The sequence below is a fragment of the Monodon monoceros genome, unplaced genomic scaffold (genome assembly GCF_005190385.1).
Source record: "Monodon monoceros isolate NGI ecotype Baffin Bay Population unplaced genomic scaffold, NGI_Narwhal_1 Super_Scaffold_5, whole genome shotgun sequence".
In the NCBI taxonomy this organism is placed as follows: Eukaryota; Metazoa; Chordata; class Mammalia; order Artiodactyla; family Monodontidae; genus Monodon; species Monodon monoceros.
Window position 1 is genome coordinate 61,581,156 of NW_021703782.1, and position 72,089 is coordinate 61,653,244.

General features: G+C 41.0%; 1 pseudogene; it reads right to left on the bottom strand.

Annotated features, from left to right (window-relative positions):
• Window positions 1–18,066: 18,066 nt before the first annotated feature.
• LOC114884449 lies at window positions 18,067–35,800 on the bottom strand (annotated as a pseudogene).
• Window positions 35,801–72,089: the final 36,289 nt, after the last annotated feature.

The window sequence follows — 72,089 nt, forward strand, 5'->3', positions numbered from 1 at the left end:
CCCAGCATTTCTCCTCTTACTCAACCACAGAACCCTGGAATACACATCAGCTTCACATGGGACAGTAGTGATCTGGAGAACATGGATGAGCCTGTCCTGGCCTTGGTGGGATGCTTGCAGAAGGGGTTCAGAGGACCACTGAATAGCAGAAAGTACAACAAAGAGAGTGTTACCAGGAATGTTTCATAGCGTCCAGTCTCCTTGCCACCAGTCACGAGAGGCTAGCAGAACAACCCCCAACGCTCAGGAGCGTTCATCAACAAATGTTAATTTTGCAGTCACTCTTATGTCCTTCAGGCGTCAACTGGGGAGCTGTGTTCGACACGGTCACTCTGAGACCCGGACGGTCTCCAAACCTGTTTGCTCATCACCAGACAGAAAAGAAAGCATGGTGAAGTACGTGCTGGCCCTTAAAGACACATCACCTCCCCTCGTGTGCCATCAGCTGCAGCAGCCACATGGCTGCATCTAAGTTCAAGTGGACACAGGGAAGGGAAGTGAAATCTTACTGGACTAGTTTCCTGGGGCTGCTGTAACAATTACCACAAGCCTGATGTCTTAAAGCAACACAGATTTATTCTCTAACGGTTCTAGAGGCCAGAAGCTCAAAATCCATATCACCAGGCTGAAACCAAGGTGTTGGTAGGGCCACGTTCCCTTTGGGGGGGGGGCTCTAGAGGAGAATTCTTTCCTGCCTCTTCCAACTCCTGGTGGCTGCCAGCATTCCTTAGCTTGTGTCCACCTCACTTCAATCTTCAAAGCCAGCATCTTCGAATCTCTCTCTGCTGTGTTTTCATATGACCTTCTCTGTGTGTGTCCAATCTCCCTCTTCCCCACTTATAAGCATACATGTGATTGCATCTAGGCCCACCAGGATAATCTACCCATTCCAAGGTCCCTCTTTTAACCACATCTGCAAAGACCCTTTCTCCAAATAAGGTAACATTTATAGGTCCCAGGGATTGGGACTTGGTGCCTTTGGGGCACCATTATTCAGCCTAAGGAAAGAGAACAAGAATACTGTATCGATGAACAGCCCAAATGACTATCATGCTCTATTTTAGTCTCCCCTCCCACCAGCCTTCTCAACTACAGACACAGGGTTCTGAGCACTGTGCCCATCTCAGCTAAGCGTTCATTCCATTTCAGATGAAGTCAGAAATTACATCCAGAGAGGGTCTCAAAGACCCAGTCGTACAGCCCTCTCCTTTTACAAATGAATAAACTGGAGCTCAGAAAATATCATATAGCCAAGGGTAGCATTGAGTTTGAGATAAAAATAAAACAGAAGTCACAAGACTTGTAATGAGCTACCAGACACTACAGGGTACTTTGTCAGCTGTGATATTAGCCACTTGGTGGTAATCTGATTTTTGCCCTTTGAGATATACCTTTCATAGCCACAGCCACCTCAACTCACATCACTCTGTCATCAGCCATTTTCTTAGAAATTATTGCCATCTGACACTTCATCTGTATTTATATTTACTGGTTTGTTTATTGCCTGTTTCTCTCCACTACAATGTAAACTCGACATCAGCAAAATCTGTTTTGCTCACTGTTGTATCTCCAGTGTCTATAACACCTCCTGGCACATGACTGACATTCAGTATTTGCTAAGTGAATGAATAAGTGAATCTGGAGAACTGACTTCCTAATAGTTTACATAAAAATTCTGCCATCACGTTAATTTTGTGAAGCCTGATAATATCTTCTGGAGTATAACAACGAATTATGTTTTCAGCTTGCAATATGGTTGCAATTTTGTAAACTTTTTGTATTTGTCCTGTGCTACTTTATATTTTGTCCTATCTTTCTAAACAAATTGCTAACTTATAACAATAAAATATATGTAAACTTAAATATCAATACATCTCATACAGCAAAAACGCCTTTGCTATAAGTAAACAAAAGTCTAGAAAGACTTCATTTACATAAATGGTATTTTTTAACTGACTTAGGTTTCGTGGAGTTTTTTTTTCCAACTCATCGCTGTTTTAGACATTTGCAATCAAGTAAAATCCATCCCCTTTAGTTTTCCTACTTGACCTTAGAGTGATGTAATAATCCTAATAAGTAGGTTATTATGTAAACTTCTGTGACACCAGGTTGCATTTTAAGACTTGGGAGCAGAGTCAAGCAGAATAGTAACTACGAATTATATAACTTTGGTTTATAAAACAAAGGTCTCTGATAATCAGCAAAAACAAAGTTATGAGCGTAGGGGGAGGGTGAACACATTGTTTAATGCAGCAAGAAAGGCTGCATTTCCCTGCTTTTAAAGGTGCACAGAAAAACACTAGCACTTTAGGTGAAAACAGCTGACCAAGTCCCTAACGTGGTGGAACAACTATAATGATAACAAGAATTAAATGCATTTCAGAATCTAAAGATTGGTGAAATATCAACAGTAACCAAAGTATATGTATAAGAATTTCTAAGGTGATGGACCTAAAGTATTTACAACTAGGAGTCCCCCATCTTCAGCTTGAGTGCACTCAACGTACACTCGCCACTCCCACCATTTGGATGCCTTCTAGGACCTCCAATACACTGCAGCCTCCCTTCCCTCTAAACCTTCAACTTACCATTCCTTCCCCTGGATGCTTTTCTCCCAAACAAGCCCCAGAATGCCTCCACACACTCAGACTCAGTCCCTCAACCAAATCACGGGTATAATAATAGTCCCTGCTCATATAAGGTTATGAGAAAAATGAAATGAGCTAATACTTATTAGTGCAGAGTCCAGTATTTGGCAAGTGGCGAACACAGAACAAATGTTTATCATTATGTTCACTATTGGTTTTCTCAGCAAGATAGTTTCCCTTGGACAAATATGCTTGAATGACTATTTGGGGCATTTGGCAGGTCAGTGGGGAGATGTTTGGGAACATGCAGTTCATTTGGGGGATTGAATAAACACTTCAGTAAGGTTGATTCTGTACCTGACGCTTATTTCAGTTACTTCAAAGTGGAGCACAACCAGACAGAAAGCATTTAACTGGGAGTGAAGACCATTTAACAGGGCAATTCCAGGTCTACCACAGCTCCAGGGCCTCCTCTTTCTGTCTCAGCAAGAAAATTTATGTATTATTAGCATTTCAGTCAACAGATATTTATTAATACCTATCATGAGCCATGCCCTATCTAGAATCTAGACCTTGGGAAAACAACCTTGAACCAAACAGACAAAAATTCCTGCCCCCATGGAGCTTATTATGCTAAAGCGGACAGACAGGCAATAAAGAAAATGAACAAGTAAATATGTGTTTACTAGACTCTGGTGTTATGGAGGAAAATGAAGCAGGGTAAGTGGGGTGATCAGTGCCAACCAGAGAGGTAGGTAGTAATTTTAAACAGGGTTATCAGGTTAGGTCTAGGTGTAAAGGTAATATTTGAGCAAACACTTAAAGGAGGAAAACGATATGTGGGTATCTGGAAGAAAAGTGCTCCAGGCAAAGGGAAGAATCAGCGCAAAGGCCCTGAGGCGGAATTACGGCTGTGTGTTCAAAAAAGCAGGAAGGAAGCCAGTGTAGCTGAAGCACAGTGAATCAGGGGAAGAGCTGTAAGGGCCAGATGTTGAAGGACGTTGCAAACTATGTCAGAAAGTTGGCTTTCACCCTATGAGAGCCAGAAAACCAGTTCAGGGCTCTCAGCAGAGGAAAGGCAAATTCTGAATTATGGGTTTAAACAGCTGTCCCCAACTTTTTGGCACCAGGGACTGGTTTCATGGAAGACAATTTTTCCACGGACAGGGGGAAGGGGGGATGGTTCAGGTGGCAATGTGAGCGCTGGGAAGAGGGAGATGAAGCTTCACTTGCTCGCCCGCTGCCCACCTCCTGCTGTGCGGCCTAGGGGTTGCGGACCCCTATTTTAGAAGATCCAAACATGGTGTGGAATGAGCCTAGTAAAGTCCCCTCTCCCAGCAACCCAGAAGTTTATGAATGGGCAGCCAACCTGCTATGGACTAAATTATGTCCATAATATACTTAATTTGCGCTTTAGGGATTCAGATCTTTATTCTCAGAGAGCCCTATGAGGCGCATTACTATACACATCCTGGGAGGTTGGGGAGGTGTGGGAATTTTTGCAACAAAAACAGAGGCTCTTTTAGAGGTATTGGCAGGTCAGAAGGCATCAAATGCTGTGGGAACAACCGGAAGTAAACTTAGGTGTAAGGTGCTGTGATGGTTAATTTTATTTGTCAGCTTGACTGGACATGGGGTGCCCTGATTAAAAATTATTTCTGGGTGTGTCTGTGAAGGTGTTTCCAGATGAAACTGGCATTTCAATTGGTGGACTCAGTAAAGCAGATTGCCCTCCCCAGCGTGGGTGGGCATCATCCAATCCACTGAGGACTGAATACAACAAAAAGTAGAGGAAGGAGGAATTTGCCCCTTTTTTGCTGCCTCACTGTTGAGCTGGGACATCTCATCTTCTCCTGCCCTCAGACTGAATTACATCACTGGATTTCCTGGGTCTCCCGCTTGCAGACAACAGATCTCAGCCTCCATAATCACACCAGCCAATTTCTCATAACAAATACATATAGATATATTTAATATATATTAACTATGATTTTATGCCATATATATATATATATATATATATATATATATATATCTCCATCTTATTGGCTTTGTTTCTGTGGAGAACCCTGACCAATACAAATGTCTATAGGCAGTGGCCTTACTTTAAGTTCGTAACTAAGCAACTGTCATATCTCCTATGAACCAAGTATCAATATGTATCATGGATAAACTGTATTTATAAACAACAAATTTACTGTATTTTCAAACTAGAACAGAGAGATGTTTCCAAACTGGACTAGGGGCCATGGTCAGGAAGGATCTAGAAAGAAAGGGCTGAATAAGCCAAAGATGGCATCTAAAAGATATGGGGAGTAGACTGATGGCTGGCTCACAGCCCAATAAGAGCCAATTTCCTCATCTTGGAATAAGGTCACTTTCTCATTTTAAAAATAGACTCTAAAAAGGAGTGAAATAAGTGGTGATTCTCAACTATGGTATTTACTTGAGTCACCTAGGAGTTTACAAAGAACCTGGAGGCCCCCAGCTCACTGAAGGAGGAGGGGTGGGCCCCTGTGTTTTTATCAAGTTCTCCAGGTTATTCTGATACACACAGGAGTTTAAAGGCCACTAATACAGAGCACTGGCTCTCAGACCTGACTACCTGTTGGGATCACAGGGGAGTGGTAAGAATTACTAATGGGGTCCCTCCCAGAGACTGATATAATTGGCCTGAGTATAGCCTGGGCATTAGAACTTTCCGAAGGTCCCCAGGGGCAGCCACTGATGGAGAAGATGAGCTGCTGTCCTCAAAGGAGAATAAGCCATTCCTATATGTCCCAAACCCCATTCAATCATCATCTGAAGTCCGTATTCTTATCTGCCATATGTTTAAAGACAGAATCCAGAAACCTAGAGGCAGTGTTCGTCACTGTTATTCAGTAGAATATAATGAAGTCAACAGCAGCATTATTTACAGTTACCAAGATACAGAAGCAACCTAAGTGTCTACCAACAGAAGAATGGATAAAGAAGATGTAGCACATATACGCAATGGAATACTACTCAGCCACAAAAAAGGTGAAATTTTGCCATTTGTAGCAACATGGATGGACTTGGAGGGCATTATGCTAAGTGAAATAAGTCATGCAGAGGAAGACAAATACTCTATAGTATCATTTATATGTGGAATCTAAAAAATACAAGAAAAAAGAAGCAGATTCACAGATATAGAGAGCTAGCGGTTACCCGTGGGGAGAGGGACGAGGAGAGGGACAAGATAGGGGTAGGGATTAAAAGTTACAAACCATTAGGCATAAAATAAATAAGCAACAGGATACATTATACAACATGGGGAACACAGCCAATATTTTATACTAACTATAAATGGAGTATAAATTTTAAAATTGTGACTCACTATATTGTATACCTGTAACTTAAATAATATTGTATAACATCTGCACTTCAATTTAAAAAATAATAAGAATATAATGAAGTCATGGATTAAAAGAATAAAATAATTGGCAAAACCTTGAAAAGAACCAACAGTTCTTTAGTGTTACCATTGTTTTCTCAATTATTATCAATAATGTTATCACTAGTAGTACCTGGAGCTCTGCCCTAACCCTATCCACAGCAGCTATTTTATTTATTACTTGAAAGAAAGCAGAGAGAGCCATTTATCTGAGCTTTCACTGCTCTCAGACAGCTTCGGCTGATGGGAACATTTACTGCAAGAGTCTCTTTTCCAGTGTCCACATCTGCCTGCAGAACATGAAACTTTACAAAATGGTAGGGCTTTCATCTGTTTTCTTGGTACTCTTTTTACCGTTCATTAATCCTCCATTGCAATTTCATTTAAATGAGCACCTTGAGTACAACTATAGAGAAATGGAAAACACTCAAGTTTTGTATTTTTTATCAATTTGATGACTCATTAGCTGTGTGACTTCAGACAAGTTACTTAGCCTCTCTGAGCCTCATTCTTTTCATTTGTAAAATTGGAGCAATAATACCCACAGTTCAGGCATGCTGTCATGATGAAATGAGACCTTGTAGCTAGACCACAAGTATAGGGCCTGGTGCACAGTAGGTATTCAAGTGCCTGGCACCAGGTAAGCGCTCAACATTGACATTATTCTACGTGGTACGAAAGGGAACATGGCCACAGATAAATCTTCTCTGTCTATTAGAGGAGCAAAGTTGAGAATTCTTTGTCTCCTGCCTCTTAGCAAATCTCAGGTTTATCTGGAGAGAAAAGATTCAGGTCAGTGATCTGCATGAGGGCTAAAAAATGCTGAAATTAGCAACTATCGATTTTGTCAACTTCGGGCCCATGTACCATATAATCCTTTTCCCGTGTAGATTCTCAGAGACAGAAAGGATCTTGGAGATCATGAAGCCCCATGCATCTTAATAGTAAAGAAATGGAGTCCCTGAATTTAAATGCTGCTTAGGGCATGTTGGATACTAACCTGGGTCAGGATTAGCACCCACGTCTGGAAGAAGCTCTAGTAACACTTTATATGTGTTCTAAACATTTTACAAGAAAAGCACTTAACTCTAACATTTCTCCCCACCACAACCTCTAAAGCAGAGATTCCCAACCTCGGCACTACTGACATTTGGTACTGGATAGTTCTTTGCTGTGGGGCTGTCCTGTGCATTGGATCAATAGGATGTTTAGCAGCATCCCTAGCCTCTATCCACTAGACGCTAGTAGCACGCCCACACAACCAGTTGTGACAACCAAAAATACCTCCAGACAAAACATCCCCGGGGCACAAAATGGACCTCCAGTTGAGAGCATCGTTCCTTTTTTATCTGTCATATATATATATTTTTTAAATTTTACTGAAGTATAGTTGTTTACAAAATGAGATCGTACAACCATCACAGAACTAAGTTCAGAGAGGTTAAGCAACTCACCGAAGGACACATGAGCTAGTAACTGGCAGAATTGGGGTGGGGGGAGGTGAGAGGGAAGAGACAAAAACAAGCAAGTGAATGAAAAGAAAATACATATATGGCCTGACTCTTATTCTGGTGATTTCTTCATGTTCCCCTCTCAATTTTACAAATGAGGGAAGGTGGAATTTCATTCTTTCTTCTGTCCCTCTTGGAACAGAAAAATAAATATAAACAAACAAGAACTTGAAAAGCCTGTTGGGGCCAACTGTTTCAAACATGCTCTGCATGAAATATCAACAGTTTTCATCACAAGATACAGAAAGTGTTAGTTTACTGTAATTATGTTTAGATGAGACCATTTGAAGGTAAATAACCCACAGGGTATTTTGTAAACATACTTGAGTTATTCCTGCCCCTGGTATATATTGAACTCAAATTCTTCCAGTGCACAGTTGTCACCCAGCTCAGTGAGAGATGATTCCATTTTAGCACTGGAGATAGAAAAGAAAAAAAAATTTTTTCTATTACAAATGGCCCATAATTTCCCTGAGGAGTGGTTACAAATGTTTGGTTCAACTGTTCAAATTAAAGCAGTTAGAAAGTATTTTAACAACCGCTAGATGAAGGAGCTAGCAATGATATTATGAGTGTGGACAAGAATGTGAGGGCTGAGAGAAAATGGAAATAAGAGATTTGACTTTGTCAAGGTGAGCGATGTTATCTTGAGTAAAAAGCTAACATGGTCTGCCCACCGGAGGTGGGAAAGGTGTTGGGTTACTGGCAGAGTGGCTTTGGCCATGACCCATAGGGCAGAGACATTTCTCCTCTGGGTTCCCGCCACAAAGAGGCATTTCCATATAACCCTGCATTGCTGGGAAACCTTTCCTATTGTTTCTCTCATTCCTTGTCTCTGCCTTAGTATAGCAACTTCTGAAAAAGCACAAAGACAGCCAGTAATCAGGGAAGTAAAACTAGCAGATACCTGAGTGATTTTCCAGGTGGCAAAAGACCAGAAATAGAATTCAGAATAGAAAAGAGGAAGTAAACTTGAACCAAAGCAGGCCCAAAGACAAGCATAAATGAAATACCCCATCTCTCTTAAACTTTGTGGGGAAGTAAGGACCATTTTACATGCAAAGCCTGGGAAGATGAGAAATAACTTTATGATTCAATCAAACTGAAAAAGATAGGCCTACTCCTTTGGCACGGACACAAGTGAGATATTTATCAACCATGCGTCCTTTTGCAATGTACCATATTCCTCTTAGCCTCAGTTTCACCATCTGTGCCTGCAAGGATTAGATGAGATTTATATGTTATAAAGGATTTACATGTTAGTTTCTTAGCACACTGCCTGACACAGAGAAATCACTCTATAATTCCCCTTCCTTCCTTCCTTCCTCCCTCCCTCCCTCCCTCCTTTCCTTCCTTCCTTCCTTCTCCAAATCCATACTGGAACAAGGAAAGCCAAGAGAAATGCGGTTTGGGCTTTTAATCTACAACCTTCTCCTTTATTCTCTTCTAAGGGCACCATGAGTTTATCCCTGAAGTCAATCCCTGAAAGAGGTTAGTTCTCCCAGCAAGACCCCAATTGCTGCTGCGTGGTTGTCTCAGGAAAGGGTACTGGTCCTTCCTTCCCCAGTGGGGGAAGCCAGTGCACAGCCCAGTGTCCCGACTGGGCTCATCAACCAGGGGGAAACAAGTGCAGCAAAGAAATCAGATCCGAGTCAGGGGTGCTCAAAGATGAAGTAGAAACACCAGAGGTTGAAATCAGGGGCAGATGGGGAAATGCATCAGGCAGCCTCTACCTGTTGCTCAGAGAGGAAAGGCAAGATCCCCAGCCAATTCTCAACATTCCAGGGAGAAGCCTTTCTCCTGCTACTTACCTTTCTAGAGCTAAAGGCAGCTGTCGACGTCATAAATTCAGTGGCTTCTTAATTTTCAACAAGAAAATTGAGATTAAGAGATTTATGATTTGCCCGAAGTCACATGGTCAGAATATTTTTTTAATAACAAAAGAAAAAAAGAGGAAAAAAAGCTTGTCATCCAAAGCAACGCTCCCTACTGGCCAGAACTTTCTCTACTGAACTGTGCTCTCCATCAGGCCCTGATAAAGAATCATCTTTGTTTCTAACAGTAAAGAGACAGCCAACAACTTGCAGACAGTGTGTTATTCTTGTAAATTTCATCTTTTCACTCAGTATAGTAAGAATTATGCTTGTGTAAGTGAGCATGATAAAAGAGACCGTCCAGTGGCCTTCTGGTTCTAGTCACACATGTCTGTAGGGTCCCAGACGGGCACAGAATTTATCCCATGTCACTGAAATGAGATATTCATGAGGGACTACATATAACGGTGAGGGCAAGGTTGAAGGAACAAATAAGGGTGGGGAGACACCCAGAGACCAGCAGGCATGGGCACCTCAGGGGCTGAAGAGGAGGAGATAATGTCACTGGAGCCCCTTGAGATGCAGGGCCTGTCACAGAGGGAGGGCGGCAGCTAGCGCACCACTCTCCACCTGTTACCGGAGCCTCCCACTGACCGAGCCCATTTGGAAGCCAGAAGGCACGGAGCCACAGGTAATGCAGTTGGTTGCCAGTGGAAATTAACCAGGAAGGGCCATCTCCAGGACAGTGACAGAGACACCCTGGCTACGGACGTTGGGAGCTAGGGAGCCTTCTCTAAAGGCGTCTCAGATACTGGAGGGGCTGCTGGGGTACAGCTAGAGCAGTGGCAAAAATAAGGTAGACTTCAGGTAGGCCATTAGAAGTGGGAAAGGGGCACCAGAAAAAGGTCAGGAATGGGATGGTCCCTGAAAGAGAAATCAGCAAGAAGCCACACAAAGAGAGATGCCCTTCCCAGCAGTAATCCCTACAGTGTGATATCGAGAAGCATTATGCAGGAGATTAAGGTGCCTTAGAGACGCGGCCAGGAAGCAGACTGCTTGAAAGGATGTTGTGTAAAATAAGCCTCATACTCAGAACCGTAAGGAGTTATGGATGAGTATAGAAATGGGGAGAGGGATGCTGCAGCTCCAAGTGCAAGCAGAAGGGCAGCAGGAAGCCCAGGGAAGGAAAGGAGGACTGGACATATGCGAGACGAGAGGCTCCAGCTTTGTCCAGAACAGGGAGTGGTCCTGCATAACATGAAAAAGGAAGAGAGGAACTGCAGCTGTTGGCGGTTGAGCACTGCTAACCTGGTGACCCAGGCAAAGAAGGGTGCTTCATCTGTTGCCATCTCATTGAAAATTTCATCTTCCCAAAACTAAAGAAGCTATTGTTAACCTCACTTGACAGATAAAGAAACAGAAATAGGCGAGCTTACTGGTTAAGAGCAAAGGTGCTGAAGGCACATTTCCTGGGTTCCAGTCTTTGCTGTGTGACCTTAGGCAAGTTACTTAACCCCTCTGTGCCTAACATTGTCATCTGTGAAATAAAGTTAATAATATCAACCTCATAGCATACGCTTAAATACTTAAAAATACTTGTAAGTTAATACTTGCAGGTGTGAATACCTGATCAGTGACTGACACAGACATTTAATAAACGCTAGTTGTGGGTACTGTGTACTTCCTAAATGCACAGAGGAGCCTGGAATTGATTCCAGATTTTTTGAACCCCCAATTCAAATGTTCTTACCACTCTGCCATGCTGCCACCCTGTCCCAAGTGGCACAGAGTTCCCAGGGAATACAGGGGCCTGTGTTCATGGAATCTCAGCCTCATGGAATCTCCTTCAGACCTTCCAGCTCTCCCATCTCCAATCCTAAATTCCTCAAGGAACCTTGGGATTATTCTGGTTCCCAGGACGCTCAGTTATGCAGAGGAGGGGGGTTACTGATTGGTACAACCTGGAGAAGCTCAAGGTGATAGAAAAAGCAGTGCCAAAAGCAGTACCTGGCTTGGAACTATCTACCAATCTCTGTTGGGCCTGAGTCTGTCCGTGCGCACAGCCGCCTTATGTGGGACTTAGTCTCAGAAGCTCCATCCTCTGGCAAAAGTGAACGCACTCCCTCCGACTCTCTCAGAGCCTGTTTGCCTCCTGGCATCTGTGGCCAAAGACATCTGTTGTCCTCTTGCTCCCCTCGCTGTGGCTCCACGAGGACCTGCACCGCCCCCTCAACTGAGTGAGTCCAGGACTTGAGGCACGTTCTGCCCTTTCACTCCAATCTGTACCACGAGGCTTGAGCGCCTGTTCTTTTACCACAAACCGAACTACAAGACTGAAAGTGCCCTGGCTTTGCAAGTTATACGATGAAAGTCTCTGATAAACTCTCACAGTAGCTGCAGCACATGCCATAGACTGAAAGTTTGTTTCTCCCCAGAATTCATATGTTGAAGTCTAAATCCTCAATGTGATGGTATTTAGAGGAGGGGCATTTGGGAGGTAATTAGATCATAATGGGACGAGTGCCTTTGTAAAAAGAGGAGAGAAAGGTTTTCCCCCCAACCCCCTCTCTGCCAGGTGAGAATGAGAAAACAGTCATCTACAAACCAGGTGGAGGGCTTTCACCAGACACTAGGTCTTCTGCTGGTACCCTGATCTGGAACATCCCAGCCTCCAGAACTGTGAGAAGTAAATGCCAATTCTTTTCAAGTCACCCAGACTGTACTTGGTTTTGTCCTAAAATATTTTCTGGAGAAGAGACAAATAAATTATGACTCAAGAACCTTTCTAGCCTTCAGAATCAGTGATTCTTCACCATTAACAACCCCTAAACATCAACTAATATAAACAGTTAAGAAAATAATCTATGGAAAGAAGGGAGTATGTATGATATTTACTGGTGTTATCCAGAAAATGTCACCCTGTTTGCAATGAGGAATCCCTTTGCTGTTCAAATGGCCACAAGAAAGTGATTTGTCCCACCAGTCTCAGAAAGTGGGGATCCCATAACCATCCCAGAAAGGCTGTGGTCAGCCAAGAAAGCTGAGCACAGCAAAGAGAGACTGCAGGCTGGGACAGGAGAGTGACTGGAGAGAGACAGCTGCAGGGCCGTGCTCTCAAAGGCCACCAGGGTTAACAACTAAGGGAAACTCACAGCGTTTTGCAGGACAAGCTAGAGAGCATCAAAGCCCTCTTTGTAAATCATCTGCTGAAGACTCCCCTTGGAAACGGTTCAAAAGCAGAAACTCAGGAGCAATGGCCTTAAAACCAGCAAAAGAGGGCTACACCCTTGCCTTTGAGAAACAAGAACCAAACAGAGCAGCCAAAAGAATGTTAGCAAAATCTGGGACAAGAAAAATGCAGGCAAAGCTAGAGAAGTGACCATTGCTTTAACCCCCTTAGTAAAGAGGTGCTATAATTTAATATCAGAATCTACTGTATAGTTAGTATTCACTCCAATAAATAAACATTCTATGTGACTCTCTAATCAGAGTGGAGATTCTGCCATCCTTTATACAACTTTTAAAAATAATGGTAAGAATAGCTTTTCAAATTTATGAATGTTTCATAGGTACCAGGTACTGCAGTAAGTGCTTCAACGCCTATCTCATTTCTCAACAGGACCCTAGGAAGCGGGTACCATCGTTATTCCTAATTCATGAAGAAGGAAAGTTGGACTCAGAGAGCTTAAAGAGCTCTTCTAGGCCACATAAAGGGGGACAGAACCAGGATTTGAACCCAGAGATACTGAAACTAACTACAAGAGCAGACACTTTCAAAAGCCAGTACAGATTATCTGGGGATCTTGTGAAAATTGCAGGCTCTCAGACCACATACCCCGAGTTTCAGATTCAGTGGGACTGTGGCGGAGTCCTGGATCTCAAGCATCCCCCAGATGATTCTGATGGGCATGGTCTGGGAGCGCACTTTGCTGATGGCTTCACCATACCATAACGCCTCTTTTGCTAATTTTCAAAAAGTTCCACATTAAAGATATCACTCCAGGTGTTATGGATGCATAGCTGGACTGGGCCAACCCCAGATGTCACAGTCAAGGTCAGGAATCCCAGAATGGGCCGATGCAGGTCAGCAGCTGCTACTCCTTGGAGAATGTTTCTCTCATGGCTTCTTTCTGCCTGGGTTGTTCAACATGAACGATACAGTATTTTCTCCCTTTACCTCATTGTACTGAACTTTGCTTTATTGTGCTTCATGGATATTGTGTGTTTTACAAACCAAAGGTTTGTGGCAACTCTGTGTTAAGCAAGTCTATGGGCACCATTTTTCCAACAACATTTGCTCAGTTCATGTCTCTGTCGTATTTTGGTAATTCTCACAACATTTCAAATATGTTCATTATTATTATATTTGTCATGATAATCTATGATCAGTGATGTTTGATATTACTGTTGTAATTGACTTGGGGTGCCACAAACCCCATCCAAATAAGATGGCAAACTTAATCAATAAATTGTGTTCTCACTGCTCCACCTACCAGCCATTCCACCATTTCTCTCCCTCTCCTCAAGTCTCCCCCTTCCCTAAGACACAGCAATACTGAAGTAATAACCCTACAGTGGGCTCTGAGTGTTCAAGTGAAAGGAAGAGTTGTACATCTCTCATTTTAAATCAAAAGCTAGAAATGATTAAGCTTAGTGAGGAAGGTATATTGAAAGCTGAGACAGGATGAAAGCTAGGCCTCTTGGTGCCAAAGGGTTAGCCAAGTTACAGGTGCAAAGAAAAGTTCTTGAAGGATATTAAAAGTGCTACTCCATTGAAAACATGAATCATAAGAAAGTGAAACAGCCTTACTGCTAATATGGAGGACGTTTTAATGGTCTGGATAGAAGACCAAACCAGTCATAACATTCCCTTAAGCCAAAGCCTAATCCAGAGAAAGGCCCTAACTCTCTTCAATTCCATGAAGGCTGAAAGATGTGAGGAAGCTAGCGGAGGTTGTTCCATGAGGTTTAAGCAAAGAGGTCATCTCCATAACATAAAAGTGCCACATGAAGCAGCAGGTGCTGATGCAAAAGCTGCAGGAAATGATGCAGAAGATCTAGCTAAGATAATTCATGAAGGTGGTTACACTAAGCAACAGATTTTCAATGCTGATGAAACAGCCTTGCATTGGAAGAAGATGCCATCTAGGACTTTCATAGCTAGAGAGGAGGAGTCAATGCCTGGCTTCAAAGCTTCAAAGGACAGGCTGACCCTCTTTTTTAGGGGCTAATGCAGCTGACAACTTTCAGTTGAAGTCACTGCTCATTGATCACTCTGAAAAATCCTAGCCCTTAAGAAAGATGCTACATCTACTCTACCTGTGCTCTATAAATGGATCAACAAAGCCTGGATGACAGCACATGTGTTGACAACATGGTTTACTGAATATTTTAAGCCCACTGTTGAGACCAACTGCTCAGAAAAGATTTCTTTCAAATTATTACTGACATCTTGTCACCCAAGAGCTCTGATCAAGATGTACAACAAGATTAGCAACGTTTTCATGACTGCTAATACAACATCCATACTGTAGACCATGGATCAAGGAGTCATCTTGACTTTCAAGTCTTATTATTTAAGAAATAGATTTTATAAGGCTCTAGCTGCCATAGGTAGTGATTTCTCTGATGGATCTGGACAAAGTACATTGGAAACCTCTGGAAAGGATTCACCGTTCTAGATGGTGAATTAAGAACGTTTGTGATTCATGGGAAGAGGTCAAAATATCAACATTAACAGGGATCTGGAAGAAGTTGACTCCAACTCTCATGGACGACTCTGAGGGGTTCAAGACTTCAGTGGAGGAAGTAACTGCAGATGTGGTGGAAAAAGCAAGAGAACTAGAGTTAAAAGTGGAGCCTGAAGATGTGGCTGAATTGCCGCAATCTCAAGGTAAAATTTTAATGTATGAAGAGTTACTTCTTACGGATGAGCAAAGAAAGTGGTTTCTTAAAATGGAATCTACTCCTAATGAAGGTGCTATGAAGATTGTTGAAATAACAACAAATGATTTAGAATAGTACATAAACTTAGTTGATAAAGCAGCAGCAGAGTTTGAGAGGACTGAGTCCAACTTTGAAAGAATTTTTAATTACTGTGGATAAGTAAAAGGAAATCTACAGATTTGGTGCAATCCCTCTCAAATTGCCAATGGCATTTTTCACAGAGCCAGAAAAAAAAATTTTTTAATTTGTATGGTGACACAAAAGACCCCGAATAGCCAAAGCAATCTTGAGAAAGAAAAATGGAGCTAGAGGAATCAGGCTCTCTAGCTTCAGACTATACTACAAAGCTACATTAGTCAAATTAGAATGACACTAGCACATAAAGAAAAATATAGATCAATGGAACAGGATAGAAAGTCTACAAATAAACCCATGCACCTATGGTCAATTAATCTAGGACAAAAGAGGCAAGAATATACAATGGAGAAAAGACACTGTCTTCAATAAATGGTGCTGGGATAACCAGACAGCTACATGTAAAAGAATGAAATTAGAACACTCTATAACACCATACACAAAAATAAACTCAAGATGGATTAAAAACCTAAATGTAAGACCAGATACTATAAAATTCCTAGAGGAAAACATAGGCAGGACTCTCTGATATAAATCACAGTAATATCTTTTTGGATACATCTCCTAGGGTAATGGAAATAAAAACAAAAATAAACAAATGGGACCTAATTAAAAGCTTTTGTACAGCAAAGGAAACCATAAAGAAAAATGAAAAGACAACCTACAGAATGGGAGAAAATATTTGCAAACAATGCAACCGACAGGGATTAATCTCCAAAATATACAAACAGCTCCATAGCAAAACAACACACACAAAAAAACAACAATCAGAAAATGGGCAGAAAACCTAAATAGACATTTCTCCAAGGAAGACACACAGATGACCAAAAGGCACATTAAAAGATGCTCAACATCACTAATTAGAAAAATGCAAATCAAAACTACAATGAGGTATCACCTCACACCAGTCAGAATGGCCATGATCATAAAGTCTACAAACAATAAATACTGGAGAGGGTGTGGAGAAAAGGAAACCCTCTTGTACTGTTGGTGGGAATGTAAATTGATACAGCCACTATCAGGAACAGTATGGAGTTTCCTTAAAAAACTAAAAATAGAGCTACCATATGATCCAGTGATCCCACTCCTGGGCATACATCTGGAGAAAACCATAATTAGAAAAGATGCATGCACCCTAGTGTTTACTGCAACATATTTACAATAGCCAAGACATGAAAGCAATCTAAGTGTCCATCAACAGATGAATGGATAAAGAAGATGTGGTGCATATATACAATGGAATACTACTCAGCCATAGAAAAGAATGAAATGATGCCATCTGCAGCAACATGGGTGGACCTAGAGATGATCATACTGAGTGAAGTCAAAGACAAATATCATATGGTATCACTTATATGTGGAATCTAAAAAAAAAATGATACAAATGAACTTATTTACAAAACAGAAAACAGATACAGAAAACAAACTTATGGTTACCAAAGGGGAACTGTTGAGGGGAGGGATAAATTAGGAATTTGGGAGTAACATATACACACTACTATATATAAAATAGATAATCAACAAGCACCTACTATGTAGCACAGGGAACTCTACTCAATATTTTGTAACAGCCTATATGGGAAAAGAATCTGAAAAAGAATATATAGATATATATAGTGTTAACATAACTTTTGTATGCACTGAGAAAAATGACTCACTTTACTCACTTTACTGCAATATTCACTTTATTGCAGTGGTCTGGAACCGAACCCGTCATATCTTCAAGGCATGCCAGTATTTCAAAAGAGAAGGCAGCAGAAAACATTACAGAAGAGATAGCTACTAAAACCATAAGAAGGATTAAGAAAACATATAATCTCACTCCAACTTGCTCTCTTCCTATTCACCAGAATGAATCCAAGCACTGAAAGTTTCAACTCGAAGACTTCAAGAGTCTCCATACCACCATCCCTTTTAGTTTACATTTAATAAGATTTTTAAATTAAAAGTCAAACACATATTAGGATGTAAGGTTATTTTTAAATGTATGAATCTTGATCAGTATAGCCAGTTCAAGAAATGATTTAATGTCAGATGGGACTATTTTATCTTATTGGGAACAGGGTTTTGTGGTTTGATTTTGTTGCTTTGTTTTGGCTGGGAACTCTGTCTGAAGATTATCTACTTTTTCCTAACAGAGTTTTATTTCTTAGTAGGTCTCTCATACCAATGTTACCACTGATTCTGTATTACTTTAGAAAATGGATTTTCTAAGTAAAATTTATCCAGAATTTGCTATAACCTCTTGCTAATGCTTTTTATTAACTGCAAAAGTTACAACTGATAAAACTGACATGACTTTACTGAAATGATATATTTTTCCAACTTCCCTACAATGAACATGGTACCCTTTATCTAAAGCTAATAAAATGCTTATCTAATATCTCTATATTGCTAGCTTAACAGTGCCACCTATTATTAGTCACATTGAGTTTTAGAATGAGTTTATTAAATACTGCTGTTTGACAACAATTTTGACTTGTCATAAAAAGTTAAGTTTCTTCATGCTGCATAATGAAAATGATGTAAGAGGTCACAGAATTATAAGCTTCTCTCTGCTGACATCCCCCAATCCGTGCAGCACAGTGTAATCACTCCTGCATTTCTAGAATAATGTTTTCTAAAGTCTCTTTTTGTTGCACTTCAAAAAGTGCTGCTTAATGACAGAAGACAGCACTAAAAAGCCATTTTTCCTCTATGCATCCTGTAGTATTAAAGCCAGTATTTTTACCATCATAAGTTACAATTTTCACTTTATCCACTTTAATAAGCTCTGTCATCTCTCTGAATTCAGCCTCACTCAATACAGAAGTCCACACGTTATCACAGAATGTGTACATATGTGCAGAGCCTCTGGAACGTTGACTCCGTCCCTGAATGTCGGTGCCAGAGCTCAATTTTTAGCCTTATCACACTGAAGTGGGACTTGAAGGGTGAGTTGGGGATGATCTGTTAAGACGGTAGGAACTTATCTGCACCCTCCTGAAGACTGTTTCCTAAAGTGCATTTCTGTATAACTGATATGCTACCACTTAAGAGAAAGAAATTCTTGAAGTCCTGTGGGACAGAGCAACACAGCCATGACTCAACAGGAGGTGCCTGCTTTCCCCAATGGCCCCTTCAGCAGCCCCAGAGACTACAGAGCTGGGTCAGTGACCCAGAAGTACTCACAGAACCTGGCAGTGAAACCACACCAGGAAGCAAGGAGACCTCCACCATTGTCTTTAAAACAAGGATTCAGAGACCAAATCTCACAGTCCCCAAGCATTAGAATGATAAAGCCTATGCAGTTCTTTTAGCAAATGAAGTAGAGAACATACACAGCTTTCTACTCTGTAGTGGCTAGAAAGACCACTTTACACTTAAAAAAAAAAAAAAAGTTTTTCAGATTTTTAAATGTTTAAAATAATATGGATTAGGGGAACTCCCCAACCTCTTTATAGAACAGCAGTGTTCGTCAAACACCAAGTTACATAAGTTTGGTGGGCCACGCAAGAGCTAAGAAGCTGACACTTCTATGTAAATCTGTAGGTAATCGATGGGAGAAGACACTTGGAATACTCTAAAAGCTGATGATTGGGACAAAAAAGATATCAAACTTATTCAGAATCTAAGAACATCATGCTTCTTGAAGTAATTTAGAATTTTAAAACTGAAAAGGGCTTAAAAGAGCATCTAATAAAACCTCTTTATTTCACAGACGAGGAAACTAGTTTATGGTTGGCCCAAAGTCTTATGGTTTCTTTTTCTGCTTTATCATTCAGCGAAGTTTACATTCAAGCAGAGCAAAGACCTTGTTAGAGATTTTCGTTTGATAAGCTGGCATCTTGAAACCAAGAGTGAAGAATCTGATTTTAACACAGATGACAACTAAAGGCCAACAGATTTCGAAAATGGAAACTACAATGCCAAAGTACAGGGTGAGAAGTAAGATCAGAGCTGGGCTGTTTTAAAGTGATCATAAGTGAACTGGCAGGAAATCCGCATTTCGGTGACAAATAAAATCATCCTTAGAATGCATGGAACGTTGGGCCAGAGAGAAACCTTAGAGCTCATCTAGTTTAAGCCCCTCTGCACAGATAAGGAAACTGAGGGTCAGAGAGTGAAAGTTACTCACTTATCCACATTCACACAGCTCTTTCAGAGCAGAGTCAGGCCTAGCATTCATGGGGCCCATGACCGTTCCGTCAAGTCAAGCTGCCTTGCAGAACCCATATTAAGGTGCCGATTCTGAGACTTGAAATAAAGAGGTCAGATCTTAAGGATGTGGAAGCAAGAAGCAGAGGATGTCTTTGGTTTTTTATACACTCTTTCCAGATCTTTAAACGTATGAAAGCCAGGTCAGTGAGTCACGGGTTAATAACAGGAGTGGACTTTGTGATAGGGAAGGGAAGGCAATACAGAACTGGGGAGAGAAAATAAAGAATCGCAGCTTCCCATTCCTCACTCAAGATAGTGACAAAGCTCCAGATGGAGGCCGTGTACTCAGTATGAATTTGCAACAGTAAAGCTGTGAGTGCAGTAAGTGCCTTATTTCTATTTATTTGAAATAAAAAATCTATCCAAAAGCAAGGCCCCATTTCTACCATTATCTGGGCTCCTACCCATGGCTACGCAAAGGTCTCCAGGGGTTTTTCGACATCAAAAAATTTTTACGGATGCCCCCTCTGTCCATCTCTCCGTACTGGTTGTTGTTGGGATGGCTCCTGCCCAAACCCCCAGGATTCCTAGAAATCAAGGGACTCCACTACATCGGTGCCCTTGGAGCCTGGGAATCACTGCTAAGCTCCCTGGGGGCAACAATGCCTGGGATACACCAGCTACCATCCTCTGGAGTTCTACCCCTTCCACATCCTGTCTTTATTTAAAATATTGATATTTGTTCATCATGGATTTTTTTGCATTAATTTTTACTTTTTAAAATATTGCAATAAAATATAATTACCTTGATTACTGAGTTTTTTTAGAGTCCTCTCAAATTTTATGCCTGAGTCAATTGCCTCACTTGCCTCACCCTAGTCCCAGCCTTGTCCTTCCCTTAAGGCACGTGAGAGTGGGTCACAGGTCACCAGCTTTCATGGGAGCCATGGACCATGACCCTCTGTCTCCTCCCCAGGCCAGGAGGAGACTCTCTCTCCATGACATTCCATCTCCCCGACCTTCTACTCGCCTACCCTCTCCAGAAAAGCAAAAGCCAGCAGCTGAAGGAGGGCCAGGGAGCCATTTCAAGCACCTCATCTTCAGACCCATCTACAACCTTCCTCAAGGCAAGGAAGTCAAAGTTAGGCTTAGAATGGAGATAGGGAAGGATGACTGGGAGGAAAATGATAAAGAGCCACAAACACAAAATAAACATCTCATCACGAATGGTCTCCAGGAGTCGCAACAAGGAAAGAGATGTGCACAACTATGTGTGAAAAGAAAGATGTCTTCAGGAGAAAAAATCAACTTTGAGTAAATGCTCTCTCCAGTGGTGACAATAACATTTTTTGTTTTAATAAAGGAAAACGAAGAGTGATGGTGAGTGAAGGAAGATGGTGAAAGAAACCCGGACTATCAAAACCTTATCAGCATATTTCCAAGCTCTGGGGTCAAAATAAAACTTTAAATTACAGATTGTCTATGAAAATGTAGGAAATGCAATAAGAGGAGATACGATCTGGGAGGAAATCGATGTTGAGTATAGAGCCAAAAGGAGTCGATGATCAGGTTAATGAAGAGTCAGGAGAGAGAAGGTGGAGAAAATGTAAGAAAAATGAAGTGAGAAGAAAATAAAGTGAAAAAAATGTCTCCAGTAGTCAAATTGGCTTAGAAAGAAGAGAAACAAACTCTGCCCAAGGAGGCATGAGATGGCTAAAAAATTCAGTCTGATCAATCTTTCTCTCCATGAACAGACCACAGGAGATATTAGCCAGAATGGAAGCTTTGGAAGGGAACTGGGGACAGAAACTGGTCACATTGCTGGATTTGAGGAGACACAGTGGGTGTGAATGTTCTGTTTAAGCCTTCTAAAGAGACATGCTAAGGGGGAGAAAGATATGCGTGGAGAGGTGCGGTTAAGTGAGGATTCTCAAGAAGAGACTAACATAGACATGCTCGAATCCAGAAAGAAGTAAGTCCTAAGAAGGTGCAGAGGAGGAGGGGAAAAGGCAAAGAGAGGAAGAGAGAGAAAATAGGAATGAAGAGAGGTAAGCATGAAAGAAACAGAAAAAGCGCTCAGTGGTTTTAAACAACACTCTTTTGAAAACCTGTTAGAAGAGCAGAATTTACTGTCTGAGAACTTATCAATATATAAAGTATCCTACATCGCAATACTGTCAGCTCTGAAAAGCAGAAACCCACATCCTGAGCTTCTTTGCTCCATTCTGTCGGTCAAGGGCAGCTCTCCAGCTGCTGGGCTGGAAGGGGACATATTCCCCAGAAGCCCAAGCTTTGCTATTATCTGCTATCTTAGTAAAAGCATGTTCCCACTTTGCTTTTGGAATGGTATTCTTTGTCACACAGGCAGTTTTAAAAGCTCTTGCAAGCAGGTAAAACAAGTTTCTGTTAGGTATCTAATATAATCCAACACATGGAAATCATAAGAGAGTTTGACAGTTCCTTTTTGTTTCTAAATCAGAAATAGTCATCTGTGGTAAGTCAGTAAAATAATACCAATATAATTCCGTATTATGCCTTCAGTTCTTTTTCTACAGGGTCTATTTTTTAAGCCAGAATACGAAATCAAAAGTTATAAATTGTTCTATGTAGTTTATTTTTCCATCGCATCTAACATCTGACAGTAAAGAGACAGATTTTTGTAAGATGTTGGACTTGTTTCCAAAAATGCATCGTATGCATTTTTACAACATGTCTACTAAGAAAGTGTGACTTCACATGATCCTTAGTGGTTTTGTGATTTGTTTCTTGACCCTTATTCCTATATTTTGCACAACAGTTTAATAATACTTTGACTAATCAATTGAGACAGGGGATGGGTAAATATAACTTGTTATTAGGTCATTTCCCAGGCTAACAGATTGAATTTCTCCATGTATATACATATACATAAACACCTTCAATAATCTAAAAAACGTTATGAATAGATGAGAAATACCATAAACATATTCTCTACGTTGTTGTCATTTCAGTATTATCTTATGGTGGGAACTCAGAGCTTGCGACACTCAACATAAATGATGCCAGCAATTTATTTATTTTTATTAAGACTTTACTTTTTAGAGCAGTTTAAGGTTCACAGCAAAACTGAATGGAAGGTACAGAGATTTCCCATATACCCCTGCTCCCTCACATATACAGCCTCCCCATTTATCAGCATCCCCCACCAGAGTGGTACCTTTGTTACCACTGATGAACCTACATTCACATATCGTTATAACCCAGAGTCCATAGTTTACGTTACAGTTCACTCTTGGTGTTGTACATTCTATGGGTTTGGACAAATGTGTAACAACATGTATCTATCGTTATGGTATTTTACACAAAGTATTTTCACTGACCTAAAGTTCCTCTGTGCTCTGGCTATTCATCTCTCCCTCCCCGCAGCCTCAGACAACCACTAAGCTTTTTACTGTCTCCATAGTTTTGGGGTAAGAACGTCATATAGTTAGAATCATTCATTATGTAACCTTTTCAGATTGGCTTCTTTCACTTCAGAAATATGCACTTAAACTTCCTCCATGTCTTTTCGTGGCTCAACAGCCCACTTCTTTTTAGCAATGAATGATATTCCATTGTCCGAATGTGCCACAGTTTATTTATTCGCCTACTGAAGATAATATCGTGGTTGCTTCCAAGTTTTGGTCATTATACATAAAGCTTCTATAAACATTCATGTGCAGGTTTTGGAGGGGAAAATAAGTTTTCAAGTCCTTTGGGTAAATACCAAGGAGCATGATTCCTGGATCAAACGGTAAGAGTATTTTAGTTTTGTAAGAAACTGCCAACTGTCTTTCAAAGTGGCTGCACCATTTTGCATTCCCACCAGCAATGAATGAGAGTTCTTACTGCTCCACAACCGCATCAGCATTTGGTGTCGTCAGTGTTCCAGATTTTGGTCATTCTGATAGGTGTGCGGGCAATTTATTTAATAAGGAAAAATGATAATCCTCAAAAGATGGTTTTGTTGAATAAGCAATTCTTTAAAAAAAATTAACAGTTAAATCCCTGCTACATAATTTGCTTCCAAATACTGCAACAGATAAATTATAATAAGCTTCACAGATAGATATCAAGATGTAAGAAGAGTGTGAGTGATAGGCACTGAGCATCTAAACCTGTCAGCAATTCATGAGACCTTCAGTTTGCTTATCTCCATACCAGTAATACAATATGACTGTTCAGTCTCAGTGGAAATACCATTGGACTTGGAGCCAGGTAACCCAGATTCTAATACCATCTCACTTTGCCTCTCTCCCTTTCCTCCTGAATGAAATGAAAGACTTGGACTGATCAGGCCTAAGGGGGTCGAGTAGGTAAGTTAAATGAGTGAAGCAAGGGCTTCCCTGGTGGCGCAGTGGTTGAAAGTCCGCCTGCCGATGCAGGGGACACGGGTTCGTACCCCGGTCCGCGAAGATCCCACATGCCGCGGAGCAACTAGGCCCGTGAGCCTTGGCCGCTGAGCCTGCATGTCCGGAGCCTGTGCTCCGCAACGGGAGAGGCCACAACAGTGAGAGGCCCGCGTACCGCAAAAAAAAAAAAAAAAAAGTGAGTGAAGCAAGCAAGATGGGGACTGCGAGAAGCTAGGAAGCTCCTGCCACAAAGAAAGAGGGAACTGTGCAATCGACTGATGCCATGTGGAGTGTGTATCTCATTTTGCCGAATCTGCAGATTTTCCATGAGAAGCCAGAAATCTAGATTGAATACGATATTTCCTAATTTTTATCTATTGGAAACACATTTTTAAATTTCAAAAATACTCTAAGCATGAGACTTCTACTTCTCACCAAGATGGAGGAGCAGGGATCAAACTTACCTTCCCACTTGAAATAAACAAAAATAGATTAAATATATGAAACAATGGACACTGGACATCAGTCAATGAGGGACACTGACCTCTGAGAAATGGAAAATGAGGTAAGCCCTACAACTGCCCCAGCTTGAGACTGTCACAGCAATGCAGTGAATAAAGAATAGTCTTTCCAACAAACAGTGTGTGCTGGGATAATTCAGTATTCATATGAAAAAAAATGAACTTCCATCTATGGAACCATAGATACAGAACATAGATCATGTTCAAAAATTGACTTAACATAGATGTAGACCCTAATGTAAAACCTAAATTATAAAACTTCTACAAGTAAACATAGGAGAAAACCTTTGTAATTATTTTGATTTTTGGATGAATCTCAAAATAATTATGCTGAGTGAAAGAAGCCAGACATAAAAGGAGTACATACAGTATGATTCCATTCAGAAATTCGTAGTTCAGAAAACTCATACTAATCTATAGTGACAGAAAGTAGATCGGTGATTGCCTGCAGGGGCTAAGGACAGGAAGGAGGGATTACAAAGGGCAATGAGAAAACTTTCCGTGGTGAAGAATATGTTAATTACCTTGATTGTAAAGATGGTTTCACAGGTATATACCTGTGAAATATCAAATTGTATACTTTAAATACGTGCAGTTAATTGTGTCACAATTATACCTCGATAAAATGTTTACACACACACACACATACAGACACCAAGCGGCCAAACAAAACCCAATTGTTGGCAAAATCTGGCATGCTAGCTGCCAGTTTTCAATTTCTATGTTCAATGGCATCTGGAGTCACTTCCAGTGAACTGTCATTGTTTGAAATTTACCCAAGGCTAAAGCTAAAATTCAGTTTCCACAGACAGTGGATGTAACTACATAAAGGCATTCTAGAAAATATTTGCAGTTGAAAAGTTGAATATATTGAATGCGTGTATTAGCATGTATTAATTATTGAATATATTGTGGCATAATTCATAAAATAGATTGTTCATTTTCAACAGATTTTGTTTCACTGTAATTTGGTTGAGCCTATAATTTTCTCAGTGCTCAAGCGGGTAAGAAGTACAAACCTCTTGTGCTACATTCCAGGATAATTAAATCACAATGTCGCACGGAATGCTATAGAAGACATTCTAAGACCATCTCCCTTTTCCCACAATTCTGACATTTAGCAGTGCTTTAGGATTTGTGTATTATATGAGCAATATTCACATAATCAATGGGTTTGGGGCTTTGTTCACTCTATAGCCACAGAAGCACTGTTTTCAGAGTGTCTACATGTATCTATATCCACATAGACATGCACCTATACAAACAGAGTCACCTTACACCACATAAACAGGTGTACAAACAAACCCATATGCACCCATCATCATGATACAATGTCTAATCCCAGCATGAATGTGTAATATATATCATATGAAGAGAACACAGGTGCCTATTTTTCTTGTATAAATATATTCTTGGATATATGGGTATATATCATTGCTCATAAACAATTTTTCAGGGTTAAACTGAAACTGCTCAAAGGACTTGGAAACAGAGGTGAATGGTTGTCCAGTAAGCAAGTAGTCATAACGCTGCCCACCAGTATCAGTTTTCATTTGCCATCAGATAAGCCTAAAAGTGCTGGAGTTGATACAAGCCAGTCCCACAGGTAAGAAGAGTAGCAACGTATTTTGTGGCGGACTGCTACATGAAAAGGGGCCTGAGGAATGTCACTTGCTCTGCATCAAAACAATACAACAAAAGGACCTACTGTCCTTGGGTCACCCCCATTTCGGTCAGCTTAATGTCGGTGGAGCCCCACAAAACCCCATCTGGAATGTTGGCCATTTGTTCAGAGGCACCATTTGCAAACTACTTGCTTTCTTGTTCTTCTTTAAACTGCAGTTTAGAAAAAATGCTGGAGGCATTAAGAATGTTTAGACACAGGACAATTTTCATAGCTCAGATTTCAGGTGGAATAAATGTCTTCTGTCCCTTGTTCGTGGACGTCCAGACAAGTCCTTAATAGGAAAGGTAGGCAGCACTTCTGTACAGCTGTCCACCACCTCCCTCCTTCTGCTCCCATTAATTAATACTGATTAACACACACTCTAATTTCATTTCTGAACAATTCATTCAATATCTGACCATTGAAAGATTATAATCACCATCTTTAAAACTGACGATTAGGAAAAACGACCATTTTCTTGCTTAAGGCACACTGAAGAAAACTGGTCTAAGGCGCTAAGGGCAAGTTTAAGGATCTTTCTAACTGAGCATTCTTCCACAAATGCACTGCAGGTGGATTTTCTCCTCTCGATTCTTAAGGGGAAGATACATTTTAAAAATACATGTATGATTTAAAATACATATAGTATTGAATTAAAACCCATAAGAAATAACTAAAACATGAAAACACAGCAGTCACTCCTGAGTACTAAACGTAAATTGATAAGATTGTTAGTCCCAGGAAGGCCCTAAAGTAGAGTATCTTTCTAAAAGAGCAAAGAAATCTAAGTTGCATAAACACTTCTGTCGCTAAGATGGCAGTGAGAATTTAATTCTCTGATAAAGAAAATACCTCTTGCCTCCTGAGATGATAAAACAGCCAATATTGATGCACCATGTATTATGTGCTAGGTGCTACTCTAAACATCTTATGTACATTGACTCATTCAGTTCTCAGAACAATGCTATGACATAGGCACTATTATTTGCCCCATTTTCTAGATGAGGAATCTGAGGTAGACAGCAGTTGAGAAACTTGCCCATCACACAGCTTATTAGCGGCAGAGACAAGATTTGACCTTGCTAGTCTGGTTCCAAAATTAAAGTCCTTAAGCACCATACTATCTTGCCTTTTGAGGCTACAGAGCAGTACCTTACCCACCAAGACCAATGTCCCCCACTAAGTGACTACATGCAAGGTCAAGCTGTTTGCATGTGGTCAGTTGGTTCACTTCCAGCCAGCTCTGTGCTCTGCTGTGTGGCTAAGAAACCCCACCATTCCAGCTCTGTCCATTTAGCTTTTTGCAAATAATCTTTAAAAATGAAAACTGTTTGTTACTATTGTTCACTTACATTTAAGAGTAAGCAGGCTATGGGCTTCCCTGGTGGCTCAGTGGTTGAGAGTCCGCCTGCCGATGCAGGGGGGCTATAAGAGCACACTGTGATAGGAAGCTATTGTTTGAAAAACACATTTTTTTAAAGGAGGACTCCTGGGAATGAGAAGTGCAGCTCCAGAGGCAAGAGGAGAGCACTGGAAGGAGAACAATGAGTAAAAGTTAAAATATTATTTTCTATAGCAAATGTGTAATAAAATGCTCTGAACACTCTTTTCTGGGGTCCCATCCCCACTTTTTCTTAGCTTTGGAGTTGACCTCCTTCTCCAACGCCCCATCCCTCTTCTCTGCCACCTCTCCTCTATCGCAAGCCGTCTATCCTGTCTTACGACCACCTCCTTTGCAAACACCTCTCTCATTAGACTTTCGGGTTGTTTCGGGGTTGTTGCAGCCATTCACCCTCTCCCTTGTGTGATCCCTAAATCATGTCTTTCACGCCTGGGTGGGAAGGTGGAGAACAGCAGGTTAAGCCAGGGTCCACAAACAACAGAATCTAGCCTTTTCCAACTCCTAGCGTGGAACGGGCCTAGGGTACAGCAGGTACAGATGTGAAATACTCCTGGTTAAAAGAGCACTTGTTGGAGCACTGACTGGCCAACCTCAGAAGCACTTGCCGTCCAAGGTGGTAACCAAAGGACTCTCTGGAAAGAAGTCACCTCCTGTCTGATCTTCAGTATCTGGACCATCACTTGTCTAAGCTGCCCTGGGAAGTGTCAGCAGCTCATGACAGCAGTTGGAAGAAGCTAGGGTCTGATAGGACTTCCAGCTTATGCCATGAGGCGGGGAAGCTGGAGGGGGGTGGTCGGCCAAACCCTTCCTAGCCATAGCGTGACTCGTCTCTATTACCTCCAGGGAGAAATCACAAAGGTTATTTTGCTTCCTGAGTGAACAAAAGTTCTTCTGGAAAAGTAGGCTTAGAAATGGAAAGTCCTAAATCAGAAATCCTCTTACAGGGCTATGGATGTTTCTTTGTATCCAGGCAACTGCTGATTGACTGCATAATATTCAGCTCTTAGTCGGTGCTGCCTTTTAGGCCTTAGCCTGCCTGACCCAACAGCTGCTTAACCTGGCTCCAAAAATTTGTAACTTTATTTTGAACAAATCTCAAACAATTTCATTTGACTTTTCCCAACTCGACTATGCAACTCAAAATTTGTTTTAAATTTTACGGTCCTTTTTCTCCCCCTTCTCTCTGTCTCTCTCTCCCCCCCTTTCTCTCCTACCCCTTCTTACAGCTGTAGCTTTGGAATCTGAGTTGGTTTTCCTTAGGCAGCAGCAAATTTTGCGATGCAAAAGAATGGAAGTTTGCAGAAGGGAAGGGGGTAAAGCAGGGAGAAGGGGAAGGTCGGTTTACTAACTCTTTGGATCCCTCCAGAACAAGCTAAAACCTAATACTATATAAATACTGAAGTGCACAGTAGAGTCAAAGTATTCAATAAACATTTACTGTGAATGGAAGCATTAGGGAAGGCTTAGGCCCTGCCTGAATTCCCATGAAATTTGTAAATATTTCTTTCATTTGTTCTCCATTTACAATTAGTTGCGGTCAAGCTGATCAAAGCCAAAAGAGGCCTGTTGCATGTGAACCCGCATCCCTCACAATGACATCCACGAAGCAGAATGAAATATGGAATATCGGGTTTCCACGGATGTATGAACTTGTAAAAAATCTGAAAGAATAGGAGGTTTTTCACACTGAGTAATGTGAAACATTTGGTGCAGATTGTAGGCCTCTGAAGAGGGAAAGGGAGAGCCCAAATCTATCAGGCTATAAAACAGAAGCAGGCCCAGGCCAACATTAGGGTCTTCCCCGGTAGGCAGGCATCCAGTGATTTAGCTGTCACAGGCTCTCCACCCTCTGGACCCCCCTCTGGAGGTCCTGGCAAAGAAGCCCCTTGGGCAGGGGGAGAGAGGAGGCACCCAGGGCTCGGCCTGGGGTGACAGCTTTGCAGTGGCCCACGCTCCACTCCATCCCACTCCCTTGCTTTCTGTTGCTGGACTGTTGAATTACTGCTCTCCCACCCCGTCCAAATATACACACCCCTCTATACTGATGCATTCACACATTTCCAATCAGAGAGGGGTTAAAGTACTTGATATGTACTTAGACAGGATCTTCTACACACAGTCGAAGTCAATAAAGAACCCCAAGTGAATCCAGAAGTATATACTAGCACAAAGCCTCAAAAAGCCACATATACTGTTCCCCTGGCTCACTTGAGTGTCCCCTCTTTCTTTTCTCTCTTTCCTCATGCAGACCTTCTCCTCCCATAAAGCCCACATCACTGTCAGCTGGGGCTGCGCTCTCCTTTTGCAACAATTCAGAGTGTTTTAGTTGTTTTTTAGTTCCTATTTTCAGCCCATAATGGAGTCGGAGGTGGGGACATGAAGGGGCAGGGCTTTAGCAGTTTACATTCTCTTACCCCCAGAAGTGCCTAAGGCCATGAGGCAATGTCTGCTTCCTTACTGGAAAACTGAGCAGCCACTACTCCAGCTTAATAAAAGACCTCATGATAATGCGTGAATACTCACAAGGAAATAAGCAAAGGCTATTGCCAAGGACTTCAAACCAGCAAAGGCAGCCAGCCTGGTATCACGTGCAACTCTTTGGGAAACACAAACAAACCTCCCTCCTTCCACTCCTCACCCTCCCCTCACCCAAGGGCCCTGTAATTCCACCATCTCTCCTCGCCAGACTGGTGAGGGGGGCATATTTTGTTCAAGGTACATCCCAGCTGCAAAGCACCAGGAGCAAGAGAAAGGCTGAAATCCACTATATTTTACTAAGGTGGGGAAAGGTTTGTAAGGATTAAAGATTGGGAGTACGCAGGCGTAAACAAATGCTAAGGAGAACTGAGTCATTGTGGGAATCCAGCCTCCCCCATGGAATCACGCATACACCCCTCCTGCTCTCCACCAGTAGCCTGTACAAACAAAGGATGATGCAGGAGAAAGATCAGGAATATAGTGTCACCTTTGAACTGAAAGCCACTCTGTGATACCAAGCTGTTCCTTCAAGGAGAGTTCTCCAAAGCTCTGGGTTGAAGGTGACCTGGGCTTCTACAGCCAAACGGAAAGCTCCTCCCCTGGACTAGGGAGAACAACAACAATACAGCAGTGTGGGAGGGTGAAACCTTAATGTTCATGGAATCAAAATAGAGAGAAAACCTTAACTTGACCTTGCATGGAGGCCTTCAGCTTAGAAGAACTGAATCAGCCCAAACGTTTCAGAATTTGTAAGGCAGGACAGAAGGAGAACAATTTTAAACAGTGTCACAAATAGTCTCCAAAGACCTTGTGAAAACAAGTAGCTGTACCAAAAACCATATTTTGACAATCTGATCACAGATGATCTGAAACATGATGGGTTAGGTTTGCTTACAAATGAATATGAGTTGATAGTTTTGAAAAGGAGATCTGCAAATGGAGATTTGGCCAAAATTGGCTTCATGTACTTAGTTCACTCACAATGCACATCCTTCGCCAGGATGTGGTGACTACAGACTCACCGGGCAACGCCATCCAGCCCCACACAGGGGAGAGAAGTTGATGTGGTATTTTTCTTTAATTAACACCCACCATCGGTTTCAAGAAACAAAATACCACCACACCCCAGAAGCCACTTATATACATCACGGATTAGAGCCCATTCCTTCCTCGTTAGAGGTAACTGTGTTGGTAATTTATAGTGTTTACTGCCTATGTATTGATAGCTTTCCTGAAACACTATATAGTTTAATGTCTATATTTGAAGTTTACAATCATGGAGTTAAACCAATATATTATTCTTTTATGACTTTTTTTTTTTTTTTTTGTGGTACACGGGCCTCTCACCGCTGCGGCCTCTCCTGTTGCGGAGCACAGGCTCCGGACGCGCACGCTCAGCGGCCATGGTTCACGGGCCCAGCCGCTCCGCGGCATGTGGGATCTTCCCGGGCCAGGGCACGAACCCGTGTCCCCTGCATCGGCAGGCGGACTCTCAACCACTGCGCCACCAGGGAAGCCCTGACTTGCTCTTTTTAATTCAATACTGTATTTGTGAGGTTGATCACTGTTGGTGCACGTAAATTTTTTCATATTCACTGCTGTATAGTGTTCCACTGTATAAGTATGTGTCTTTCTTTTGATAAATCCATTGGGGTTTTCCAGAAAAACAGAACCAAAATATATCCTATCGGCTCTGTTATAAATAGATTATTACTGTTATACACACACACACACACACACACACACACACACACACACACACATGGAAATTGGCTCATACTATTGTGGAGGCTGAACAGTTCCATGACCTGCCCTCTGCAAGCCAGAGACGCAGGGAAGCTGGAAGTATAATTCCAGCCCAAGTTTGAAGGCCTGAGAACCAGGGGAGCTGATGGTGTAAGCCCCAGTCCAAAGGCAGAAGACAGATGCCCCAGCTCAAACAGGCAAGCAGGGAGCAAAAGTGGTGAATTCGTCCTTCCTCTGCCTTTTGTTCTATTTAGGTCTTCAATAGATTGGATGATGCCCATCCACACTGGGGAGTATAATCTACTGAGTCCACCAATTAAAATGGTAAACTCATCCAGAAACACCCTCACAGAAACACCTAGAAAAAATGTTCAATCTGGGCACCCCATGGTACAGTCAAGTTGACACATAAGAGTAACCATCACAATAAACCAGTAGGTTATTTTTATATTAATCTATATTTTATTTATGTGTTTAACGTATATAAACATATATGTTATATTACCTCTGCCCATAAAAAACACCATTATGAAAATTTCTGTATATGCCTCCTGGTGCACATATGCAAGATCTTCTCTAAGGTATATACCTGGTCATGTAATTCATAGATCACAGGGCATGCTCATGGCTCAACATGGCCAAACACATTTCCAAAATGGATATACCCGTTTCTATTCCTAACAGCAGTGGATAAGAATTCCTATACCTCCATATCCTAGTTAACACTTGGTATTGTTCAACAGCTGATTATGAAATGGTAGCTCATTGCAATTTCAATTTGCATTTCCCTGACTGTAATAAAATTGACCGTTTATCCATCAGTCATGTGAAACTGATTTTGTAAAATTACTATTTATTTCATCTGTCCATTTTCCAATTAGGTTATTTCTCTTTCTTATTCATTAGTTGGAGTTCATATATTCTGAATAATGTATTCACACAATTTGTAATATCTCAAAGAAGGACTTTTTAATTTTATTATAAACTATTATAATCAGTATTTCCCTTTAGAGTTATTCTTTTGTGTCTTATTTAAGTAATCCTCTACCCTAATGTCACAATGACATTCTCCTACATTAATTTCAAATAGTCTTGCCTTTTAGGGTCTATTTAGTGTACCTGAAATTAATTTTTGAGTATCATGTTAGGTAGGAATCAAATTTCATGTATCTTCTAAATGTATAATCAATTATCTCAGCATCGTGTATTAAAAATACATCCTTTTTCTTCCACTCTCCCAAATAATTATAACAGATTTCCTTATATTCATGGGTCCATTTCTGGTCTCTATCCTATTCAAGTGGTCCATTTTCTATCCCTCTGCCAATAACCATCTATTGGGTAGAGCAAGTCAGAGAAAAAGAAATGTAGGACCTTCACAGGACCAATAGGAAGGCTGACAGCTGATCTAAAAGAAACACCAGAAGCAAGGAGACAGGAGGAAATAATGTGCCCAGATATGCTTATTTGTCCGTTTCGGAAAAATTATAGCATTTCTTGAGCCTGTGGCTTGAAGTCTTTCGTCTGTTTTGGAAAATTCTCAGCCACTACCCTTCACCAACTACTGCTTCTGTCACTTTCTCTCGTCAACTCTTCTTGGACATTTTCACTCTGTCACATATATATACCTTATGTTCTTCTAAATTTGTACATCTGCTTCCATTTCATCCTTCAATATGGGTATTTTTTTCTGATCTACCATTTTCTTTCTCTTGTTTGATGTGTCTAATCTGAAGTTAAATCCACCCATTGAGTCCTTAACTTTAGTACTTCACTTTTCCATTTATAATATCCATTTGATATTTTTTATGTTTCTCATTCTTGCCAACAGTCTCTATGTTTTCTTTTAACTATTTTAATGTACTAATCATAGTTATTTTAAAGTCTATATTTGATAACTTAAATATCTGGACCTCCCTTTAGGGTCTGTCCTTATTATAATTTTTTATCGTATTTTTCAGTCAAGTCTTATCTTTTTATATATCCAATTATTTTTGATAGCATGGAGGACATTTTTTAGGAAAAACTGTCGAGGTAATACGCTGCTCTGGATATTATTATCCTCCAGAGAGGATTTAATTTGCAGTTAATTTTACATACAGTTAAGGTCGAATCAGGATTAAGCTGATTTGAGCTTCAGCCCTATTTGGACCTGTCTAGCTCTGGTTCACTTTTACTCCTAGAGTGTGGCTTTGTAGGGTCCTAACAAAAAGCTTGGGATGTTGGGGTTTTCCCTGGTGGCGCAGTGGTTGAGAGTCCGCCTGCCGATGCAGGGGACACGGGTTCGTGCCCCGGTCCGGGAAGATCCCACATGCCGCAGAGCGGCTGGGCCCGTGAGCCACGGCCGCTGGGCCTGCGCATCCGGAGCCTGTGCTCCGCAACGGGAGAGGCCACAACAGTGAGAGGCCCGTGTACCGCAAAAAAGGAAAAAAAAAAAAAAAAAAGCTTGGGATGTTTAACAAGGCATCCTCTTCTTGATGGGCCCTGAACTCTACTTTTCATTCCTCCAGCTCTGTAAAACTGCTAACAGCTCTGGTCAGCTTCTGGATCTCTCAGCTATTGCTTTTGTTTTCAGAATCTGTGGTTGCCTCAAAATGAAAAGCAACCCCCAAATGCTGAATTCACTTTTCCTGAGGCTTCCCTCTTACTCCAGATCTTGAATCTGAAAATTATCACTGCCTACATAGCTCTCTGCACCTTCAAACATTTATTTTTGTATTTTGTCCAGCTTTTCTCTGAGGATTGGTTTAAAATATTCTAGTCAGCCATTACTGGAAATGAAACTCTGGTATTTAAGATTTTTTTGATGCTCTTGTAAATGCTATCCTTTTACAACTAATTTTCAATCGTAGTTGGTGTGTAGAAATGATTGGTTTTACTAAATTAATTGTTTTATATCCAGCAACATCACCAAGTTCTGAGTAATTCCAATCAATTATTTATAGATTCGTTGGGGTTTTCTAATAAACCCTAGTTATCCATATTATCTGTGAACTGTAGCTTTGTCTCTTCCCTTCTAGTGTTTACATATATTTAATTTCTCTTACCTTACATGTTGGTTGGGAACTCTAAAATAATGTTGAATAAAAATGGTGATAGAGGGCACCCTTGTCTTGTTCACAATCTTAAAGATAATGCTTATATGTTTTCCATCAAGTCTGATAATTTGTTGTGGTAATTTGTAGATGCCCTTTCTCAGAATAAATAAGGTTTCCTATAATCCTAGACAGCTAAGACTGGATGTGTACAAACAAAGTTGGTTCAGGGTGTTTAAGCAAACTCAAGAAACACCAACTTCGTCAATGTCAATTTGCAGAATTCCAGGACAATTATCTTACTCCCAATACGGAGAGAGCAGGAACCTCTTATTTACCCTTTGGTAGGGTCCTCACTCTCCAGGTATATTATTAAGATCCATTTTTGCCTCTCAGGCCCCAAAGCAACATTAGCACATAAGAGTTTCTTTTCCTCATACCCTTTTTCACAATCTCCTCACATTTTACATCACCAAGTTCTTCCTAGTATCTATTCTCCATTCTAATCTCCTTCTGGTAAAAGAGCTCAGCTAATCACCATCTTTCTAACAAAAGCACTTTTTTATATTTAAAAAATGTTGTTTTCCCCTTAGTCTTTTATTCAACGTACTAAATAACATCAACCTTTTTTACTTTACTTCAGGCCTTAGTGTCTCTGAAAGTATCCAAAGTTCATCATAGTTGCACTTCAGTGCCAGCATCCTAACTTGGACAATATTATACAAGGTCCTAACCACATCAAGTACCAGGGGAAGTTTATACATCATGGTTTCTTGCTCCCTGCATTTCACATGTTCTGATTTTTCTCTGCCTTTTAAATCATGCCCCTCCCTCCATTGCCGAATCATCACTCACTTGCAATTCACTCTAACCTTTGGATACTTTTCTGATGTGGGAGGATGGAGGCCCTCGGAGACGTAGCAGGACTCTTATACTTGTCCACACTTTCTTCCCTCTTGTCACAGTCACTGAACGTTTTAGTCCTGATGGGTTTCAGGATGTTAGCTTGCAGTCTTCCGCAATTCCCGATCATGGGCAGATGGAATCAGTATATCTTATACCTTGCTACATCACTGGCAAACACGTTAAGGCCACACCAGAGGCCACACCAGAGGCCAATTCTTTCAGAACTCCAATCAGTAAAGCAACATTCCCATTTTCATGTGGGGCACCCACCATCTAGCTGTACATTATGGAACTTTTTTTTAAATGTCAATACTTGGGCCCTACTCCAAAAGAATCTGATTTAATTGGTCTGGGGTGGGGCTGCCCAAGTGATTCGAATGTGTAGGCAAGACTGAGATCACTGACCAGTACCTGATACCCTGTACTATATCTAGTATGTTTTAGCACAGTGGTTCTCAAACTTCACTGTGCATACAAACCACCCTGGGGGTCTTTTGAAAATGCAGACCCTACTTCAGTAAATCTGGGGTGGGACCTGAAATTCTGCCTTTCCAAGAAGCTTCCCGTCAATGCCAACAACATGAACCACATTTTGAAAAGCAAAAAAGCAGAGACCCTCACTCAAATTGAGCACATAGTTCACTGCTGAACAGCCTACTCTTTCAAGTCTAACTCTGACACTTGATTCAAAGTAATTTCTCGAATACCCTCAGCCTTTGCCTAGGTCTTGTGGTTATTCCCAGAGTTCACTCTTTGTCTGTTTGCTGATCCATATCATACATGACATCATTTTCTGGGTTTGCAAAATCAGTGAGCATATGAAGCTGGGTTTCCCAACCTATATCTTGGCATCGTCTACTGCTGGCTACTGATCTCTCCCTCCTTAGAGAAAGATTTTGGCCAAGAAGCCTTCTTCTCTGAGGTTTGCTGGGTGCTCTGGAGGGAAAGGATTCCAACCAGCATTAGTGCCCTTGCCCACACAACACACACCTTACACACACCTGAGTCTCAGCATTTCACACGCAAACCACTGTATTGTCAGACCCCTGCCTCCCTAGGACCTTGAGGTTTCAGGAAAATGAAAACTAGCTGCTCTCCTCTTCAAAAGAAGCCTGGGACCACAGGTATGAAGAGACACTAAGCAAGACCCTCTGCCCAAGCCCTGCCTATTTTTAATTCTATCATAAACCGTCCTCACATATATATTCCTTGCTTCCTCCAGCCCACTGTTGGAGCCATTCTACTCCCCAATGCTAAGCATCATTTGGTTTTAGGGATGTGTAGCTGGATGCTTGTATCCAGTCTACTCAAGATTATCTTGGCATTGCTTTCAATAGGATTATGAGATCCTCACTGGGGAAATCCAAGAGGCTTTGAAGAAGGCAGCAATCCCAGCTCAGTCACTTACCAGCTGTGTGATACTGACAAGTTATTTGATTGCTCAGAACTTCATTTTCTTCATCTTACAATGATGCAAAATCTACCCCATAGGATTGTTGTAAAGATTATATGAGATGCACATGAAGTGTTCATACAGCGTCTGGTACTGACCACTGGTTCAGTCACGGGTAGTAACCTACATCAGAAGTCCATGTGAGTCCTATCTGGGATATTTCAAGGCCTGTTTGACGTTTCACAAATTCTGTTAGAGGCCTAGGAGAGATGTATAACTTCTGTTTCCAGACTGTGTCTCATATTTATTAAGCTCTGAACCACCCTGTACACACTCCTGCTGGATATTCCTACCCCATCCCACCATCCTTCCCCCCGGCCCAAGAAAGTAAGAGAGAAATTTTTATCAGAAAATAAAACACCTTTGTCTTTTGATTTATTCTAACCCAAGTCAGGCATTAAATGTGGGCATAAATACTCCAGCAGACTCCACTCTCCTTTACGGTTTCATTTTTCTTTCTGAGCCTGCATAGTTGGCTGCTGCAAGGAACTGAAGACAGAATAAGAGCTGTGCCTTTCCTGAGGGGCAGAAAAAAGAAACGGGACTTTCCTTCTTTCGCAGGGAAAATGATGAGCCACTGAGTGCAGCGGAAAGGCAGATTGGCCTCACAAAAGACAGCAATTCTATGCTTCCAGTCAATTTAGGAGGACTCTGGATAAGCCTGCAGGGGGTAGTGAAATCCATGGCCAAGCCTTGGCCTGATTTGGTTGGATGTTGTTGGTTAATCGAGCACATCAGTCACCAGGACAAAAACTCCAACCCGCTCCATCCCAACCCCTGACAGAGATCTAAATGCGTAAGACCTGTCTGGGTAATATCAAGACTCTCCAGGGCATAACTAGCCCCCTTTTTGCTTCCCTAGCTCACCACATTTGTTTTTGCTCAGGCTCATACAGAGTAGGAGAGGGAAGGGGGAACTACTTTCAAGTTTTTTTTATGGCAAAATAATCCCCCCTAAAATTTTTTTTGTAAACATGATCTTTAATGAGATCCATAAAAATGCTCCATTTAACAGAAATGAACCCATGGCTGGAACTTCCCCTACCTTCCTTTGTGGCGTACTCGGCCATGCAAACTTTTTAAGTTGGAAATTGCTGTCAGAATTTAATTGCTGATCAAGGGAAAGGTCAACTGAGCTGAGACAGTACTGAAAACTATCAACGTACATTTACACTATGTCTCGGCTTCCTTTTCTCAACCAAAATTTAGAATTCCTAGTTTGACAAGAATGCATTTTGACTTATGAAAATACTTAAAAGATTTTAAAATAAAATCATATTTAGTTACCTATTTAATGGGCTGACCCTCCCTCCCCCCAAAAAAAAGTTACATGAAATTGTCATTGGATCATCCTAGGAAACATGTGACACCCTGAATACGCTTCCTCAGGAAACTGGTCCTCCCATGTGACTTCAGATAGCAGTTATACTGCAAATACACTGCTACACTTGAGTTGGACAGGATCCCAAGTCTTGCTGGTCTCTCAAGATCACCATGAGGCTGTGCAGCTCCAGAGGAGATAGGAAGAAAGCCATAACTGTGTGAATTCAGCTGCCTATGGAAGGCAGCCTCTCCCCTCCAGTCTGCTTATTTGACACATAAGACACATACACACCTGAAGACCAATAACAAAACTATACAGATTCTATTTGGTCTGGATTTTCAACCCTGTACTCTCAACCTCCAGGCCATTCTTGGGCACAGAGAAGGTACTCAATAACCTCACAACTGCCAAGTGAATGAATAAATGAATAAATGACATATTACTGTTTCCTGACAAAACATTACTCCAAGCACAATAACCACCATTTTTTTCCAGAGTTATGAGAGGTGTGTAGCACTGTGAGCCCAAAAGAGTACAATGTAAGTATTCACGCCTAAAGTATGAGGAGGGATGGGAAAAGGAACAAGGATTCCAGAGGTAAGGAGAGATAATCACATAGGAAGCCTATGAAAAGTAAGAGACTTAACAGAAGAGAGTCAGAGCTTGGTGAGCTCCCAAACCAGTGAAGTTAAGTGAGGGCACAAGAGAGAACCTTGGTGGTATTACATGGGGTCCTGTACAGAAAGCAGAACACAGCAGATACCCTAAGCCAGTGAGCCCATGACTTACTAGAAGGTCCTACCATGATTTCACCAAATATCTTTGAACCCTCTGGCCCTATATCATTAAAGAGGTCAAAGACCCATGGTGGAGAGAGGGGGACACCAAGGTCATCTCAAAAACTCAGCATGCACTTTTTTTTTTTTCTATTAAAAAAGAGAGACAGAGACTGAGAGAAAGAGCAGAAAATTCTCCAATTTTTGAGTTTTCAAGTTATGTAGATTTCAGATCAACTGTATCTACAATTTATATGCTGAGTTCATACTAGCTTATGTCTTTGAACACACATCTATCTAGAGGGGGATAGTTAATGGCATCCTGGATGAGAAGAGGAAGCCAGAAGAGATTTCAAAATCTAATACTGATGTTTGCCAAAGACAACAATCCATAGCCAGACAGACAAATGCTGCCAAGGGCTGCACTGGGTGCTGGGACCACGAGGCCTGCCATCAACATGCCTGTGCATCCTTATACAGGCTGTAAATGCAGCACTCCAGTGGGGATATCCTTCTTAAGGGGAGAGGCAAACCATAGACTTTGCTTCAGCTTGTCCAGAGAATTCTGCCAGAGCAGACAGGGCACCAAGCCAGGTCCACTCAACTACTGAGCATTTGACAGATTAGGAGATAGAGTTAATAGAGTTCTGGGGGTAGTTAAAAGATGTGTTTTGGACTAGCTCCTGGCTGGTAAGAGGAAAAGGAGAAGTCCCAAAGTCCTAGAGCCTTAGGAGAAGAAAGATCCATGTATACTATCAGTGTAAATAAACAGAATTTCAGTAAATCCCTCCTCGGGGGAAAAAATATCATCCATTGGTAGATAAGTGGATTTTAAATTCCTACAGGACAAGGAAGCTGAGCACCTTCTTTGCACACAACAAGTAATGCAAAAATGGCTGAAGGAGGAAGTTAGGTTGAAGAGAATTGCAATAGCCCTATAGGAATCTGTTGATTGTAGTAAGACTAAAATGCAAAACGTTCCCTGGGAATTTGCTGCCCCTGCCCCCCTTCCACACATATCAGTCAATAATGGAAATATCTGATGCCATATTAGTACACTTCAACCCCCTCTTAAAATTCTCCATTTCTGAGACTGGTAAGAAATGGCCACCAAATCATGCAAGCATACATGTCCACCAGTGGCAAATTCTGTAGAACCAATAGGGAAAGTATGACCTATTTGTGACTCCAAAGCGGATCCCACTTTTGGGTGGCCCCTCACCTGCCCCTCAGTTATCCACCTCAAAATCTAGAGAGCTCTACCATCCATGCCTTGGGAGCCATGCAGAATCGGGTCCATACACACTTGATGTTCATACCTTAATGAACCAATCTGTGCTTCCTGAGAGAGGGTGGAACACATAGCAGCTTTGATATCAGGAAGGTAGTTGAACAGAATGGAGCCGCGTGGGACCAGAACCCTGACATCACTTAACTCCAGGGGCATCAACTGCATTGGGGGTGTTTACATAGATGACATAAATGGTGGCCCTTGGAGTTATGCCACACAGCACTGCAGGGGACCAGAACTGAAGGCCAGATCTACCGGAGTGGTGCTAGAAGATCCCAGAATGAAATTTCTAAGGCTTCTGAGCCCCCAAATTTAAAATCATATTTTTAAGTTGGAAAAAGAAGTCTAGTGCATGACTTCACAGTGATCTTTAAGTTTATGAAGTAACTCAACCAAACAAACCCTCATTCTTTATTGCCATGGAAGGCCACACAATAGAGATTAGGAATAGATAAGAATAGATTATTGCCTTGGGAAGCTAACCAATTAAGAGAACATTAAAATAGACAGACGGATAGATAGATAGATAGCTTCTAATATTTTTTCTGCAGACAAAAAGTATAACCTCTGAAACCAAAAATACCTGGCTCCATCATTTTCTAGCTATATGACCTATTGATTCTCTGTTTCCTCATCTGAAAAACAGGAATAAAAATTGTACAGAAAACATAAACAAGATTTATACTTTGTTACATGGATTCTACAGGTAATCCCCCTTGGACCCACACTGGTGTTGATTAGCTGATAGGATTCTCTTCATATGCCACAAACAGGTCTGCTTTTACTTCAAGGGGGCCTGCACGTCCTCAATTTCCCTTGATTCATACTCCCTTGGCTACTACGCTTATTCCTCTTGGTCTGGTCCCCATCTTACGCCCACCTACTCTCCAGCTCCTGTTCTAACCTTCCAGGCCCCACAGGATCATATTTGACCGCATATTGTTAGAAATTCAACTGGTTTCTGAGTGTTACATCTCTGGGGTCATGAACAGGTTCTGACAAAACTAACTCAACAAGTAAGACTTAACCAGCGTAAGGCATACAAAGAACACATTCATTCTATTTGCTTTATTTCACAACTGATTCCCAGTTAATACATTCAAACTTTCTAAGAGCATAAATAATAAATAATTGGTTACAGAATACTCAGACATGTCCCATGTGGTTCAGGATTTTCCCTTACTTTCATGACACTTCCTTCCAGCTAGTAAGATAAGGTTTTATGGTGCAGCAACTGGCCAATCATGGGGACACAGACTGATTACAAGGGCCCATCTAGGGAATGCATTTAATGGCAGAGAAGCCTGACAAGGCTTTGTTTTCAGCTGCTTGGTTGCTGGGTATGACACCCAACAACAAAGTCTGAGGACTATAACACCAAGATAGACATGAGAGAAGAAGTGACTTATTCTGCTAAAGGCCCACAAATTACTGAACTTTGTTTCTGTAGGGATTCCTAGAACAAGCCACGTCAAATGCCGTTACTGAAGCTAAGAGAGCTAGGTCTATTTCCAGGGCCTGGTCGTTATCATCATGCATGCCGTTGATCAAAGAACAGAACTACATCTCAGGATCTCCAGCTGTAAAACACATCTGATCATAAGCATGATGTGGAGGTCAATCAGTGCTCTGGTGGAGAACGCCAGCCAGTCTCCAGCAGAAGCATTGCCGTCAGCACCAGAAGGCAGTAAGGCAGAGAAACTGAATAATGTGAATAAACCTGGTCCAGAAAAGCCAAAGAAAGGACAAAGTCAGGAAAGTAAATATGTGTTTAGTAGCATGTGGTTTCATGCTTGTAAATTAGGCCACAAAGTTAAACTTTACTTAGGAGCAATAAAAGCTATTCTACCATAAAAAAACACCCAAATGGAAGATACATTATCCCCAGACCTAATCCTACCACAAGATACCAATTGTTTCCACCCTTGCGGTGGTTTCCATGGAGAAGACGAGGCAGATTTCCTTGATGCCAAACTGTTGGGCAGTTTTCAAAGCCAGGAGGCTGATGTCTCTCCTCTCTCCTGACAGAGACAACTGTGTCCCAAGGATGTTAAAACCATCAGTCATTTCGGTGGGAAAGATTTTTCTCTAAAACAAAACAGATGTTTGACAAATACATCCATGTTTAAAAATACTAATAGTCATTCAACCAAAACCAAATCCTTTGTATTAATGCAGTCTTAAAATACCAAAATCTGGACTATCCCACTTGCCAGTGGGCAATGCCTCAATGCTCTTTAAGGGCATTCAACAATGATGTGGGGAAAATTAGGATGAAAAATATAAATCCTGCCACCATCACCAAGATAGAACAGTCAGTTTAGCGCCTATCTGGACACTTGTATTGCTGCCTCTCAACTGTGTTACCCTTTTCAGTCCATTACACTGCACCAAGCTTCATGCTTCCATGTCCCCCTGCTTTGTAATCTTCTGCTCTTGTCTCCTACAGGCCAACTCAGCCTGTCCCAAACCAAACTCATCCTCTTCCCCTCAAAATCTGCTTTTCTTCCCCCTTCCCTATTTAGTCAAAGGCTCAGCCCATCTACGTCTACTTCCATATTCATGTTTCCCAGAGTTTCCTCCTCTCTCTTCCCACTCACCTCCCCATTCAAGGTAATCAATGTCCCTGACCTGGATTATTTCAAAAGCCTCCTAAGTTGTCTACCCTCTTCCGGTCTCTGCACATCCATCATATGCACTATAGCCTGGTTCATCTTTCTGAGGCATTGTCATGTCACATTCCTGCTCGAGAACTTTTGACAGCTTTCCATCCATTCCCAGAGAATAAAGTCCGCATTTCTTAGCTTGAGTCAAGACTCCCCCGACACACGTTCTAACTTGATCCAATTTATCTTCCCACCTTTATTTTCTACTGCTCCCTTTCATATGCCTTACTTTCCAGCCAATAGTTTTTTCGCTGTCTACTCCCCATTATTCATGCAACATATACCTCTATTCATATACCTCCTTTTCCCAGAGTTCCTTACTGACCACAAATATACATGTACCAATCATAACCCCCTTGAAGAGTCAATCCCAAAGCCACCTCCTTCCACAAGACTTCTCTGCTGATCAAGTTTTATCTCCCGCCTCAGAGGACACCCATCAGTTGCTTTCTTGAATTGTAAGTACTTATGTGCATGAGCTTACTTATTCTACTAGACTATAAGCTTTTATGGTTAAAACAGAATGTTTAAATTGTCTTTCATCCTCCAAGTTCCACATATAATGCCTTTCACATAACAGATGCTCTATGAATAGTTTTGGTTGAATAAACAAATAACTTATAAATTCAGATTTAAAGACCAGTTATCAGATCATGGCTCAAAAATGCTTAGAATGGATAAGGCTCAAGATGTCTTTTGAGATGAGCAGCCACAAGGCATAATGAAGGAAGAAAGGAAGTTGGAGCCATTAATGGGCATTCACTCACCAGCTACAGTAACTTTGGGGAAATGATTTAAGCCTCAGTCTTTTATCTGTACTACTTACTTTACAGAGTTGTAATATGGGTTATAAGAAAAACACCTGGGCCAGATTTGGATACATAGTTAAGTATTCAGTAAATGTTAGCGGCTGTGGTATTAATGACTTACTTACTGACCGCTTCCCTTCTGGTTCTCAAGTCAGCTGCAATCCACTCAACAGCAACATGGGTTTGGAGTTAACTGGCCAGTTTCAGGCTTTCAGAGTGGGAAGTTCTCCCATCTCAAGTCAGCCACAGAGTTTTTCATCTGTGTGAGACCTGGGCCAAGTCTGTGTGTTCAGTTAGACCAGTCCCAGCATAATGTTGGTTGTTCCATTTGCCATATTCATTTATTACATCATCTCTTAATTGCAGCAAGACAGTTTATTGATGTTACCCACTAAAAATTTAAGATGCAAAGATAGCCTATCATATATAGTCCAAACATTTGGAACATATTGGCCACTAATAATGTTGCTCTCCACCTGCCATAAAAAGGACTGTCAGGTCTTTTTCATATCCTTTTGTTGCTTTGAAACTTTTCCATGGAAAATATTTTTCAATGGCTTCTTTTCCTATTGATTCCAGATTTCAGTCCCTTTTAGTCATTGAAAGGTAAACAGCTATCCTTGTGGATAGTTTAGTACAGCAGTTTTTCACACATTTTAGTTTTTTGTTTGTTTTTTACCAAAAAAAATCTCAATACATAGAGCAGAAATGCAGGGTTGCTCTTGGTGAAGCTATCGGGGATGGTGGGGAGAGATCCTCCTTCCCCCAGGCCATCTAAAAGCTGCTTAAGGGACTCCATGTAGCCTCCAAGGACGCATACCAAACACCACTGGTCTAGGACAAACATTAGAATTGCTAGAGACCAGAGGAAAATGACATTCCTCCTCTCCCTTTTACAAGAAGAAAGCCAAAGTGATAGGTTGCTCAAAAACTCACAGAGGAAACACAATAAAAGCAGATGAGAATCCATACCTCTGGAAGCCAGATCAATGTGCTTTTTCACTATTCCAAACTGCCACCCAATCAAAATCAAATCTCCCTAGAAAAGAACTGTGTTGGAGATACCACAGACCACATATCACATTTGCTATCATTCTTGGTACCGTGTGAGCCCCTGGCCCTGTGCAAAAGCAGATATACACACACTGTGCTCTCAGTGTCCAAGACTGAGTCTGAGTCACTATATCTGTCTTTCAGATCTTATATTCTCCCGTCCTTCTTGCCTACTCTTTTCTGATACCCACTGGTACGGCAGGAAAGAAGAAGAGGCATGAGTGGATGGGGGAAACACACAGGATCCTAATGTCAACTTCTTAGACGTCTCCAAGTCACCACCTTTCTAGAGGCACATTATTCTTTTGGATGTAAGTAAAGTTGACTTCAACCCTCATTCCTACAGTAGAAAACCCAGCATTCCTCCCATTAACCCCAAGTCACCTCAGGCCCCAAGTTTCTGCTTCTGCTCAGTTCTCTCATTCTGTACTGGGCTTTGCTGGATACCTCACTTTATACCTGGCCTCACCACTGGCTCCAGGTTGTGTACTTAAAAGACTCTACTGAACATTTCCAGCAAAGGAGAGAGGGCGAAGGTAAAATAATGGGCAGTGCAAAACTGCACCGTAAACAATGTAAACGTTAAGATTTAGATATTCCTATTATTAAAAGTACCTCAACCACTTCTTTCTCATGGGAGATTGTACTCACTTTTTTTCCCCACTCAGGGGCCTCTTGCCATGCTTCTGGAACCCCTTTGCTTTTCTTTTTTTAAATTCCTTCTCACTTCTCCCTAGCTTAACCCCACAAACATCCCCAAATACCTTTTCATTTCTTACACAGAATGAGCTAGCTCTCTCTTAATCCGACCACTTCTTCAACCTACCTGTATCTTAAGGCACCGGTTCTCAAACTTCCTGACTGAAATCCATAATAAAAAATACATTTTCTATTGTGAACACACACACACACGCACATATTCACACACATATATGATACATATACATCTATATACCAAAATTAAATTATGTTTGTGTGTATGAGAGAAAAAAATATATATATATATTTATATATATATACATATATATATTCCCAAAAGTTTCATGGAACAATAGTTACTACTATGTACTCCGATATTTTCTATTCTCCTCTATTTCCTTTTGTAAAAACTACTGGTCACAATATACTAGTAATTGATTTCAGGATTTAATCACTTAAAACCCACTGTCTTAGCTCAGGATGCCATAACAAATTACCATAAACTGCGTGGCTTAAACAACAGTAATTTATTTCTCACAATTCCAGAAGTTGGGAAGTCCAAGAGCAAGATGCCAGCTGGTACATCTCCCCAGTAAGGGCCTCCTTCCTGGCTTGTATGTGACTGTCTTCTTTCTGCGTCCTCACATGGCAGAGACAGAGAGAGACCTCCAGGCTCTCTTCCTCTTCTTATAAGGACACTAATTCCATCCTGGGGGCCTCACCATTATGACCCCATCTAAACCTAATCACCTCTCAAAGGCCCCACCTCCAAATACCATCCCATTGGAGTTAGGACTTCAACATATGAACTTAAGGGGATGCATTCAGTCTATAATACCCTCAGTTTGGAAAACATTCCATGAAGGGCTCTTCTTCCAGGATTCAAATAGCCCATCAAGGGGTTTTGCTAAGAAGCATAATTCCAATCTCATAAAACATGAAAATTACATCAGAAAAGCTTGACATATCCTCCCAATGTAATCAATAGAGTGTAATAAGAAAAATGTATGGGCTCTGGAATGAAAAATGGCTAGATTTAGATCTTTGCTTCAACTTGATAACTTCTCTAAGTTTCAGTTACCTTTCAAGTATACTGATGCAATAATAGCTAATTCACAGGAATACTGCGAGGCTTAAACAAAATAAGGATATTATGTAAAATACCTAATGCAGCATTTCCCCACAAAGTAAGTACAGAACAAATGATGGCCATTATCATTATTATTATTCACAAATGCAAATGATATTTGAAGTATCTGGCTTATTGAAACTATCTGTGCCATTGGTTGCTTTTATTAGCCTGTGCAGTTGGAATGTGGCTCCTGTCTGTGGTCTGCACCCCTCTGGCGAGATAATTCCACCATGTATGTTACCAAGGGAGAATACAATAGTTAAATGTGAGAGGTGACTTGATTTTTTAATTTATTTCCAAAACTATCACAACATTTCATTGCTTAGAACCAGAATTAGGTACCCAGGCAAATTAGGAACTGAAAACACAACCCACTGGAAAACAAATAGAAAACATTTAAAATAACCTCCATGAAGGGACTTCCCTGGTGGTCCAGTGGTAAAGAATCCGCCTTGCAATGCAGGGGACGTGGGTTTGATCCCTGGTCAGGGAACTAAGATCCCACATGCCGTGGGACAACTAGACCCATGTGCCACGACCACTGAGCTTGTGCGCCTCAACTACAGCCTGCCTGCCGCAAACTACAGAGCCCACGCGCTCTGCAACCCACGCACCACAACTACAGAGCCCACGTGCCCTGGAGCCTGCACGCCACAACTAGAGAGAAGCCCGTGAGCCCCAATGAAAGATCCCGCATGCCGCAACAAAGACCCCACATGCCACAACAAAGACCCGATGCAGCCAAAAATTAATTAAATAAATAAATAATAAATAAATCTTAGGGGAAAAAAAACCTCCATGAACTTTCACTTGGTTTCCTTTGTTCCCCCATCACCTCCCAGAAGTTTTCCCCTTCTCTGAAGAAACAAAAGAATGGGATAAAAGCTACTTCCATGACTGCGTCACTAAGTGATGTTAGGAGTGGCTTGCAGAGGCTATGGGTCAGCTATTTGGAAGCCAAGAACCCAAGGGCTTATAAAATAGAGTCTTCGAATCTCCTAAATTGGAGTGATACAGGGCAGAGCCAGATTAGCCCGAGCAGAGCCTGGATTCCTAATATGCTATTCTGATAATCAAAGCCTACGGCCTTTCCCATCATTGAACTGGAGACCCAACATCAGCAAGTAACTGAGAAGCTTGGAGATGAACCCATCTTAGTGCTGACATTCAATGTCATCACCCTCCGGAGCACCACATTGGAGGATTCACCTGCCAATTCTTTGGGGTTCTTTTAGGTTTATCATTTCCTTTGGGAAACCTGGAGGGAACTTCACACCCTGCTATGTGTACATCAGAAACAAAAGTGGTTTGTCACCATACCTCTCATCAGATGAACCATCTATCTGAGGCTACTTGAGCCAGACTCTCCTAGTTAACCCAGCTGCTACTTGAATTTTAACCTAGGGCAACACTAAAATGACTCGCCGGGGACACTGACCTCTACAGACCAAGGCCAACCCATGCATCCCTGTCCCATTGGACTCCATGATCATTGATCTAAATTCAGAATGCTAACCAAACTGGGGAAGGCCACACTCTGTGGTCAGCCTGGAACTTCAGCTCTCTCACAATGATTGGTATGCCAGGGAAAACTCTCCCAGACTACAATCTCTTGACACTGTAGCCCCCATACCTATCAGTGTCTGACACATCATACACTGTCAATAAATGTTCGTTAGATTGAATTGACTTGACTTGTGGAGGCCAATATAATGCGAACAAGAGCAAGTTGAGGCAGTTCAATTCAGTGCCTTAACTTCCCATACTGAATTTTTTAATTAAAATTTTAAATCAAAAGCAGGTATACATATCACCCTAAATTCTCTGATAATACTGCATCCTCTAAACCACCTAGCTCTCCCTGACTTTTATAAGCATAAATCAGAATATGTGGTATATGAATGGGGTTTTTGAAGGGTCTAATCTTATCTCATGACCATATTAAATCTGCATTTATTAAAAGTATGTCATTTTACAGGCCATTCCAGCCTCAGTCCAGCTTGTAGGAGGATGTAAGAATGAGTTTACGATTAAAACCCTTTTGGAAAACAGGAACAAATGATAACCAGTTGTGATACTTTTCCACATTTTTACAATATTTAAAAATATGTTCAGATATCCAAAACTGATCCCACAATTTGATTTATTTACAAGTCCCCTGAAGTGCTTAATAAGTACAATATGGTACAGTGAAAATCATGCTTATTACTGCTATTGGGTTGGTAATTCTCCAAGATGAAATCATACTTTTCAGGTTATAAATATACATTTTATTGTTGATTTTATGCTGCATTTTGAAATACTGCTTCTCTGCTTTCATATTTTCAGGGCCTTACAAGGGCATCATAAATCAGCCCCAAACTGGAGGAATGCTAATTGATATCAGGTGATTGCAAAATGAAGGCTAGGTTAAACTTGCTGTGTGTTTCATAAATTCCAATTCTTGTGGAACTCTTTCAAAACCAAGACATGCAAGGAATTCATCTTTGAAGATTAATTAAATAAATGTAAGCACATTAGACATTTTAAATATCTAAAAGAGGGCTTAGCAGAGGTGTGTAGCAACTCAGCTCAAATGCCAAAATATAGAAATATGGAAGAGATAGGATGTACATGATGTCTTGTCATAGGATCCAATACTTTCTTAGTTAAAAAAAAAAAGCAAAGTTCTATTACCCACAAGTTGATCTGAATGAATTTTCTAACCCTCCTTTTGCCCCTTTCTCTGTTCTTCTGATCTTACAATCCATAAAACAATTTGTTGCACTGAATTCTAGGTATAGATCAACAGATGTTACTGGGAAGAGCAAAGTTGCCATTTCTCAAAGTTTGATAGACCAAAAACAATGATACACTTCAGATTTGGGGGGCGATGGTAATGGGAAAAAGCCTATGGACCAGCATAAATATTGGCACATCAACCTATGATTCCTATCAGATAAGCTATTCGGGATAGAAAAATTTAATTTTGAGTAGTTGTATATTAATCTCTCTCAAAAAATTACTGTAACAGCATTTCCCAAAATGTGTTATTTCACAGAAGAACACACACAAAAAATGTTAATAGCTGGGGACTGTGTGTATGTGTGTGATCAAGTCTATAAGTTCATGAATATTACTGCTGAGAAGGAGAATACGTTTTAACAGTTACTGAAATAAAAATAATGAGCAAATAATTGTCTAGTCTTGGTAATGTATAGACAAAGGCAAAAGTATGGAGTGAGGTAACATGAAAATCAGTGAATTTGGAGACTCATATATTAGAACATACTTCCAAAAAATCCTATGCTCAAATCATATATAATACTAGAACTAAAGATCTTAAAGACTGGTGTTGTGCAACTCCCTCATTTTAAACATACAGAAACTGAGGCCTGGAAAATTAAAATACTAGCTGAAGGCTACAAGCTTGTTAGCAGTAGAGCCAGGACAAGAATGAGGTTTCCCGCTTCCAGGCTAGTTCTCTATTCATATGACGATGGTAAGGACAGTGACTGGGCAGTCTGCACCTTCTCCTTTTCCAGAAGGTAAATGATGCAGGAAAGTATTTCTCACCTTGCTCAGCTCACAGGTCACTTGGGACACTGCTCAATCACACTAACAAAAGTTCTGCTAAAGGAGACAGTGGTGGTTTTGCTTTTATGACCTTTTAAAAGTTACTGAGAAAGACCAATATTCTAAAAAGAGATTATAAGCTGTGGATTATAAAGACATTTCTTGATCATTTCACTTTGATGACTTCCTTATAGATTGACTCTGACAGTATCTGAGCACCATGCAGCAAATACAAGGTGTCCTCTCCTTGTCCCACCTTTTCTCTCATCCTCCAATCACCTATGGATATTATTCAAGAGTGAGAAAGGCACAGGTAAGGGCTGAGTGAATCCCACAGAGACTGCATTCAAACTGTGTATGTGTGTGTGTGTGCGCGCTTTTGCACAGGACTGGGTATCACCTGGAATAGGTGCTCACAGTGAGTATGTGTGGTAGGTGACATCTCCAACATTCTCCTTTTCCAGGCATATTTTCTTTGATCACCAAGAGAATCGGACAGAAGCCTAGTAGAAGCTACAATAACTTGACCTCCAACAAGAGAAGGAAAAGTGGATTCCCATATTTGCTGCTTTTCTGAGGAGAAAGTGGAGGTCTCCAATAACCAGAAGACAAGGCAAGGGAAGCAAGTAATCCAATACCTGCTGTGAACCAGGCCTTGAGATATGTCCCACTAATGCTCACCTTGACCTTGAGAGGGAGAAAGTATCATCTCCATGGAGGATCTGAGAGGCTGAAGAAGTTGCCCAAAGGCACCCAGATCCATCTGACTCCAAAGCCCATTTTCTTAGTCCAATTTCAACTTATAGTTAAATAAAGATCCAAAGAGATGAGGTAACCTCTAGGGTCACAGACCAAGTAGTGCCAGAGATGAGACCAGAATCATTGACTCTTAGAGAATTCTACAACTTTTAGAGAATGCTATAACTTACAAACTCAGAATTAACGACAAAACAAAACAAACAGGTTAGTACAAGACTGTTAGAAACTCCAAAGCAGCAAAATAAAACAAATCATACACCATTACTAACATGTGAGGTGTGTTAGCATAGGGTGTGTGTGTGTGTGTGTGTGTGTGTGTGTATGTGTGTGTGTGTGTGTAGTTGCATATATCATCTGTATTATGTCAGCTATATGTGTGGCAAGGAAAAAAATTTAAACATTAATGAATTGTGCTTCTATTTACCTTTCCATTACTAAAAGCTAATTGTTTGTAAGAGAAAAGGATTTCTTTCCCTTAAGAACATTTCTTCCTGCACTACAGCAGCAAATAAAAGGGTGTTCTGTAGCTGGCATTCTGGATGAACTTAAGACTGATGAAATTCAAACATTCTTGTGTAAAGCAAACAACATCTGTAGTCAAAAAATAAATCACTAAATGAATTCTATTCCCTCCCTGAAGATTAAATATCCAGGCACATTACTGGATAATTTACTTTCAAAAGAATTTCTTTAGTGTCAAATTTATATTCCTCTTTGCTGTTACTTTTTACTCTACCATAACCTTATCATTCTATCTTATGGATTTATTTGTTTTATATTAAAATACAATACCATCTTTGCCACACATTAAATGAGAAGGCAGAAACTCCAGAAGAAAATATGCCTAAAACGCTGGCAAGGATAAAACTGACAGCATAATAATTAACATTAAAAACTCTGTGGCATTATCTGTTCGTCATTTATGTCATTATCTAAATGGGAGTCTCTGAGACAGAGGGTCTCCGCTCCACAGAACCATTCAGGAACCTAGGATTTTTCCATCCCGTGGCTGAACCAACTTCTAGGGATTTGAGGTTTTCTACTTGATCCTTGGATCAAAGTGGTAGACAAGTGAAGAATGCAGAGCATGGAGATTGGGTGGGAAGATTTCAGGGGCCAGGGATGGAATTATGCTCATACACCATTGACCACAACCTACTTACATGGACCCACCTGCCTGCAGAGAAGGTTGGGACATTTAGTTTTTCTGTGTGCCAAGGAAAGTTTTTTTTAAATGGGGTTTGTTGTGCACCATAGCAGTCCTAACCAATGAAATCTTGATTACGGAAGAATCATATGTAAAAATTAAGGCATACTCTACTTATAGAAAGAAGGTTGACAATAAAGCAGAATGAAGTAGCTTAAACTAGCTCTGAATTTTAATTTAAAATGTTTTCTGTAAGCTGTGTCACATCATTTGTAGAAGGAGATGGAGTGTATGTATGTGTGTGCACACATGAGTATGTCATAAAAAATATCAGATAAACCTAAACCTATGTCTTTATGGCCACCATACCTCTTCCTTCAATGCCTAATCTATTCCTTCTATGCTTTAGTTTTCTCTCCAGATCACATTTCCTCCTTTGGTGTGAATCCTCCTATCCCAAGCAAATTCTACCTGTAACTTCTAAAGATGGTCTTGACTCTATCCCCACCAATACCTTTTCATTAGAGAAACTGTTCCACCAAAGGGGGACACTTCTATGAGCCAAGAAAATACTTCCCATACCAGCTATATCTGAACTGACCAAAGATGGATTGAACCAAGCAGAGTCATTGTTGTAGGAATCTGTAGTTGTCTACAAAGTCTATAGCCCTGGACATGAAAGGTCAAGCTGCCTGCCTACCACAAAACCATCCTTAAGTCAAGTACAGCCCAAAGTTATGGGAGAAAAGTAAGCAGGAACCTTGCAGAGGAAGATGCTGCAGAAAGCAGAATGGAGCAGGCATGCAGAAAAGTAGACATGAGAGAAATACCCCAAAAAGAGAGCAAGGGAGACAGGAGCTGCCTAAGACAATGAGGCCCAGCTGTACCCCTGCCACTGGGTTCCATGAGCATCCCTTACATTCTCACAATCAATCCGCCCTTTCTCAGGCTAATTCAAATAGGCTCATCTTTTTTATAATTAAATGACTCCTGCCTGAGATACATATTAGCTCCCTTCATCTACTCCATTCAACCTTCCCCCATTTACCTAAGTAAAACGATCCCCCAAAAATATTTCCCCTTAGCTTCAGACTTAATAAATGCAATTCTCTGGGGATCCAAGTTTATAAACAATGTGGAAAATCTACGAAACAGAGACAGCCAGGCAAGGTGAAGAATTGGTCCAAAGAAATCATTCAAACAAAAGGGAAGCAGACGAATGGGGGGGGGCACTCTCAGGAATAATATCAGTATTCTAGTTGCTTATATAATCTATCCACGCCCTCTTATGATTCCCTCAACACACTAAATTCCCCTCCTTGAGGTCTTTACTTTTTTTTTTTTTTTTTTTTTTTGCGGTACGCAGGCCTCTCACTGTCATGGCCTCTCCCATTGCGGAGCACAGGCTCCGGACGCGCAGGCTCAGCAGCCATGGCTCACGGGCCCATCCGCTCCGCGGCATGTGGGATCTTCCTGGACCCGGGCACGAACCCATGTCCCCTGCATCGGCAGGCGGACTCTCAACCACTGCGCCACCAGGGAAGCCCGAGATCTTTACATTTTATAACCTCTGCTTGGAAGACATTTCACCCCCCAAATCTCCCCCATGTCTCGTCCTCCTCATTCAAGTATCTGCTCAAATATTACCTCTCAAAGAGGACTTCTTTGCCCATACCATTCTATGTTCCCTGCCCACCACTGTCATTCTCTAGCACATTGCCCTGGCACTCATAATCTGAACTTATCTCGGTTTTCTTTTTTATATCTTTGTTTCTTTATCTACTGATTTCCCAGCAGAATGGAAGCTCCAACGAGCACAATAGCTTCCTTTACTTGTCACTGCTATATTCCCAGCTATACTCAGAGAGCCAAGTACAGGCATTCTAAAAATATTTTTGTTAAATACCTCAAGTCCAGTGTCTAGACTCAGACTAGTGTCCAGCCACTGAGATTTGGACACAGGACAGACATGCAGAGAGGTATGCCTACATGAGATGAGGGCAGACAGCTTATGTCTGTTGTAAATGGAGTGTCCATGGTGCACAATACAACAAAAATAAAACACAAACTAAAGAGGAGATGGTAACACAGTTTACAACACAAATACTAGTCATCAGGAATAATTCAGGGAAAGGATGTGCTTTCCCCACACCTTAAACAGCTGCATGCTGTTAGTAAACCCAGAGGTACGCCAACAAAATGAAGCCAGGCTAAACTAGGACATTTGGGAAGATGAAATTTTAATGTCACTGTTGGCCTATGTAAAGGGAATCCACAGCCAACCTCTTCCTTAACTGTTGACGAAACAACATGGCTTTGGAAATAGTCTCTTCCTAAAACCATCCCTTCCTGCTCCCATCTTTATCTTTCTCCAAACTTTTGTTTTTCTAAGGCTGACAAAAATACGTCATCAAAGGGTGGAGACAGCCACTGTAAGATTTACCAAGATGGAAAATTTTGGAGGAACAAAGCTCCTGGAAGACCAGGGCTGAAGTTACTCACACTTGTTTCCCTTGTGCCTTGTCCAGGGCCTGGCATGGAACAGACAACTGATGTTGTTGAATCAATAAATGACTAATAACACTATCATGTAATCCTGGAGCTTGAGAGCTGGGAGGGTGCTTAAAATCAGCTCAATTTACAGAAGACAGGACTGAGTCTCAAAGGAGATAAACAACTGTTCCGAGGTCACACTGACTCCCAGATCAGGATTCAACACACTCCTCTTTTTTACACTCCCTTCGTGCATTAGCATACTGCCTTCTAGATTACAAACCCTTTCTCACACATGGGAGGATCACATTTGATCCTCACAGCCCCACTCTGAGGAAATAGCGGCAGGATGATTATTATTCTTATTTTGCACTATAAAGAAAGAGACCCAAAGAGGTTAAGACACTTACTTACCTTTATATAATTTCTTAGTGATAGGTATTAGGACTAGACCCAGAGTTTCTAACTCCTTGTCCAGGGGTCTTTATAATCCATTGAAATTCATGGAAGATGAACGCTTCAGTTTTTGTTTTTATTTTTTGGTTGCACCACGCAGCATGTGGGATCTTAGTTCCCTGACCACGGATCGAACCCTTGCCCCTTGCAGTGGAAGCATGGAGTCTTAACCACTGGACCACCAGGGAAGTCCAAGAGATGAATGCTTTGAGCTGAAAATGTATTCACTTGCTAGGGCTGCCATAACAAAGTACCACTCACTGGGTAGCCAAAGCACAGAAATTTATTGTCTCACAATTTTGGAGGATAAAGTATGAGATCAAGTTGCTGGCAGGGTTGGTTTTTCTAAGGGATATGAGGAAGGATCTGTTCCAGGCCTCTCTCCTTGCCTTGTAGACGGCTGTCTTCTCCCTGCACCTCTTCACATGTGTTCCCTCTATACCTGTCTATCTCTGGGTTCACATTTCCCCCTTTCTAGAGACAACATTCCTAGTGGATTAGGAGCCCACCCTACTCCAGTATGACCTCGTCTTAACTAATTACATCTGCAACAACCCCATTTACAAATAAAATCACACTCTGAAGTATTGGGGGTTAGGCTTCAAAACATGAATTTGCGAGGCAGAGGGGGCAAGACACAATTCAACCCATAACAGCTAGAAAGGGGTATAAAAATAGAAAGACAGCTTTTCAGTGAATTGATGAATAACTCGAATCAGCAAAGACAGAGACAGAGATTGGTGTGGCAGGGCCAAAGCTTACTGCAGGAAGTGGTGAGAAAGGTAGAGTGACAAGGTCAAATGGCCCCAACTTGGGATGGAAAGGCGCTCCAGGAATCTCTCCCCACGAAGGGTGTGGCAGGCACCTAAGGACTTTGAAGCCTGAACATGCCCAGAGATTTTCTGATAGCCTTAGTCTCCTGCTCTGTGACTCTAAATAGCAAAGCTAATCACTTCAAATAAAGGATAAATATGTTCCTATTTAAAAAGTGTTCAACGGCATCCATACACAGCATCTGGGATAGATCAAATAACTCAGAGGAGGAGGAAGGTAAGTTGTTACAGTAGGTGGAAAAACTGTCCTTGGTGTCCCACATCACACCCTCTTGACCCACCTCCAACTCCAGGCCCCCCTCCATGGTAAATCATAAGAGTGTCCCCCTTCAAGTGCATGGTAGGTGCCTCTTTCTGCCATTCTGCTTTGAAAACTTCTGCAGACATGAGGGACCAGATACACTGGATAAAGATGACCCATGATGTGTCCTGAAACCCCATGATGATGCTGGACCAACCTTCGTCCTTGGGATGGACAATCCTAGGGGGCATTCTGTACCTTTCAAAAGAGTTCCTGTAAAATAAATCCTCCCAACTGCCTATAGCAGAGGCCTCGATAATTCTCTATAATGTTTTCTTTTGCTCCTTTCCTATCTCGTCACCTCTCCCTCATTTCCGCTTCTTGGGATCACCTCCAAAATATACTACCTACACCCAAGTCCTTGCCTCAGGCTCTGCTTTTGGGAAAATCTAGACTAAAACAGTAAAGAGTGAAACTGAGGTCAGCTACAAGGATCTCAGCACTTAAATGTTACCTACTATGACTGTGCACTTGCTCCCAGAGGATCAAGTTCAGTAAATGGTCTGGGTGTCTGCTGTGTGCCGGGCACTTGCTAGGTGCTGAGACTATAAAGTGGAGCAAGACATGGCCTCTGCCCTCAGGAAGTTTAGAACCTCCTGGAAAGGATTTATGGCTTGGAATATTCTCTAACTCTTGCTGAGACACAAAGATCCATCTCCATTTGGTATTTTTTTGATCCGCACAGCCCCCAGTAATTGCCGAAATATCCACTTCTCCTGCTTCAGAACATCCCATTCAGTTTACAACCCAGGTTCCCATGGCTCCAATTTACATGTGATTCACATAACGTCTGTTTAATTTTAAAGTTTATATGGCAGCTTTTTGAAATCCCAGAGACTATTTCAACTTTTTCCCTCTCCCCTCAAACACCAAGAGGATGGAGAAAATTAATTTCCTGTGTAAAAACGCAAGATGACAGAAGGTCTAAGGTTAAACCTATTTACGAAGGAAATCGTTGCCAATGTTTAGAAAAGTCTGCTTTTATTTGAAAAACTCAGTGATCTACCTGGCTTCTAGTGTCTTGTGGCATTATTACGATGAAAGAGTTTTGACCCATAAACTGCAATGGGGAGGAAAACAGTTTGCATTTGTTTGTCCCCAACGTGCAGTGAACTGTTTGCTAATAGGCCGATCAATTTGTTTCACTAAACAGCCACCTGGGAAGGTCCCCATTTTCCCTGTGGGGTTGTCTGAGAACACCACAGCCCAGAGCCTCGGGTTGGCCCAGCTGCCCCTGCCCTCCTAGGGTATTTTCTCTTTAAGTGCTGATGGCATGAACAGTTCTGGGCTTCACTTCCCATCTGGCCTGGAGCGAGCCGAGCTGGGTTCCCTCAGGCTCACACTCCAGACACAACTCCTCCTGTGGAGGGAGGAGAGAAGGGTTGAGTGTCCTCCACAGTCAGACAACAACTGATGTCACTTTCCTTCCTCCATGCTCCATGCAGACAGCAGCTCCCTTCTTTCTCCTTCCTGTCCAAAAAGACTCTTCTAGTTTGGATCTTGGTTTGAATCTGGGGGCATCTTCTCAGTACATGAATGCAGCCTGCGGCTCCAGCACAATCATGGGGTTTCAGAAACATCATGGGCCCTGGAAGGCCATGTCTCTTCCAGGTCCAGCTCAGCCACACAGGACCATTCCGCTGCTCTCGCCCCTGTAAGCTGACGCTTCTCTGTATGGATCCACCACCTGGTCATTTCTACTCTGAGGTCTTAGCATCTAAGGGAAAAATAAGGCAGGTCTCTTCAGCCCTCAAATCCCCCAAACATGTCAGGGACTGGGCTATGGGTTGAATTGTGTTCCCCTCAAAATTCATATGTTGAAATCTTAACCCCCAAACCTCAGAACATGATCTTATTTGTAAACAGCGTTGTTGGAGATGTAATTGGTTAAGATGAGGTCATACTGGAGTGGGTGGGCCCCTAATTCAATATGAAGGTATCCCCATAAAAAGGGGGAATTTGAACACAGAAGCACAAACACAGGAAGAATGCCATGTGAAGATGATGCACCTACAAGCCAGGGAAGGTCAAAGATTGCCAGCCAACCACCAGACGTGAGGCATGAGGCCTGGAACAGAGTCTCTCTCACAGCCCTCAGAAGGAACCAATCCTGCAACACTCTGATCTTGGACTTCCAGCCTCCAGAACTATAAGAAAACAAAACTGTTAATTAAGTCATTCAGCTTGGGATACTTTGTTGTGGCAGCTCTAGAAAACTAATACAGATTTTATTATTGCAACCATAATAGTCCTTCCTAAGGCAATCAATACTCCCAGTCCACATGGCTGAACTGGAAAAGGGTCATAGGGATAAAATGCATTGGGGAAAATAAAATATGATTCTGCTACCATTTCATATAATGTAAGAAAGATCTATACAAAAAGGATTATTTGGGAATTCAACTGTGAAAATGTTAGCATTTTGGGATGCTATCAGCATTTTCCAATCTCGATAAAGTGACTCCTGGGTTGTTTTAATACCCAAGATAATATTATTATAAAAAATATTAGTTTGGGGTTTGCTTGGTAGAGGCAGTGGAAGAGATCTAGGCTATGGAGGCCCAATACTAGTTCCAACATTTGCTAACTGGATGAGACCTTGGGCAACACAAAATCCTCTCAGTATGTTTTCTCACTTGTGAAAGGAGAATAATATCTTTTTGCAGCATTATTCAAGGAAGTGATAAAACAATTTATCAATATATGAAGCACAGTGCCAAGTAGATAAGTGTTTTTTCACTTCCTTTTTTCAGGCCCCTTGCATTTGGTGTCCTGTCACCTGGAAATGAAGAAAGGAAGGAAAAAGTAGGTGGCAGGATCAAGGAAATAGCCCTTTCATTTCAATGAGAAACTATGTTTGTGCCCCATCCACTGATATCCTACATACCAACAAGAATAAGGACCTTCCCATACCCCCTGCTTTCTTGAAATTAAACAAGGGACTCAGATGAATTATCACCATCATAAAGCTCCTCCTTACACTGACTAAAAGAAAAAAGAAGCTCTGTTAATTAATCCTATGAAATAAGATTCAAGGGTCAAAGTCATTTAAATATTATTTCTATTAGGAGAACATGACCACCTCTTTGATTCTGAAAACTTATTTCTGAAGTTGATTCACCCGTGAAACAAAGGAGAAGAAATTGTCACCTGACCAATTGTCACCCATCACTCACAGCGCTCCCCAAACCAATCCAGTTGCTACCTTAACAGGACCAGAGAGGTGGCTCTCTCTTCAGTTAACAATAAACAGTCACAGACCATCTCCCAGGAGGTGCCAAGGCTCATGGGCTTGGCCTAAGAATCCAACTTCGGCAGCTCAACCATTGGTTCTCATACACGTCTAATCAATACTGAAAGGCATAGAAGATACACTCAAAGTAAATAAATTCAAATGGTTAACAGTATACTCTTCCAGAAACTAACTAAATAGACATAGAGATGTATATGAATGTGTATATGTATGTGTACAACTGTATGTCTGAATATGTATATGTGTGTGTGTGTGTATATATACACACACACACTGATATACATACACACTCACACATGGAATCAAAGTAACCAAATTATTCTGCAACCTTTTTTACTTTAAATATACATGCATATTTTTCCATATCAACACACAGTGATCTAACTTATTCTTAACAACTAGTTAGTATTTGTGCAGATACATTTTCATTTATTTAACCAACTCCACTTTAATAAATGTTGAGGTTGTTTCCAGTTTTTTGCTGTTGCAGATTTGCATATATATTTGATACTTGTGCAAATACATCCAAAGGATGAAGGAGAACTGCTGGTTTAAAGGGAAGTGTATTTTACATCTTGATAGATGGAATCAAATTGGCCTCTAAAACAAGGTTCTTCCAATTTACAATTCTGCTACCAATTATATGAGAAGACGTACTAGGGATGAGCAGGGGTGATTCTTTTTAAAACACAGATGCCCAGGTCCCATGCTCTCAGAAATTTTGATGCAGTATGTCTGAGGTGGGGCCCAGAGTATCTATCTTTTTCTTAAGTGTCTGAAGAAATAGAATGATCAGCCAGGATTAGGAACCTCTGAGGTAAACCATCTACCCTTGCAGGAGGTACCCCATTAGCTACAGTTCAGATAATAACTGAATAATTGTCAGTTATTCATCTTACCGAGAAATTACTCACACACGTGGCTCTGACCTGTGTAGGGAAAAGTAGCATTTGAAAACCAGCTAGAATTAGTGCCAGAAAGACAAGCCTGTTTGCTAATCCTACTTCCCTGCAGATAGCTGTAAAATTTCCCAGTCTGTACTGCTGGGATCTGTTTTGAAGCTAAAAAAGAATGTTTTGTTTTGCTCTATTTAGGGATGGGGAGGGAGATAACATATTCTTGTTATTATTCCACTGGCAGTTTAGTGTATGAGTTAAAGAATTCTTAGTGCTTTGAAAAAGTTTCATGAACTTGAATGGAGCATTCGGCCAGTGGATAGTGAAAACAAATGACATTTGCTGCTACATGTACCAGTTCCACTGTGGAAGGAAGTTAAATGTTGGACTTGACCTCTTACATTGATGGAGAAGAAATCTGTCCTCAATCTTCCCAGAGAACTCCAGGAAGGAAGAGTAGAGTAATGAGGAGAACGCATGGATGCACGTAGATACTTATGATGTTCATTATCTAAGAAGCATCTCTTCGTCTTCCTGGCATGATGATAAAGAGCATTCTTAAGTTCAAAGACCTGAAAGACACTATAAACCTCCTCAAAGGCCTAACCCAAGAGTTCTCAACTCTCAATGCACTTATGGAGCTTTAAAAATTACTGATGTCCAGGGCCCACTCTCAGAGACTCTGATTCAATTGGTCTGGGGTGGGGCCCAGGCAGCGGCATGTTCTAAATGTCTGTATAGAATTTAGTGTGCAACCAGCATTGAAAACCACTGTCATAACCTATCGTTCCCAGGACAAACCTGGCTTGCCTCCAATCCCTGCATTGTAATATTCTGGTCTGAATTAAGTTACCTACGAGAGAGGAGAGTAGGAATGCAAAAAGAAGAGTTAAGTGAAACCTAAAGAGATTTCCTGGCCAACCCTTCCTCTTTTTCCTCCCCTCAGTCCCTCAGCTTCAAATTATGTCTCTCTGTTGCCTGACACCAAACTCAAACAAAAGAGTTTCGGGGCAGAGTGACTTTTAGGGGAGGGGTAGGAAACTAAAGTGCCCAGGGGCCCAGCAAGCCGCATAGGTGAGGGAGGCAGCCCTCCAGGACTGTGGCAAACAACTGCCCACAGCCCCTCATTGGTTCTGACCAAGCACTGACATGTAATTATTCAACCCCAAAGGCCCCAGACAAAGTAATTTTCTAAAGAGGCCCAAAATACAATTTTACCTGAAATGTCACAATCTGTAAATGTTGGAAACTAACTCCTTTCTTTACTTTTTTTTTTTAATTTTGAATGAGCTAAATAAAACACATCTGTGGGTTCAATGAAGCCCCAAGCTTACCAGCTTGTGGCCCATGATTTCAAGGAACAATCCATTTTTCATGGTTCAAATCTGTAAACACCAATCTGAAGAGTGAAAACAGTGAAATACAGCTGGAACCCAAACAGTGACAGGTTTGGTTAACTTATGGAAGGGCAGGCTTGAGTCTCTTAACCAGATGATGTTCCCAAAACCACAGGTAGACAGTGCAGGCCTTGCAGTTAAGAGTTAACCCAGATGGCCTGGGTGGAGCTGGTTAAAGCTGCTTCTTTCCTGGGAATCATTTCCCTTTCATTTCCTCCCCTCATAAAAGTCCAGGTGTGCCTTCCATTTTGTCATATGTCAAAGAAGAGACTCTTTCCAAGTGATCTTCATTCCTTTGGCTACCATCTGTGCTCCCAAACCCTGCTTCTAACAGGTATGCAGTTGTCAACACCCTCAATAGGAAGCATTTTACACAATAAATTCAGAATTTTCTTCTGCATTCCCTTCCCTGAGATTAGATTGATAGGACTTTGCCCAGAGAACATACAGGTAAGGCAGACCTGTACTGACAAACCTAAAGGGTAGAAGACATACGGACCACAGCATCAATTAAACTAGTAAAGAAAAGGTAAGCACTAGATAAACTAAGTTAAAGAACTGGGATAGGAATATACTAGAGGGGGCTTCAGAAAGACAGTCTGTCGCTGGTGAAAGACAGAGGAAAGCTCGTCCTTCTATTTCCCTTCTCTCATCTAGGAAACAGGGGTTTCAGAGCCCTATACTGTCTGCTTTCCATGGTTGTTTTGAGTATCAGATCATACCAATGTATGTGAAATTGGCTTGCTAACTGGGAATTCTATACAAATGTAAGGGACTCCTTACAAACGTAAGAGCCTGGCTGGGCAGTAACGCACCTTTGTGGGAGACGTGCTCTGGAGGTTCCTCTCCCCAGCAGAAGCAACTGGCGTGAGCCCCTATCACTTGGCCGACTGGGGCAGCCTGAACTGGAGACAGGCTGAGGAGGAGGAAGAAACAGCAGATCAAGGCTGCTGGACCCGATTCCTACAGCCCACCGGCCACTGGCTCCACAGTGGGCACCAGGCCTTGCCTGGCTGCCAGCTTGGAAACACAGAGATGGTTGTGGAAGGGAGACTCTTGTTTCTTACATTTCTCCAGCCTCCGATGACACAGCCATGCCCAGCCCTACTGTGGTCATCTGGAGACCCGAGAACCGTGGCACCACCAGCCTGACCTCCTGCATCACAAGAGCCACATAGTTACTGTAGGATGGATTCAATACAACAGTTATTGAGGGCATACCTACCCCATGCTTAGTACAGTTTTGTACTAGGCACTCTGAAGGATTGGAAATGATTCCCTTCTCTCCAGATGGCCACAGAGCCTAAGTTTGTCTACGTTAGAAACATCAGAGAGCTACTCACTGAAAAAAATAGACCCTGAAGGATGGAAGAAAGGGTTGCATGAAGCAGGTGCCAGCTTGGGGCGCACATCTAGTCTGGAAAAGGGAGCTGAGTCTCCGTGACGCTGTGATGAGCAGGAAACATTGTATTTGTCACGCGATGTCATGTCCTTTGGTGTTTGTAGAAAGGTTATAGGAAAGATCTAATGGATGTTTAATTTATTTTAGATGTCAAACTTATGTATTTTCTGAATATGGCACTGTTGGGACTGGTCAGAAACAGGATCAATTTATTATGAGTTACAAGCAGAAAAGTTAAATCAAACACAGAGCTGTATTTATTTGTGAAAGTGTTAAAATATATTCTTCTGTCAGTCAAGGTTAGAGGCGATCTGAACAGTGAGAGACCAGCATGGCCAGAGCACCAGGGTAAACCATTATAAAGTAGATAAAACCAAGAAGGGCCCTGATGGTGGAAAGGATTTTATAGGCAGAGGAAGGGGGAGATTTGGTGAGATGTGGAAAAAGAATATGAGCAGAGACATCTTTCCTTTTAAGCCATATCTGCTATAAAAACTCAGGACTTTCCCAAGGGCAAAGTTCTTTCATAGCCATTATCATTATTATTTTCATGCTCACGAAACCATATATCCATACATTGCTACCCCATTTTACAGATTAGAAAATGAAGTTTCAGTTCCAAGGCTTGCTCAGAGGACAGAGCCAATAAATGGAAGAATCAGGTCTCTGATTCACAGCTTGGGCGTCTTTCCACCACACTTGTCCCTAAAGAGGAGCTGGGATGTGCTGAGCCCCTCACATCCTCCAGCACTGAACTTGGTGACTTCCAAAGCTTGCACATGAGGGAGGTAGGTCAGCGAGCAGTGCTGGAGGAAAGGAAGATCTCTGGGCAGGAACAAGAGGTGTGGTAATAAGAAAGGGGAGGCCAGTTCATAGAACCATGGAGAACAGAAGGAGGAGAGTTCAGCCCTTATCCTGAAAGTAATTAATTAGCTGAGCACTTACCACTTGGAGATAGCCCCAAACATACTAAACATATGTGCTGTGTGGTTCACTAGGTCTTAAAGGATAGACATGTTCTCAGACGAGGGCCCTACCCTCCCTCTCCTGTGAAAAATAATGAAAACATTGACTCGAGAGCATAGCCACCCCCAGCAGCTAAAGCCTTTTAGAAGAAAGCAATCCATCTGTGCAGATGAAAGAAGTATATACATAGAGGTAGTTTTGCTGTTGCTGGTGAGAGAGACATCAGCATACCAGCAGCTCAAAAACCTAGCTATGAAGTGTAAGGAAATTTGAGAAATCCAATCTTGCAGTATTTCAGATTGCAAGGCCACAGAGGCAACAAAGAGTGTTTGCAATCAGCACCTAAAATTAACTCTCTTTATCCTCTTTCTATTCGTAAGCATTATCAGGTTAGGAAATCAGACACTCTGTCTCTGGTCTACTCTGAAAGGTATTTTCCTTTTGTGTGTGTCATCACACACACACACACACACACAAACAAATACAAGGTGTATAGAATTATTCCACCAGATGACGAGGAAAAAGGAAAAAAATCACTGCTTTCATTGCAGGATTACTAGGTGTTCTCTTGACCACTCCTCTCTGCTTTCTTTCAGAATGTTAAGCAAATGGCAGAAGGGAAAGCCAGCTAAGTTTCAATCCTTCATAACACGACCATGGCTGAGAACAGAGGCAGGTGAGAAAGAAAGAAAAAACATAGCAGAATGAAAACATTAGATTCAGTATCTGTATAGACTCCATTCGTTTTTAGAAAGAAATCACTATAGTTATGAGCTAGTGCATGAACTTCGCCCCACCTCCTACTGTTTCCTGCCTGTCACTTCCCAAGGGGTTCCTTTGGTGCCCCATGTAATGAAGGGCCCATTATTTTTTACATGTTAACTTTCCTCTTTCCAAGCCAAACATCACACAGTGTTTCCCTGCTGATTACCAGCTGAGTGACAGTTATAAAAAAACAATCCCCGTATTTATGTTGAAGAGAAATGTGTACACACTGGAACCTCAATCAACACTCAGTGTAAGTCTAGATGGCCCATTATCTTGTGCCAAAAATGTCTAACAGGAGGGGATGGAGACTCTATTTATTTGAAGGAAAGAATCCTTGAGAGAGTCAGATGATGACTGAATATTAAGAGCACAGTAATCTATAGATATCTGTTCACCTCACCTTTAATGTCTCTAAGAAACAGGGATTTCAAAATAAGATGCCAGTATCTTATAAAGCATGACATCTTCACCTGGAAGAGAAAAGGAAGGTAACTGAGCTGTAGCGGGCTGCTACTCTGTTCTAGATGCTGTGGGAGGGACCTCACCATCTCTGCTATCCTCACAACACCCTGCAACAGAGGATTCAGCCCCATTTCACCCAAGCAGAGCAAAGAGATCAAGGGGGATGCCCAAGCTCACCCAGGACTTCAGGCCTCAGACTTTGCACTTCTGTTCACTCACTCATTCACCTGCTCATAGATTTATTGAACAACCAACTCGGTAATGGGCTCTGTATTAGGCACCATGGATGTTAAGACAAATAAAACATACTCTCTCACTCATGAAAGCTTTTATCATTTGGCTGTTGTAATTTCCAAAACCACAGAAACCTTGTCGAATGACATAACCTAATGACTGTAAGAAGAGGACACTGACTATGGTTAATGCTCCCTCTCTTCTTTTTTCTTCTTTCTCTCTTCCCCCGCTCCTTCCTTCCATGTCTTTCATTCATGAGGAGGAAAGAAGTTACAAGACTCAGTACATTAGATCCTATAGTGCAATGTATGATGGTCACTGGAACATAATGTCCCAAATCAGGGTTCCCCAGAGGACTATTCCAGGAGAGTCAATTCCAGATATATCAGAAACAAAACTGGTTGCACGGTCAAGTTTGTCAAATTGGGTACATGACACTCCCCTCCAATGATTCACAGAGCAATCAGCATTTGAAAGGCCGCCACAAGGACTTATTTAACATCGCTCAAGCCAGCACCCCCCAAAACTTTTTCAGTCGTTGGAATACTACATTGGAATAACTTGAGTTTTCCAAATATTAGCACCTGGAGGGAGAATTGCACTGGGGCATAGTTTAATACTTTGATTGGGGAAAAATATATGGACCTTTAATCCAAAGTACCACCTTGTAGAGGAGCACAGAATTTATTATCAGAAGACCTTGGTTCAAGTTTATAATCTGCTGTATATGAGCTAAATAAACTTAGACAAGTTACTTAACCTCTTTGAGCCTTCCCTTCCTTATGTAGTAAATGAAATGTATAATACATATCTTGCACTTATTATTGGAAAGATTAGAGATGAGGTATTATGTATGTATGTATGTGTGTATGTATATATGTGTAAATATATACACATATATAAATACATACATATATATATATTTAATGCCTGGCAAACAAATGCACATTAAATAGTGTCTATTTTAAAATATAGAACATAATACAGTTGACCCACAATGAAAAAGGTGTGTATTCTAATCTATTGTTCCATTATTTATGAATGTCTTTGAGTTGCCAGCCATCCCCATTTTTACCAGAGATCTTCGGAGAAATGGCATTTTTTTTTTTTTTTTAGAAACAATTGACTAGAGTCATTCCTACATGAAATACCTTTAGAATAAGAAAATTGGCTTTTACTGTGGTTGGCACCACGGTCCAATCAACTTAACTGACTTGCGAGAGACTGAAAGGAAATTACACAAAAGGAAAAAGAAAACTTTGCATGAGAAATCATTATTTTGTCATTGAGTTTTTCCTTTGTGTTGTATTTGTTTCGTCCCGTTTCTTTTTTTTCCCCCACATGGTGCTTGCTTGTAAATTAAACAAAAAATTTTAATTTACAGTTTTCTAATTATCAAAATCAAGAATAAGTTGGGATTTCTTGACATCCTTTTACCTAAAACAAGGGATTTGCCAGGTTAGGCTCTGCAGTCCTCTGTACTTCCATTTCCTAGTCTCTGCAGTAGCTAAAAGCTCAAATATAGTGAAGGGACAATTACTTTAACATATCTTTCCTTTCCACAATTATTTGTATTCAGCATTGTAACCAAATTTACAAAAGTATTTAGACAATCCTTTTTAGTTTTTTAATTAAGAATATTACGAAGAATTAAGTAAATTTATATTTATTACCAGTTTGAGACGATCTTGAATTAGGTTACCAGAAGTCTGCATATAATAATCCCATTTCTTTACAAGTACACTCAAAAATGTACCTTTAAAGCTGTATATCAAAATGACATTAACAATGGGTATGTCTGGCAAGGGAGATTATGAGTGATTTTAAACTATTTTGGCTACCTTGTATTTTCTGATTTTTCTAAAATCAACAAATAAGCTTTCTTTAATAAAGAAAACAATGGGCTGCTAGGTAAAGAAAGCAGAGCAGGTGCTTGCATTTGCAGACACTGCCCCCCCAACATTCTCCACTAAAATGGCAATAAAGATATAACCCATTAGAATAAAGAGAACAGGAGAAAAGACAACAACCACCAAATTTTGGAAGCTAGAAAGCAGATGGCCCATGGTAATTGACTTAGCAGACCCAAGAAAGCAGAATCCTAAGCTGACAGTGGGAAAACCCATGAAAAACCCAACTTACCCTGAAGAACACCCAACAGACTCAGAAATTGGCAGCACCAGGTATCTCTGTAAATGGGAGGTGAAGGTCAGACTAATGAAAGATTTGGTCAAGTCTGTTTAGAAGTAATGAGATCCCCAAGTCCCCTCCACTACTTCCACTACTTTGTGTGGCCAGGCAACTGCGTACCCCTCCTCCCAAGCTTCCCCAACCTATACATAATAGAATCATATAGGTGAGAATGAGGGTACCGGGCCATACTGAAAATAAAGGGATTGAGCACATTCTGAATACCACCAACCTCTCCTTCTTTGAGCAGTTCCGACAATGCAGGCAACCAGGTTTTATGCCCTCTCCAAGCAGGAAATCAGAAGAGCTTTATCTGGTGTATCTGACCAGTTCAAAGAGAAAGACTTTAAGTAACAGTAGGGCTTCCCCAGTGCAACAGCCCAGTCAGCTCAAAATATAGCAACACCAACAATCTATAAGCCCCATCCAAGTGCTCCTTGGCTGTGAATTGTATTGATGGAGTACTGAGAACATAAATACTGAATAGAAATAAAACCAAAATTGCCCCATAAATATGTAAATATATCAGGGGGAAATGGAAAGAGTGTGATATGTGTGTCCGTGTCGGGTGAGGACCCTGAGAGTGTCTGTCTGGGGAAATCAGAAGGATAAATCCTCACCCTCCATTGTGGGAAGGAGCAATATAAGTATGTCTTGTGGAGACACAGAGGTAAATGCTAAGAGAATCTACTCAAAAAGCTGGAAGAGGTGGCTTCTGAGAAGGTAGAAATGATAGGAAGTCGGGGCCAGATGGTGACTGCTGCTCTTCATAACAAGTTCCACTGAACTATCCGATTTATTCAGCTGTGTTAAAAGCAAAATGAGTGAGACAATTACTTTGTTTCATGATGAGGCACAGGGAAATCTTAAAAATATAGGCCACGTTCTTTAAACATAATACAGTGAAATTAGATATTTATCAACCAATGTTTAAAAAAAAATAAAATTAACAACCTTTCCTAATACAAACTCCTAGAAAATGAGGCGGGGCAAGAAGAGAATGTCATAAATAACCCCATATCAGGTTTAAAACAAAATCACTCCTTTCTCGATTAGTTCTGTGCCAAATAATTCAACAATAAAGGAGAAAGTTTCTGCAGCCCATCCTGTGAGACCAATGCAAACCTTCAGCTCCAGAGCTTGGTTCTCTGCCAGTCAGCTCAAAGTTAGAGTCTTGTCTTATATCATATGCCAAAATAACATTCGTAACAGTTAAAAGAGTCATATACTTCTTAAAATATAGTCCAAGAAAACACAGGAAGCTGTTTAACTGATCTGAGGCTGAGGAAGGCCATTCGCACTACAAAACAATTAGTCAAATCACAAAGTAGGTATTGGCATACTTGAGTACAATGATGTTTTTTAACTTCTGTATGTCTAAAAAAGAATCTAAGTTAAAAAAAATGTTGAATGATTAATTAGTAAAAATTATTAGCGATAAATATGATAAAGGATTAACATCTATACTAAATGAAAAAATACGTACAAATTGTCGACAAGAAAAACACTAATAGGTCAATAGAAAAAGAGGGGAAAGAACATTAGCAGAAAATTCTTAAAACAACAAAGTAGATGCTAAGCATCTGAAAAATGGAAACCATGTTCGACTTATTTTTTTTAAATACAAATTAAAATTCCTATCACATGGAAATATATTTTTAAAGGTATTACATAATACTAGTAGGAGTGAGAAAAGCAAGTATTTTTATATATTGCTATTGGAAATTTAACTTGGAAAGCTATTTGGCAATAAGTATTAAGAGCCATAAAAGTGTTCATACTTTTGAATCAATAATACCACTTCCAGAAATCTATCCTAAGTAAATGGGGGATGTAGTAAAAGATTTATGTACAAAACTATTTATCACTCAATTATAATCACACAATACAGAAAAGATTCAGTAAATTATAGTAAGGCCCTGTAATAGAATATTAGGTAGAAATTAAAAGTCATATTTCTGAAGAATATTTAATAGCATACGTAAATGTTTATGACAAAATATTAATGTTAAAAACACATGGTACAAATTATATATAGTAATGATTCCAACTTTGTAATATTCACATATATCAAACTCTGTTATATATGCATATTATTCTATACATGTATTCAAAAATACTAGAAGGATATAAATGAAGGATAATAATAGTTAACCTCAAGTAAAAGGATCATGGGTGAATCCTACTTTCCTTTTACTTTTCTAAGTTTTCCAAACATTTTTATGGTATGAATTGCTTTCAACTGACAAATGTAAAAGACGTAAAGCAGTGACTAACTTTACCATAAAATACATAAACAATGACAACATATATATAACCCAAATTCAAATTTTTCATAATTCTGCATTTTTGAAAATTTGGACACTGATTGGAGTGTGACATTGCTTGGTAAATCCTTCATAAAAGACATAATTCATGAATATGCATGAATACAATTATAAAAGGAAATATAAAGGCTTACGCTTATTGTTTACCATGTGCAAAGCACTATAACCAAATATTTGTCCTGCATTCTCTCATCTATGAGGTTCTCATTATGAAGTCCCCTTTTATGGAGGAGGAAACTGAGATTAAAAGGTTAAGTGGCTATTAAAGGTCACCCTGCTAGGAAGCATGCTTGCCAAGCCTCACAGTAAAGACTAATGACTCCAGCTGCACAACTTTTGACCTCTTCATGGATCTCAATCCTGACTACATAGTCCAACAATCAGAGGAGCTTAAAAAAATAAATCCAATATCCAGACCCCACCCTCGAACAATTAAATCAGAATCTCTGGGAATAAAGACAAGGATTCTTAAAAGAACTCTCCATATAAATTTAAGGTGTAGCCAGATTGAGAATCTGCAAGTCTAGCCAAAGTTTCTCAACTAGTAGTTATGACTGCCAGGAGGCTCTGCCAGATTCTGATGCATCAAGCCTTGGATGGGATCAGGGATCTGCATCCTTCACACACACTTCAGAGAGTTTAGTTCTGAAGCAGGTGGTCCACAGCTTGCCATTCGATTAAAGATTAGTATGCTCTATAGAAAATACATAGATATGTATGTATATACATTGGTATATGTACATGCACATATGTGTGGATGTGTGTACATATACATTTGTTCCTAAATAGGCCAGTGTAGAAAACACCAAGATTATTTTCCTATACGTTGCTACTCAAAATGTGACACACAAACCAACAGCATTTGTGTCACCTGGGAACAAATTAGAACCACAGGATTTCAGGCCCTATCCCAGATCTACTAAATCAGAATCTGCATTTTAATAAGATCCCACATAATACACACACACGTGCGTGCACAGTAAAGTTACAGGAACACTATTCTAAATCGAAATAAAGCTAGCTATGTCCATGCCTGGCAGAATGAGCAGGAACTCCAACTGTCTTAATCTGTTGAGGACTCTTCCCTCATCTTTGGGATCCTAGGACCACCTGGGGGTTTACGTTGTCTGGGAAGACTGGAGAAGGTCCTCTGCTGCTTGAAGAAGCATCTTGGTGGTCACCCTGAGAGGCCCCTTGTCTAAGGAAGCACAATCCACTTGAAGGTGGCAGCTGCTGTGCTTGCAGTATCTCTCGTCTTTATACCCCAGACCCTTTGCCTGTGGACAAACATTACTTAGTGTTCCATCCTGGACATTTATACTGCCATCCCCCCATCAGTCGGCCTGCTGTTTCTGTGACATGACACAGGAAAGGGCTCAGTTCAGCTTTCAGAGCTAGCCACACTTCTTGTTCACCACATCACAGGAAATTCCAGCCTCCTCCCTTAGAAATCCTAGGGCTTCCCAACAAAGACTTGCCAGGGGCTTTCTTTAGCTGATCACAGAAATCCAAAGAAGCAACTAATTCTCTGGAGATGAGGGAGGCCAGAATATAGATACTGCCCATGGTTGCAAGAGGGTGGAATCATTGCTTTTCCACTTTTCTTCAGTCTCCTAACCAAAAAGAAAGCAGGAAAAAAATGGCATATCAAGAAATCATCCCTCATTATATTATTTGCATGCATTTTATATCTTCAGGGAGAAATTTTAAGCATTCTCAGGAATTCCTGAGATATCTATACATATAAAATCAATCAATATGCCACTTACAAATT